This window comes from Microcaecilia unicolor, chromosome 1 (genome assembly GCF_901765095.1).
Source record: "Microcaecilia unicolor chromosome 1, aMicUni1.1, whole genome shotgun sequence".
NCBI classification, from domain to species: domain Eukaryota; kingdom Metazoa; phylum Chordata; class Amphibia; order Gymnophiona; family Siphonopidae; genus Microcaecilia; species Microcaecilia unicolor.
This window is the reverse complement of record NC_044031.1, coordinates 324,368,427-324,440,515: the sequence shown is the minus strand read 5'-3', so window position 1 is coordinate 324,440,515 and position 72,089 is coordinate 324,368,427.

Genomic DNA, 72,089 nt, shown 5'->3' with positions numbered 1-72,089 from the left:
ATGCTCTGAAAAGAGTTGAAAAGCTCGGCCAAGTTGACCAATGGATTTCCATTTCTTTTTTGAGTATCTTTATATAGACATTCATTTTTTTGTTGGGGGGGGGGGGAGGCTTGGGCTGTGACAGAGCTGGCAGTTGATACTAACCTTTGCTATGAACTTTCTAAGAGTGTTTTCATTTCTTCTTCCATGATATAATAATTCTATTTTGGGAAAATGCATTGTCAAATATTGTTGTAAGGTTTATATTGAATATCTTGAATTGTTCAGAAATTACATTTTATTGAGGAAAAGATTCTGGCCTCATCTTAATCATCTTGATGACAAAGGGGCTCGTTGACTAAAATGTGTTAAAAATATAGGCTTAACGCATTCTAACTTAGGCATTTCCTGCTCGCTAAACCCAGATTTAGGACTTCTTTTACAAAGCCGCACTAGCGAGTCCTGCATGGCAAATGAGAGGAAACACATACAATTCCTTTTTTTTAAATTTATTTATTTGAATTTTTTACAATTATTACAAGCATTAAACTTGATGAGAAAACTGGCTAAATCAAAATTTACATCAATTCAAAGAAAATATCACAACACAAAATTTAAATTATTTGCCAGTTAATAGTCCACAATTGGAGTTCAAAAATATCAGATGTTGAAGACTTAGCAATCCTTTAGGAAGAGTTTAACATATCGTGCGTTTGATCCTATTACAATAATAAATCAAGAGCTAGTTACTGCCGAAACTTCAACTTCGACAGCCTTTCTCGATGTAATAAATGTCTCAAGCTGGGAGGGATCGAAAAAACCAAATTTCTCTAACTGGTAGGTAACTAAACACTTACATGGGAATTTAAGAAAGAAAGTTGCTCCCATGTTGATCGTTTCTTGTTTTTTTTTAAGAAATCTTTTACGTCGAGTCTGTGTTTCCCTCGAGACGTCAGGGTAAATTGAAATCTTTAATCCTTTAAATGGTTTTTCACGGTTTTTGTAAAACATTTTCAGTATCCAAATCTTATCTGGCATCAGCGCTACTGTCGCTACCAAAGTAGCTGGGATAATTGAGTCTGTATCCAATGTTTCTAATAGCGCTGTAACATCCAAAGGCTGAGTTTCTTTTATTTGCAAATTTTTAGGAAGCAAATAAAAAACTTGAGCAAAGGGAGGGATATGTTCCTCTCCAATCTGGACTATATCTTTGAAGTAAAGCTTTAGCATCTCTCGTGGAGATACTGTAGAAGAATAAGGAAAATTTATAAAACGTAGGTTATGACTTCTCGAATAGTTCTCCAGATTCTCAGTCTTTCGTCTTAAATTTGTCAAATCTTTTAACATTATATTTTGTATCTCACGAACTTGTTGAAGCTCAGTCTCTTGTTTTTGAACTTGTACTGTCAATAATTTCACATTTTCCTGTGTTAAACCAAGATCTTGTTTTATCTTATGCGTCTGAGGTAACAATGCCTTCCCCAAATCAAGAATCAGTGTCCAAAGATTTTCTAATGTTACTTCAGAGGGCTTAACTGTCTGTAACAAAGGAAATAAAGTAGTCTCTACCTCCGTTTGTGGTGAAGTGAAGCCTGCCAGGATTGAGGCATTACCTTCCTCCGTTGTTACTCCAATAACCATGGGTAACGCTGCTTCCGCCTGTTCTTGCCTTGCCTCTTGCCTAACGACTCCTGAAACCTCTTCGGAGTTCAGGTTCAGAGGCACCACCTTTGGAGAGCTGGTTCCACATGGTTGAGGAGGAAGGGGAGGTGCTCTACTGTCAGGGCTTAACGAGACTTCCAGCCCAGGACTCCCCTGTAGGCTTTCAACTGCCACGGAGACCGTCAGCGGGCCGCTCACTGACACGGTAGGATCGGGAGTTACCCGCAAAAAAGTATCCATTGGGCCAACTAGAGTAGGGGGATTTAACCGCTGAGAGGCTGGGGCCGCGGTTTTCCCCCGTCTCTTAGGCATAGCGAGAATTATCAGGCAATTTGCGGGAGCTCAAAACGCACATCTGTTTCACTCGGCAGCCATTTTGAACCCCGAAACACATACAATTCCTATGGGCTTCCTCTCATAGCAAGTACATGCTGGGAAATTACTGCAGAACACTTTTGTGGTAAGTCTTTTTTCACATGCTAAACGTGTGTTAGGGTTCAACACTCTTTAGTAAAAGGGCATGGAAAATAAACTTCAGTGACTAGAGCCCTGTTTTTGTAGTTGTTCGTGAACAATTTGGTGAAAATCATGGCCATTTTAGTTTGACAAGGTAAAGTGTAGTGTGAGGATCTGGAAGCTTAATCGTACCTTCTAGAAATAATTCATCCGCTTATGGAAAGCCACAAATTCATGATGGTTATCAGGCTGCACATCTCTGCTCATTTTTACCAAAAGGAACAGCAGTGATTACAGTCTTCTTTCATTTACCAATTTATTCAGTTAGATGTCTCAGAATAAATATGCGTGTGTGTATTGGCGGAGTAAAATACATGTCTTATAAAAAAAAACTGTAATAACAAAATAAAAAAATGTAGATAAATCTTGCATAAAAGTCCACACAGTTCTTTTTATTTACCCTTTTGTTTTGATCAAAGCAAGCTAAGCTTGATTCCTTGAATTCATCTTTTATCGTTATTACTGAGAAAATCAGCAGTTAGCTCAAGATGTTTCGCATGATGAATTATTAAAAATCTTTAACTGTGGGACAACCTTCTAGAGGTATAAGATTTTTTAAAAAATTATCCCTTGTTTTGCTGTGAGGGAAGACGGCTAAATGAAAAATGGCCCAGAATTATTGTGAAACAATTGTCTGTAGTGTAATCAAGTCTGTTTCTGCCCTCCAACTACTCTGGGATATAATGATACATGTATCATTAAGCAGCTGCTGTGGATGCCTGAGGAAACTGGTAGAATTTGTACCTATTGTTTTCCTTTCCTTTCTCCCTCCTGCGTTTTAAAAAATCTGTTTGCGGATAGAGGTTTACAAGTTAAAGGATGGTTTTGACTTCTTACAGGAACTTTTTTTTTAAATTATGGAATGTTAGAAACAAGCTCCTTTTATGATAGTGATTTTTTAAGACTGGAAAAAGACCAGGAAGTAAAAGAGTAATAATGTTCCATTTTAACATTGGAAAGTCAAACAATTACTTGTTTGGTGGCCAGTGTACTCTCTGCTGTTGTAAACCTCTCAATTTCTTCTTGTGATTTTCGCCAAGGCACCCACTGTAGACCATTCAAGTGGCAAATGTGGGTGCACTGAAACTCTGTCAAATAAGAAACACAAGTTAAAAAGTGAAATTGTTGCATAGCAGCTTCTACAAGTCCTGACTGGGTACAGCAGTAAAGTGCTATTCATCTCACCTTGACCAAACAATGTTATGCTTTTCTGTATTTTTTTTCTTGCAGTTAAAGTCCTTCATTTCATGCTGGCACCTTTCCTTGTTTGCTCAAACGCTCCATCCTTCACCAGTGGTGGGCAGTGTTTTTTTTTTTAAATGCTGTCACCAGCTAAATTAGCCCTGGATAATCAGTCCAGACCATATGCGAATACTGACACTGAATATCCAGGGCTAATTTTTGTGGTTCCTGCCACCAAGCTCATTGGGTCCCAGCCAATATTCAGTGGGGCCTGCATAAGACATCTACACAGGACCCAGCTGAATAATGGATGAACTCACATAACTTTTTTGTTATGCAAGCATTCCCATTGCCCTGTAAAATAATCCCCCTCTGATTCTCCTTCCACCCACCCACCCAAAATAGACCCCCCTCCCCTGATGTCCCATCCCCATCACAGCATGAACTCCCCTCCCATCTCCTGGTCCTGATAGCCCCCCCCCCCCCCAGCCTAACTTGCAGCCTAGTGGGGTTGGTGGTGGCAGGAGTGAAGCCCATTTGCTCCTGCCTTTAGCAGCTACTGCAGCAATATGGCTGCCATGAACTCTAGCAACTGCCTTGTGGGTGAAGTTAGGACAGTTTGAAGTTGTCCTAAATTTGTGCAGTTAGATATGCAGGTGCCAGCACTGAATATTGCCAGGACCAGGGCTTTTTTTTAAGGGGGTAATTGGGGGTACTGAGTACTGGCACCTTTTTCATTGCTAAAATTGACTCATGGTCCCCAAGTTATAGTAAAAGAGCTCAGGCTCTACACACCAATTCTGCCTTGTCATAGACTGGTTGCAGGGGGTCTGGCTATTGAGGGGTGGGTCCCTCAGTGATCACCCCACCCCTGAAGGGTGGTCTGGCATCTGAGTACCGGCACCTTTTCTGCTAGAAAACAGGCACTGGCCAGGACCCACATAACTGTGGGCTCCTCCCCAATGTCATCCCCTGTACCGCCCTTACCTGACCAATTTAAAAGTGACTTATCAGAGCCAATATGATCAAGTTTATGTTTATTCGTTATTTGATATACCTCTTTTACAGCAGAGGGTCAAAGCGGAGTACAAAATTAACAATTAGAATTAATTGGTAAGAAAAGGAACTACAAAATGATGATAGAAAAGAGATCACTCATAGAAGAGCTAAGCATATACCTCAAAAATAAATAAAAACAATTGAACTGTGCAATGTGTCAGTAGCAGGATCTCGCTGCCAAGGGATTCAATTTTAAAGTGACATTGAAAGCAAGTCTGAAAAGATGGGCCTTGAGAAGGGATTTAAACTTTGGAAGTGATAGCAGGGACCTAACTTCAGAGGGAAGATCTTGCCAGAGTTTAGGTGAAAGGAAGAAGAAAGCAGAAGCGCGAGTAGATTCATATTCAGCAGCACTGTCCATTTAAGTGCCACTGAATATCAGTGGTTGGGTGGCCCCACCAAACAATTTCAGCAGGCAAGAGCCTCTCCTGACCACTTAAGTTGCTTTCTATATCAGGTCTGTTTTTTCAAAAATTCTGACAAGAATTTTTTGTATGTCCGTTACATAAACTGTCAAACCAAATGCTATGTAAATCAAATACTACACATACACACACAAAGACTTATATGTTTAAAGTTATATAGAGCAATTCTATAAATTGGCAGCTCAGTCTAGGCACCCCAATGCCATGAACGTAGTGCCACTTCTATAATGCCACCTTGGCACTAAGATTCTGTTAGAGAATACTAGCATAAGGCCAGCATTAGTGCGTCCATATCTAGGCATGCCCTCTTATACCATGTCATTGGCGGGCATAAGATAGCGCCTACTACTACTACTACTACTACTACTACTACTACCAGTGCTTTTTTTGTAGAAAAAAAGGTGCCGGTACTCATTATGGGCGGGGTCAACACATATGGCCCCACCCCTATGATAGCCACACCCACATTAACCACACCCCTATACCAGCCATGGCGCATATAAACAGACATCATTGAAAATATTATAGTACTATAGGAGAAAAAAATAACGTGATTTTTTTTCATGATAAATAATCTCTGTAAGCTCTTACAGCTCCAGTATACCCAGTGCAAAATAAGACAGCCAATGTAAATTCTCAAATTGGACATATTACAAACACTAAAATGAAAATAAAATGATTTTTTTTCTACCTTTGTTGTCTGGTGACTGTTTTTCTTTCCATATTGGTCCCAGTCTGTGATTCTGCTTTCCTTTGTTTTCGCTTAACTCTTCTGTGCCATTTGTCATTTTTGTCTCCTTTTTCTTTGCTTTCTTCAATATTTTTTAGGCTCTCTCTCTGTCCAGATTTAATTCATTCTTACTATCCATTCTTTAATTTCCTTCATCTACCTGTGGCTTTTCATCTTTTCCTCACCCTTGTTCTCCCCATGCCCCTTCCTCTTATTCTCCAGTCTTTCTCTATTCCCCTTTTCCATCCAGCAGCTCTGCTTTCTCTCCCCATCCTTCCAGTGTCTCCCCTATTTCTTTCTGCATTCTTCCATCCAGCGTCTTCCCTCTTTCTCTCCCCATCCTTCCGTTTTCCCTCTCTCTCTCCCCATCCTTCCATCTGTTTTTCCCCCTCTCTCTCCCCATCCTTCCATCTGTTTTTCCCCCTCTCTCTCCCCATCCTTCCATCTGTTTTCCCTCTCTCTCCCCATCCTTCCATCTGTTTTTCCCTCTCTCCCCAATCCTCCCATCTGTGTTTTTCCTCTCTCTCCCCATCTTTCCATCTGTTTTTCCCCTCTCTCCCCATCCTTCCATCTGTTTTCCCCTCTCCCCAATCCTTCCATCTGTTTTACCCCTCTCTCCCCAATCCTTCCATCTGTTTTTCCCTGTCTCTCCCCATCCTTCCCTCTGTTGGTTTCCCTCTCTCCCCAATCCTTCCCTCTGTTGGTTTCCCTCTCTCCCCAATCCTTCCCTCTGTTGGTTTCCCTCTTTCTCTCTCTCCCCAATCCTTCCCTCTGTTGGTTTCCCTCTTTCCCTCTCTCCCCAATCCTTCCCTCTGTTGGTTTCCCTCTTTCCCTCTCTCCCCAATCCTTCCCTCTGTTGGTTTCTCTCTTTCCCTCTCTCCCCAATCCTTCCCTCTGTTGGTTTCCCTCTTTCCCCAATCCTTCCCTCTGTTGGTTTCCCTCTTTCTCTCTCTCCCCAATCCTTCCCTCTGTTGATTTCCCTCTCTCCCCAATCCTTCCCTCTGTTGGTTTCCCTCTCTCCCCAATCCTTCCCTCTGTTGGTTTCCCTCTCTCCCCAATCCTTCCCTCTGTTGGTTTCCCTCTATCTCTCTCTCCCCAATCCTTCCCTCTGTTGGTTTCCCTCTTTCCCTCTCTCCCCAATCCTTCCCTCTGTTGGTTTCCCTCTCTTCCCAATCCTTCCCTCTGTTGGTTTCCATCTTTCTCGCTCTCCCCAATCCTTCCCTCTGTTGGTTTCCCTCTTTCGCTCTCTCCCCAATCCTTCCCTCTGTTGGTTTCCCTCTTTCCCTCTCTCCCCAATCCTTCCCTCTGTTGGTTTCCCTCTTTCCCTCTCTCCCCAATCCTTCCCTCTGTTGGTTTCCCTCTTTCCCCAATCCTTCCCTCTGTTGGTTTCCCTCTTTCCCTCTCTCCCCAATCCTTCCCTCTGTTGGTTTCCCTCTTTCCCCAATCCTTCCCTCTGTTGGTTTCCCTCTTTCCCTCTCTCCCCAATCCTTCCCTCTGTTGGTTTCCCTCTTTCCCTCTCTCCCCAATCCTTCCCTCTGTTGGTTTCCCTCTTTCCCTCTCTCCCCAATCCTTCCCTCTGTTGGTTTCCCTCTTTCCCTCTCTCCCCAATCCTTCCCTCTGTTGGTTTCCCTCTTTCTCTCTCTCCCCAATCCTTCCCTCTGTTGGTTTCCCTCTTTCCCCAATCCTTCCCTCTGTTGGTTTCCCTCTTTCCCTCTCTCCCCAATCCTTCCCTCTGTTGGTTTCCCTCTTTCTCTCTCTCCCCAATCCTTCCCTCTGTTGGTTTCCCTCTCTCCCCAATCCTTCCCTCTGTTGGTTTCCCTCTTTCTCTCTCTCCCCAATCCTTCCCTCTGTTGGTTTCCCTCTTTCCCTCTCTCCCCAATCTTTCCCTCTGTTGGTTTCCCTCTCTTCCCAATCCTTCCCTCTGTTGGTTTCCATCTTTCTCTCTCTCCCCAATCCTTCCCTCTGTTGGTTTCCCTCTTTCCCTCTCTCCCCAATCCTTCCCTCTGTTGGTTTCCCTCTTTCCCTCTCTCCCCAATCCTTCCCTCTGTTGGTTTCCCTCTTTCCCTCTCTCCCCAATCCTTCCCTCTGTTGGTTTCCCTCTTTCCCCAATCCTTCCCTCTGTTGGTTTCCCTCTTTCCCTCTCTCCCCAATCCTTCCCCCCCCCCCCCCCCGCGACACTCCGGGCGAGTCCTGCACTTAGTTTTTTTTTTTTAAGACTCAGAACGTGCGAACGATGCAGCCGGCAGCGATTGAAAGAGGCTGTCTGGGCTGGCGTCTGCGTCGGAGCTTCCCTCACCCTCTGCGAGTCCCGCCTTCGTTGTTACAACTTCCTGTTTCGCGGGACTCGCAGAGGGTGAGGGAAGCTGCGACGCAGACGCCAGCCCAGCAGACAGCCTCTTTCAATCGCTGCCGGCTGCATCGTTCGCGCGTTCTGAGTCTTAAAAAAAAAAACTAAGTGCAGGACTCGCCCGGAGTGTCGTGGGGGGGGGGGGCGGGGCGGGCAAAAAAAGGTGCCGGTACGCTGTACCGTTGCGTACCGGCACAAAAAAAGCACTGACTACTACTATTTAGCATTTCTATAGCGCTGCAAGGCGTACGCAGCGCTGCACAAACATGGAAGAAAGACAGTCCCTGTACAGGAAGGAGGAGAGGAGGGTAGGTGGAGGCGAGTGGTTACGCGTCAAAAGCAATGTTAAATAGGTGGGCTTTCAGTCTAGATTTAAAGGTGGCCAAGGATGGTGCGTCAAGTGATGTGCCTAGCTTATAGTATTCTTTAAACTACATTCCTAACTGAGAGATACACCAACAGCTCACTCATGCTCTGCCCACATGTACACCCCCCTTGCAGTTAGGCACTATGGTACTTAGATGCTACCTTATACAATAGTGCCTGTCAGTTTCATGGCACCTTGATGCACAAAATACCCCATGGGTTACTTCCATAAAAATATGCACATTGAAAAGAAGGCACATACTGTTGTTACATGAGCTACATGTAAGCTTGTTTGTGTGTATAGTTTAAGCAAGGGCAGGTGGGATCATGAAGCACATATGTCTTTTTTATTATATCTTTATTGAAAGAAGAAAATAAACAATACAACTAAAAGGAGTGATTGTTGGTTTACTGGTCTCTGATTAGCACAAATATGTGTTTAATAAGGAAATTTATTATGAGTCAGGGAAGGTATGGAGATTTGGCGGTGGGGTATAAGAAGAGTGGTTTTAACAATAAGATTTGCTGTTTGCAGTCCTTATTGCCCTATTCTGAGAAATTATCAATACAATGTGGCTTATGTCAATGCAAGGTCTGTGAATTGTAAGGAACATATTTTATATGATTTAATGTTCAATATGATATGGAATTTATTTCTTATTGCTGAGACCTGGATGAAAGATAATGATGATATAGTTTTGGGTATGTTATGCCCAACTGGGTACCATGCATTTGTTGCATCTCAATTGGATAAGAGAGGTGGTGGGGTAGCTGCAACAGTTAAATCTAGTCTTGTCCCTAGGATGTTTATTATTTCTTTGGGCCAATGACAATCAAACTGCATTTTTTGTAGTTTATAGAGCCCACCATTCACCTATATGCATTTTAGATAATTTATTAGCTATTGTTAGTAAACTATCTATATCTTTTCAGTATATGATTTTGTTGGGAGATTTTAATTTTGCTGATTATCCCAATGTTAGTGGTACTTCTCTAGGTTTTGTGAGGGCTTTGCTGGATATGTTTTTTTTTCCAGATTGATAGGTTTTCTACACGTTCTCATGACATGTTTGGACTTAGTTTTTGAATTGGAGGGAACATCAAAATTTTCCAAAAATGACCCCAATCTTGCTTTGAATTCTCAATCTTCTTACTATGATGGGTTACCAGTACCATGGCCCGATGTTTGGTTACATTTGATTTTTTGGTCTGGACTGGTCCTTCTTGTGCTCAGATTAAAGTCCTGTATTAAGAAAGTGTTAAATCCTGATGCAGTGGATCTTGAGACTTTTGCTTCTGGTATCCCTCATTTGCAGGGTAGTTTGGATTTGAGTGATAACTCTTTTGATGACATTGTTGAATCCTGGAATGTCGGAGTTCAACAATTGCATGAATGTTTAGCTTCTGAGAAGAAGGTTAAATCTAACTCTCACATCTTCTCCTCTCTATGGTTCAATGAACATTTTGGAAACATAAACAGGAGTGAGAAAGGCAAAGAGGATTCGATGTACATCTCAGACTATTGATGATAGAAGAGTTTGGAAGAAATTATCTGATGAATAAGATCAGCTATCCATGAGACAAAAAAGTCTATTTTCTCAGCTCTTATTGAAAACACCTAATAGATCTAAGCAGATTTTTGTCTTAGCTAAGAAGCTGTTTACTAGTTCACAAAGGGATGTTCAATGTTGACCTACCCAATTGAGTTGTGAAGTTTTATAATTTTTTTAATGAAAAGATTGAGAAAATGTGGTCTACTTTAGATATTGGGATGCAATCTATTTAATACAGGGGATCTAGTAGTAGATCAATTAAATCCCTGTGCCCAAGGTTAGACAAGAGCATAATATCTTGAATCAATTTCATTCTGTTTTGTTTGGAGTTAGAAAATGTGGCTGTCTCTTTGTGACCCTCAGCTTCAATTGATCCCTGTACATCATTTTTATTAATGAATATAAAAGATGTTTTACTAAAGTCAGTTTTACCATTGATAAGAGTATTTGAGGTTAGGAGTGGTTCCCAAGATTTGGAAAACTGCAGTGGTTCATCTTATATTAAAGAAACCTATACTAGATGTGAATCAGCCGAGTAATTTTAGGCCAGTTTCTGATTTACAATTTTTACCTAAAGTTTTATAGAAAGTGTTTTTTACCCAATTGCTTGACTTGTGAAGAAGCATGATGTTCTTTCTGAGAGGGGACTACTATAGTAGCAAAAGATCAAGTACGTAGCTTGGGAATCTTGTTGGGTACATGTTTAACTTTTGATAGCCATATTTCTCAATTGGTTTTGACTTCCTTTTATTACTTGTGCTAATTACATAAGATTCAAAGTTATTTTACAGAGTCTGATTTTGCTCAATTGCTTTATTCTTATGTAATTTCACATTTATTATTGCAACATAATGATTGTGGGATCGCCAAAAAGGAATGTGAAGCAACTCCAATGAGCTCAAAATGCGGCTGCTAGACTTTTTAAAAAATGTAGGTTTTTGAGACCATATGAAGCTAATTAGTGCTGGTAATTGGGCACTAATAATCAATTATTGGTGTTAATTTGAATTAATTAAAATTTACACATGCATCTTTAGGTGCCGGGATCTGTGCATAAATTTTACATGCAAATCAGAAAAGGGAGCATGGGCATTGAGGGTCATGGACAGATCAGGAGTGTTCCTGAAATCTGCATGCAGTGTTACAGAATAAGCGAGATCCACACCTAATTTAGGCTCAAGAATTTATACCAGGTCTCATTCATGCCAAAAATTGGGTGCAGATCCCAGTGCCAAACGCTATTCTATAAAAGGTGTTCAGAGTTGGGCGCTGTTTATAGAATAGCGCTTAAGGATCATTTTTATTGGTGCTCAAATTTGGGTGCCATTTATAGAATCGAGTCCTATATGCATATCTAAAAATTCTTGCAATGGTCCAGAGCTTCCCGATGCTGAAGATCAGCATCAGGAAGTACTGGCCTGTGACTACAAAATCTAAATTTATTCATGGTGCCAGCACAGAGAAAAAAATGTATGTCAGTGAGGAGCAAATTAAAAAGCAGCTAGCCTATTTTAAGTGAAATCTAAAACTTCTATTCTGATCCCCTGTATATAGTCCTGCTTGCTTGTCCATTTGTTATTGGGGTATTGAACAGTTCATCTTATCCCTTCAGGCTAAGCTTTTGGGATAGAGTTCTTTTTTATGCTATCCATTCCTCTCTCTATGCACCTAAGCATCCTAGAGTCTTTTTCTGTCACTTTACCTACATGTTGACCACCTTAACCCTTATCAGATATGACCACTGCCAGATTCCACTCTTTTCTGCACAGAACTTCACCACCCATACTGTCACATTCTTTTGTGTTATTGCAGGCCAAATGCATGTTTATGTATTTTTTTGTATTAAATCTAAACTGACAAATTATGGGCCATTCTTCAAGCTTTACTAGAGCTCTCCTTATATTTTTCACACCTTCAAGGGTGTCTTCATGATTGCAGATTCTGGTGTGATTCCCAGAAAAGCAAACCTTTCTTGATAACCCTCTGTAATTATTAGTTACAAAAATGTTGAAAATAACTGGACCAAAGACTAATTCCTATGGCACACCATTAGTAACGCCTCATTCGTGTAAATGAATTGAATTTACCCTGTGTATTTCTTCTAGCAAAAAAGGTGCCAGTACTCAAATGCCAGGCCACCCTTCAGGGGTGGGGTGATCATTGAGGGACCCACCCCACAATGGCCAGGCCCCCTTTAACCAGTCACAGAATCTATGACTAGGCAGAATTGGTGTGCATGAGCTCTTTTAATTAAAACTTGGGGACCATGGGTCAATTTTAGCAGACAATGGAAAAGGTGCCGGTACTCAGTACCCCCAAGTACCCCCTCAAAAAAAGCCCTGCATTTACCATTACATTTTGTCATCTCACGCTCAATCAGATTATAACCCAGTTAATCATTTTAGGGTCCATACTTAGTTTAACTACTGTATGTCGCCTATGCAGAACCATGTTAAAAACCTTGTAGCATTTGTAGCACTTTCCCCTAATCCTACTTTCTGTTCACCCAAATAATTTAATCAGATTTATCTGGACAAGACTTATGTCTGGTAAAAATATGCTACTTTCAGCCCTGCAATCCATTGCATTATCCTCTGTTTTAGCAGTAGTAATATACTCACCACTGAAGTAAAACTAATTGTCCTGTCTTTTTGCCAGTTTCTTTACTCCCTCAATGGGAATGTTCTTCTTGTATGTCTTTCAATGATTTCAAGCATGGATTCTAAATCTAGTCCTTGGAACACACCCAGCCAGTCTGGTTTTCAGGATACCCACAATGAATATGCATGAGATTAATTAGCAAACAATGAAGGTAGGGCATGCAAACCTATCTCATGCATATTCATTGTGGGTATCCTGAAAGCCAGACTGGCTGGATGTGTCCCGAGGACTGGGTTAAGAACCCCTGGCTTCAAGTAATACAAAATGCTGCTGTGGCAGTACCTTCGGACTACCACTGGGGGGGGGGGGAGAGAAAGAGATACCATTTTGGATGATGAGACTGGCCTGGGCAGCAGAGGAGGGTGACTGCTGCCACCTGGGTCCCCCTATACAACTCCAGCAGGTAAATCTTGGTGGGGGGGGGGGGGGGTTAGAAGGGCTGCTTCTGATCAACAGATACAGATAAGAATAGGGTGGACAGGGGAATGGCCCAAGGGGGTCTCAAATATATATGCTTTTGTTTTGTGACTGCAGTTTGAACTGTTGTTGGTACGGCTGCACTTGCCACCTCCTTTTAAGGTGGTGGTAAGTTTGGCTGTACTATCGGCAGTTGTGACAGCTGGTGTGCAATACAGACCCATGTATTAGCAATCATAACCAGCCATATTTCCTCTTGCCCATGTCAGTTTCAGATCACACCTGTTCCCAGGTTAGGCAGCTAATACAGGGTTTTTATTGCCAAGGCTCTCTTTTTAGGGCAGCAATCAGTAGCATGAACCTGTGTTACTGTCTTCCAAACTGAAAACCCTGTGTTAGCTGTTTAATGCAACATAGTAAAAGGGCCCATAAATACATAAATAAGGGGGGAAGTTATTAATGAGGACTAGTATTAAGCTGGGTATTAGGAGTAGCCTAATGGTTAGTGTAATGGGCGGAGAACCTGGTGAACTGCGTTTAGTTCTCACTGAAGCTCCTTGTGACTCAGGACAAATCACTTAACCCTCCATTGCGTAAACCGCTTTGACTGTATCACAGAAAGGTGGAATATAAATAAATCTAATAAAAAAATTACCACAAGTTGGGTTATTTTAGTATCAGTTCCTATTTTATGCAATGAGCAGGACTTGTGATAAAATAACCTGACTTATCAGCTGTCCAAGTTGCTAATTTCCCCCTCAATAAACTCAAGTGAGAGGGGACATTATCAATGTGGACTACTGTAAAGTCAGATTATTTTATCACAAATTGGGTTATTTTACCACAAGTCATGCTATTTTCACACAGGGTCTCATTGAATAAAATGGGACCCTGTGCTAAAATAACCTAGCTTATGGTACAATAGCCCATCTTGGGGGGGGGGGGGGGGGAGCTAGCACTGTGGGTTACCATTAAGTTGGGTTATTTTACCAAACGTTTTGCTATTTTAGTACATGGTTCCATTTTTTGCAATTAGACCCTCTGCACAAATAACACAACTTCTGATATATAGCCCATCTTAATGGTAGCCCATGTTGATAACATCCTCTCTAAAATAAAGAACCCATGCTTCTGAATCTCTCAGTCAGCAGCACTTATCTGGATAGCATGCGCTGCCATTTTGGATTTACTCACTTGCTCTTCCAAACTCAAAGGAGTCCTTTTACTAAGCTGTGGTAAGCACAAACGCATGTTTACTACAGGTTAAAATGTATTGGGGTGCACTCAGGAATCCTGCGGTAATTTTTGCTAACCACACTCTAAAATATTAAATTTGCTTTTTAGTGCTGGGGACGTGTTTTGGGGCGGAGAGTGGGCATAGCTATGCTAATCAGTTAGTGCGGGGGCACTGGCAAACACCAAGGGGCCCTTTTGCAAAGGAGCGGTAAGGCAACTGCATGGGTAGCACATTCCAAATTGTCTCTACCACCGGGGTAGCACAGGAGCCTGGCAGTGGTTCTGAAGCTGGTGCGCACAGTTTCCACGGGGGGCATTCCCAGCAGTAATCAGCAACAAACACACACATTGCCACGTGATGCCTGATTACCGCAGGGTTAACAGGTGAGCTCTTACCGCCTGCTTAAACAGGTGGCAGTAAGGGCTCAGGCAGTAAATAACCGTGCACTAATTTTAATATTAGCACATGGCCATTTACTGCCCCGTTTTAGAAAAGACCTTTTTCCCACCACGGTAAAAAGTGGCCCAGCACATGCCGATTTCATGCACCAAAACTAGCTTAGGCCACTTTTTACCATGGCTTAGTAAAAAGGGCTCCTAACTGATTCATGCAGGGTTAGCCCGTGAGCCCTTATTGCCTACAAAATAGGTGTTGGTAAGTACTCACACGCTAATGGGAAAATTAGTACATATGCATTATTGTAGAAATGTCAAACTCAGTCATTGCTGGTTCGTCATGCCATGTTGGCTGCTAGAGTCACACTAGCTGCTTCTTGGAAGTCCCCTCAGGTTCCTTCTTTGATTAAGTGGTTAAATAAGTTGTAGTATATTTATGAGATGGAAAAGCTGCTATTAGGGGTAAAACTTTATCTCAGTGGGAGGTAGTTTGGGAATCTTTTACTTCACATTGTTCTTTTTGATTATAGTCTGCTGAAGTTTAAGGGGTAATTTGATGGTTTTGGGGGGGGTTATCCTTTGGGTGGGTTGAGTTTTTGGTTTTCTTCAAATTGTTAAAAATTATGGAAGTTTCTCGGTTGTGTAATAATATGTGCTTTTGGGACTTGTTCCCTCTTTGGGAATTTTGTTGCTGTTTGCTTTCTAATTTGTATTTTGCTGTATCTGTTACTTTCTTGGTTTTATACAATGTCTTTAATTGTTTAATAAAGACTTCTTTAAATTTCAAAATCAGCCATTTACGAGCAGTGCTAAAAGTGGCCATAGAGCATGGGAGATACCTGCATTGGGAATAGCACAGTCCACTTTTTAGCACTGCTTAGTAAAAGGGCCCCAAAGTGATTTACATTTCAGTCACATTCTCCCAGATTCTATATAGTGCGCCTAGAGTTATGCATGGTTCTGTGTGTAAATCTAGATGTATTCTATGACTATGGGGTCCTTTTACACAGGTGTGCTGAAAAATGGCTTGTAGGCGCGGGTTTTGGGCACGCGCCAATCTATTTTTTAGCACACTTGTAAAAAGGCCTCTTTTTTTGACAAAAATGGACGTGCGGCAAAATGAAAATTGCCGACTGCCCATTTTGGGTCTCAGACCTTACCACCAGCCATTGACCTGGCGATAAAGACTCACATGGTAACCGGGTGGTAATGACCTATGCGCACCAAATGCCACTTGGCGCGTGTCTGTTACGTGCACCCGAAAATAAAAAATATTTTTCAGATGCGCATATCGGATGCTCGCCAAGAGTGAAATTACCACAAGAGCCACGCGGTAGTCTGGTGGTAACTCCATTTTGGTGCGAATTGGGCGCACGTAGATGCTTACATGGCTTAGTAAAAAGGCCCCTATGTGCGTAGATTAATTGTTTTAACAAGCAGTTAAGCATTTTTAACAGTTTTTAACAAGCAATAACGAGCACTAATTGGCAAAAATTAGAATTTATGCACGTACATTGCTACACATATTCTGTAATTCACTGCATCTAAATTCTAATGTGTGCAAGCAAAAAGGGGCATGGTTAGGAGCATGGAAATGGGTGTTTCATGGGCATTACAAAATCTACACGTGTTGTTATAAAGTATGGGCCAATGCGCTTAAATCTATGCGCAGGGATTTCCAGCTTTTCGTTGGTGTAAATGGATGCTCATAGATTTAGTCACATCAACTATGCCTAAGCGTATTTTAAATACTCAGTATTTAGAATATGCTTAGGCATGATTGCCTAACGTATGTTAATTTTAGGCACTATGGGCTCCTTTTATTAAGTGGCAGTAAGCCCAACAGGGGCTTACCGCTCACTTTACAGGAAGAACCTCCAGGCTACCGCAGTAGCCCGGCAGTGCTTCCCACCCCTAGCGTACTGTCATTTCCGGCGCTACAAAAATGTATTTATTTTAGTAGTGCCAGAGTGTACCCGGCAGTAATCGGGTAGCTCCGCGAGCTGCCCAGTTACTGCCGGGTTAACGTGGGAGCCCTTACCGCCACCTCAATGGGTGGCGGTAAGGTCTTCCCCCCAAAATCACCACATGGCAAGTTCTTTACTTGCCGCATGGCCATTTCCTACAAGAAGGCAAGCAAATCACAGGAGAAGACTTCCCTTTTACCAGCTGCAGTAAAAGGGGGCCTCAGCACACGTGTAAAACCCCTGCTGACACTAGCGCCGGCCTCCTTTTACAGTATCTTGGTAAAAGGGGCCCAATATACAGAATCAGGCCCATTATGCATTTCCCTACCCCAGTTAGCTTAAACTTGACTGGAAGATGAAGTCATTTTCCAAGGTCACAAGGAACATCAGTAGGAGATGCAGGATTTGAACATTGACTTCTTTAGTTCTTAACTCACAGATCAAACCAGTGGGTTCTCACCAAATCCTTATGCAATCTTAGAATATAATATCCATTGATTTCATTCCTTAGAAATTGAAACTATTAAATAGGACAAAAAAAAAAGATTGTTTGAGAAATGATGTCTATTGAGTCAGGTCATGCAAGAGTTCCTATCTAATTCATACAAGAAATCATGAATTTTAGCACTTTCTACACAATCAATAAAAATTGTGGGAAGCATAATTTGGGACTACAGTACATATTAATCTTGTATTCACAATGCTTGCAAGCTTTCAACATAACTATTCATCTTGCTGAGCTTATAGGAATGATTTCCTTCATCTGTGCTCTCTGTGCACAGCTAGAAATAATACAAACTTGCTATTTAACAAAAGGACACAAACAAAATAAAGCATATCTTGACAGATTACATTAGCTGAAAAATTGAGCAAATTGGTCAACCTAAGAAACAGTAGTAATGAAGTAATATGCTTTGTTTAAAGTGCAATACTTTCATTTAGACTGAAATGCTCTCCAATGATTTGGTGATGCTAATGTTGCAAATATACTGCCTTGGAATTTTCATAAAAGGTATTCAATATGAAAATCTTTTGAGGGCATTAAGGGGTCCTTTTACTAGGACATGCTAAAAAGTGGTCGGCGCCGCTGTCAGCGCATGGGTTTCCCGCATGCTGAGACCACTTTTAGTGCAGCAATAAAATGGCCACGTTCATTTTTTAAAATAATGGCCATGCGCTAATTTCCTATTAGCGCATAACCATTACCACCAGGAGCCCAAAGGTGTCCTATTCAGGTAGTGCAGGCATGCCTACTCTCCATCCCCAAACACACCTCCTGTGACAAAAAAATAAAAAAAATATTCTTTAATGCAGGAATAGCACATACTGATGGCCAAACTGTTCTGGTACACCTCAGTGTGTCCCATCTTTTACAGCGTGGAAGGCCCATGTTAGGCCTACTGTGCCTTAGTAAAAGGGCTCCTAAGTGAGGTGATATTTTTAAAGAGTGGGAGAAAAGAAAACTATAAGACATTCCACATTTTCTTATCATAAAGACGCTCAGGGGGTATTTTACTAAAGCTTAGCTCGAGTTATCTGCAGCAGGGCCCTTTTTATTCCTATGGGCCCTGCTGCAGATAACTCGAGCTAAGCTTTAGTAAAAGACCCCCTCAGTTAGTCAAATTTTGTTTTGATGGAAATTCCATTTCCAGACTATAATTCAATACACAAAACATACAGAACTCAGTATAACAAAATTTTGAGCCAAAACTCTCTCTGTACTCCTGAGGTGACCACAGTCCACCTGCTGTTCTGTGGGTAAAAGCTCACTGCAGTCCAGAGCCATTTTAAACAGTACCCTTAGTTCTAGCAGAAAATAATCTAGCATATTTTTTATATATATATTTTGATGTATGAATTGCCTACACAAGGAGATTTATGAAGCTGCACATCCAATTTGGGAGAAGAAAGCCTGGGGTAAAATCTCCTGCAACACTCCACAATTTGTCTCAGAACAAAAAGTAAGTGAAGATATCTACAAAACATTCATAGCTAGAAATCACAGGAGATACACAGCATAATAAGAAAAGCATGAACTTAGAAGTAAAATTAGAAGGGTTGATACTGAGCATGGTGTAACCAGGTAGGTGTAGCTCTTACCTGGTTAAACCATGCTGTCTGGTGTTCAGTGACACTCTCAGTTTAGTGCTGAGGTGAGCCAAGAGTGGTCGGAATGGACCTAGAAGTTATAAGTGTCCTGCAGATATTCAGTGCCAGTGCATAGATAATGAATGATCCAGGCAAGTAAGATCTCATAATTAGTCGTCTTAACTTGCACAAACAATAAGTTGGGAGCTGGCCAGACCCGAATAACTTCCAGCAGGTGCAAAAGTTCCAGATTCCAGTATTGGTACTCGGATTAGGCCTGGTACTGAATATCAAAGGCTTATTCAACCTGCAGTCATAGGTGGTCGGTGGCCCAACTGTTTGGGGAGGCTAAAGGGGGTGGGACCAGGGGTGGAGCCAGGGGCGGAGCTTACATCCATAATTGTCTGACAACACACAGAAAAAAAATAAGTAAAAATAAAATAGTCACAATTAATACCTTTTAATTTAGATATTAGATATGTATCATATGTCAAAGAATAAAGTGGCTGCTCAAAGCATATACTAACCACAATTGCTCAACTGCAAAACACTATGCACAACTTTGTGCAAAAGCACACTCAGAACCTTACTGTATCATAAATTTACACTGGGCAGAACCTAATACACCCAAACGGACAACATCACAGACCGTCAACAATATGAAACAAGGGATCATATCACAATTCTCATGTACCGCCACAAAACATCCTTTTAGGGTGGATAGTATTCACAATGAGCTCCTTTTATTAACGACCAGGTAGAGATAAGAGTTTTCAAATTTCAATTTTGGCACAGTATAAAAGTCATCTTTATGACTACTGATGCACTCAAGCTTGCAAGTAATTAATTTGAAACTCCAAAGCCACAGTCTCACACTACTTGTTTATAAAACAGGATCCAGGAACAAGTTATCACCCACAGTTAAATGTGAATCTTTCAGCATGTAGAGTGGAGAAAAAAAGGGGGGGTTCAGTAACGCCACCCAGCCTGCCCAAGATGATCGGACTATAAGGCGTAGGCCCGGCGCAACATCATCTAGCCCCCCCCCAAAACTCCACACTATTAAATGTCCAAAATATCAGCACGCACCAGTTTCACATGTCAAAACTAGTGTAGGCCACTTTTTACCGTGGCTTAGTAAAAGGGCCCCTTAGTCCCTTAATGACTTTCAGGAACGTATAAATTATAAGGTACAGTCTCTTTCTTTTTATGTATTTTTCCTTTCAAATAATTCAAGGCATGAGCAAACTTGTTGATCGTGACAGAAAACTAAGTTGACAATATTGTGACATGTTTGGCCAGATACAGATCTGTGGGTCTCAAGATGAAATTGTTCACCTTAGAACTAATCAAAACTGTTTTACAGTGAAAGTTATTTCCAGATTTAGGGGTCTCCTGCAACTTGCTGGCTAACTTTCCACACAGTCAGAGCTTCTAATATAGTTATTGTATTGCTCAGTGAGAGCTAATACACTTTGGAGGTTTGAACATCCAGTTAAAAGGCACAGAGGGATCTGGAAAAGGCAAACGAATCCCATTAACACCAGCAAAATTCTCTACAAAATAGTGCTACAGCTTAAGAGGTGAAAACTTAACATGCCTGGAAAAGTCAGAACTGTGCTGTTACCTCGTATCCAGAACTTCTTGACGTGTTGACCCTTGCGCGGTTTGTACCTGCTGCTCTTTCTTGACCAGGGTCCCTTGCCTTCCAGGTCGCAGAACCTTTTCGCCGGCCTTGGGTTTTCTTGATCTACCACAATTCTGGGTCTGGGAAGGAAGTGTGAACACCTCAGACACTGTCTTAATCAGCCTTGAGTCACAGTGATGACGGCCCCTCCCGCGCATTCCCGCCAGGAAGTTGCATCATGACGGGACGGGAGCTCATGTAGGGAAGGCTGACTGACGCGATCGGTGACGTTGCAAGCCCGAACTGAAGGCGGATTGGCGGTGTGGAGGCAAAAAGAGAAGGACGGAGGGACACGACACGCAGTGAGAGACCGAGTAGGGCGGGCGGAACTGGGCATGGACGCTCAGGTGATGGCGAGCCAGCAGCACTGTCTGCAAAGAAGAGTCAGCTGATCCGTCCTGCTGCGGCTGGGGAGGCTTAGCCTCCCCAAGCCTCTTATACCGGGTGCCTATGCCTGCGGTGATCAGCACTTTCAAAAATACTGGCTAGCATAGACTGAATATGGGCCAGAGATGTTTTAAAATTACTTCAAGTCTGGTGAAAATCTAAGAACATAAGAATATCCATACTGGGTCAGACTATTGGTCCATCTAGCCCAGTATCCTGCTTCCAACAGTGGCTAATTCAGATCACAAGTACCTGGCAAAAATAACAATTAGTAGCACCATTCCATGTTACCAATTCCGGGGCAAGTAGTTGCTTCCCTCATGTCTATCTCAATAACAGACTATGGACTTTTCCTCCGGGAACTCATCCAAAGCTTTTTTAAACCCAGAAAAGCTAACTGCCATTACCACATCCTCCGGTAAGAAGTTCCAGAGCTTAACTGAGTGAAAAAATATTTCCTCCTATTTGTTTTAAAAGTATTTCCATGTAATTTCATTGAGTGTCCCCTGTCTTTGTACTTTTTGAAACAGTGAAAAATTGATTCACTTTTACCTGTTCTACAGCACTCAGGACTTTGTAGACCTCAGTCGTATCCCCCCTCAGCAATCTCTTTCCCAAGCTGAAGAGCCTTAACCTCTTTGACCTTTCCTCATATAGGAGGAGTTCCATCCCCTTTAAAATGTTGTTTGCTCTTCTTTGGATCTTTCCTAACTCCGCTATATCATTTTTGTGATACAGCAACCAGAACTGAATGTAATACTCAAAGTGAGGTTGCACCATGGAGTGATATGGAGGCATTATAATATTCTTGGTCTTATTTTGCATCACTTTCCTAAATATTCCTAGCATCCTGTTCATTTTTATGGCTGCCACTGCACACTGGACAATAAATTTCAGCGTATTGTCTACAATGATACCGATATCCTTTTCTTGAGTGCTGACTCCTAAGGTGGACCCTAGCATCAGGTAACTATGATTTGGATTATTCTCAATGTGTATCACTTTACATTTGTCCACATTAAATTTCCTCTGCCATTTGGATGCCCAGTCTTCCAGTTTCCTAAGATCTGGAATTGAAGCGGTGCAAAGAAAAGCTACGAGAATGGTATGGGATTTGCGTTACAAGACGTATGAGGAGAGGCTTGCTGATCTAAACATGTATACTCTGGAGGAAAGAAGAAACAGGGGTGATATGATACAGACGTTCAAATATTTGAAAGGTATTAATCCGCAATCGAACCTTTTCCGGAGATGGGAAGGTGGTAGAACGAGAGGACATAAAATGAGATTGAAGGGGGGCAGACTCAAGAAAAATGTCAGGAAGTATTTTTTCACGGAGAGAGTAGTGGATGCTTGGAATGCCCTCCCGCAGGAGGTGGTGGAAATGAAAACGGTAACGGAATTCAAACATGCGTGGGATAAACATAAAGGAATCCTGTGCCGAAGGAATGGATCCTCAGGAGCTTAGTCAAGATCGGGAGGTGGGGCTGGTGGTTGGGAGACGGGGATAGTGCTGGGCAGACTTATACAGTCTGTGCCAGAGCCGGTGGTGGGCAGCGGGACTGGTGGTTGGGAGGCGGGGATAGTGCTGGACAGACTTGTACGGTCTGTGCCAGAGCCGGTGGTTGGGAGGCAGGGCTGGTGGTTGGGAGGTGAGGATAGTGCTGGGCAGACTTATACGGTCTGTGCCCTGAAGAGCACAGGTACAAATCAAAGTAGGGTATACACAAAAAGCAGCAAATATGAGTTATCTTGTTGGGCAGACTAGATGGACCGTGCAGGTCTTTTTCTGCCGTCATCTACTATGTTACTATGTTCCTGCAATTTTTCACAATCCGCCTGTACTGTGGCAAATCAGCAGTAGAAACAATCACTAAAATAAAGATACAAATTAAATCATATTCTCAAGCAGTTAAGTGTTTCCAGGCTGTCATATCAGAGGAATGATGTAATGGAGATCATTGACAGGCTGCCAAATGTTTGAACAATAGAGAGTTGCTATAGACATATGGAATTGTTCTGTCCAATGTAGACCTGATACAGCCAGAACAAAAGCAAGGTGCAGTTGAGGAGGAGAATATAGAAGCAACAAAGAACATCCCTAGCCATAACCTCACCACGGGAACTCACATGATATGACATCTGCCTGTGAGTATTCACTCAGGAATGTTCTATCAGAGGAGTTTCACCTAATCCATGTTTACCTTCACTTCTGGAAGCAGATGAAAACCTGACATTTTTTCCAAAACTTGAAGATGCAACTAGCCAGTGAGCTACATGCTCCTAAATTAACATTAGCTACACATTCTGCTGCAGGACTAGATTGCCATATATACTTTAATTCCAGCTGCATAAAACTTTTCAGATTGCACATGGAATTTTTTCTCAGATTATTCATCCTCTTTCTTCTATCTCAGCTCTTTAGTTATCCCATCTTGGGGTCCTCTTACAAAGGTGCGCTGAAAAATGGCCTGCGGCAGTTTAGATGCATGTTTTGGGTGTGTAAAGAATCATTCTTCAGCGCACCTATAAAAATGGCTTTTTAACATATCTGCTGAAAATGGACATGCGGCAAAATGAAAATTGCTGCGCGTCCATTTTGGGTCTGAGACCTTACCGCCAGCTATTGACCTAGTGGTAAGGTCTTACGCGGTAACCGGGCGGTAATGGTCTACACACATAAAATGCCTATTACCACCCAATTACCACCCGCATGCCATAAAATAAAAATATTTTCTGGAGTGCTTAGCAGACGTGCATCAAAAATGAAATTACCGCAAGGGTCATGCAGTAGCCAGGCGGTAACTCAAAATTGACATGCATTGGGCATGTGTAGGTGCCTATCCTGCTTATTTTCGAAGGAGAAGGGCACCCATCTTCCGACATAAATCGGGAGGTGGACGTCCTTCTTCTAAGGTCGCCCAAATCGGCATAATTGAAAGCCGATTTTGGGCATCCTCAACTGCAAGGATGACCAAAGTTCAAGGGGGCCTGTCAGCAGTGTACCGAAGGTGGGACGAGGGCGTGGTTAAGAGATTGACGTCCTCGGCCGATAATGGAAAAAAGAAGGGCGTCCCTCACGAGCATTTGATCAACTTTACTTGGTCCCTTTTTTTTCATGACCAAGCCTCTAAAAGGTGCCCGAACTGACCAGATGACCACCAGAGGGAATCGGGGATGACCTCCCCTTACTCCCCCAGTGGTCACCAACCCCCTCCCACGCCCCAAAAAACCTAAGACACGTTTTTTCCAGCCTCTATGCCAGCCTCAAATGTCATACCCAGCTCCATCACAGCAGTATGCAGGTCCCTGGAGCAGTTTTTAGTGGGTGCAGTGCACATCAGACAGGTGGACCGGGCCCCCCCCCCACCTGTTACACTTGTGGTGGTAAATGGGAGCCCTCCGAAACCCATCCGAAACCCACTGTACCCACATGTAGGTGCCCCCCTTCTTCCCTAAGGTCTATGGTAGTGGTGTAGAGTTGTGGGTAGTGAGTTTTGGGTTTGGGGGAGCTCAGCACACAAGGTAAGGTAGCTATGCAGCTGGAAGCAATTTGTGTTGTCCACTGCAGTGCCCCCTAGGGTGCCCGGTTGGTGTCCTGGCATGTGAGGGGGACCAGTGCACTACGAATGCTGGCTCCTCCCACGACCAAATGCCTTGGATTTGGTTGTTTTTCAGATGGGCGTTCTCGGTTTCCATTGTCAGCAAAAACCGAGGTCGCCTATCTCTAAGGTCGACCTAAATGTCAAGATTTGGGCGTCCCTGACTGTATTATCAAAACGAAAGATGGACGCCCATCTTGTTTCGATAATACGGGATGCCCCGCCCCTTTGCCGGGACGTCCTTAGAGATGGGCACCCATAAAGATGGGCACCCAGTTCGATTATGCCCCTCCATGCGGCTCAGTAAAAAGGCCCCCTTATTTGTCTATATATTCCACTTATACTTGTCCCCATAAAAGTCACTAAAAATTGTGAGTGCAAATTTGGGTGTATGCCCAATTTCTGTGGTGCAATTTAATTGAAGAACGAGCTGTCAACAATTATTGACTTTTCAACAAGCAATTATTTGTACTAATTAGATTTAATTGGGCTATACCGCTAACTGTTGGTGTTCCCCATGGATCTGTCCTTGGACCCCTTCTCTTCTCAATCTACACCTCTTCCCTGGCCTCCATGATCTCATCTCATGGTTTCTAGTATCATCTCTATGCTGATGACACCCAGCTGTATTTCTCCACACCAGACATCACCACAGAGACCCAGGCAAAGGTATCAGCCTGCTTATCCGACATTGCTGCCTGGATGTCCAACCGCCACCTGAAACTGAACATGTCCAAGACCGAGCTCATCGTCTTTCCACCAAAACCCGCTTCTCCTCTTCCTCCACTTTCTATCTCAGTTGATAACACCCTCATCCTCCCAGTCTTATCTGCCCGCAACCTCAGAGTCATCTTTGACTCCTCCCTCTCCTTCTCTGCGCATATCTAGCAGATAGCCAAGACCTGTCGCTTCTTCCTCTTTAACATCAGCAAAATTCGCCCTTTCCTCTCTGAACACACCACCCGAACTCTCGTCCACGCTCTCATTACCTCTCGCCTTGACTACTGCAACCTACTCCTTACTGGCCTCCCACTTAGCCACATATCCCCCCTTCAATCTGTTCAGAACTCTGCTGCACATCTTATATTCCGCCAGAACCAATATACTTATATCACCCCTCTCCTCAGGTCACTTCACTGGCTTCCAATCAGATACCGCATTCAGTTCAGGCTCCTCCTTCTTACATACAAATGCACTCAGTCTGCTGCCCCTCACTACCTCTCTACCCTCATCTCCTCTTATGTTCCCGCCCGAAACCTCCGTTCACAGGACAAATCCCTCCTCTCATTACCCTTCTCCACCACCGCCAACTCCAGGCTCCGCTCATTCTGCCTCGCCTCACCCTATGCTTGGAACAACCTTCCCGAGCCCTTACGCCAAGCCCCCTCCCTGCCCATCTTCAAGTCTTTGCTTAAAGCCCACCTCTTCAATGCTGCGTTCGGCACCTAACTCTTTCAGGAAATCCAGACTGCCCCAGTTCAACTGCCCCTATCAGACTGACTGTTCACGTGTCCTTTAGATTGTAAGCTCTTTGAGCAGGGACTGTCCTTCCATGTTAAATTGTACAGCACTGCGTAACCCTAGTAGCGCTTTAGAAATGTTAAGTAGTAGTAGTAGTAGTAGTAGTAATATACATGCATAAATTTAGGCACAGGATCCACGCCTAAATTATACCCACAGGTTCAAAAAGGAGTTGCGGAAATAGGAGAGTCATGGGTGGAATGGGGCTATTCCTAAAATTAATGCATGTAGTTATACAATAAGGGGGAAATGCACCTAAATTAAGCGTGATTATTTGCACCAGATTCAGTTGGTGCAAATGACTGCACCTAAAGTTAGATGTGATTCCTGGGCATAAGCACTATTCTATAAACTATGCCTAATCATTAATAAACTTACCTCGAGGAAACACTAATTATGAGTCAAGAAACTATCTCAAACTACACCTCCCAAATTGCAAAAAAGTGACCTACAAAACTGTCCACTCTGCAGACTTCACTTACCTAGGAACCAAATGGTGGAACTCCTTACCACCCAAAATAAGAAATATACAGGAAAATACTAGATTCCATAAATCCTCAAATTGTTCCTATTCAAATAAACCCTCACAAAGAATGACCATATCTGAAACAATTAATTATTACCTGAATTGGTTATTGCTCTGTTTTACCATTAACCTTCTCTTTGCATCATCACAATTTCAAGTTCATAATAGATATTCTAAATGTTAAACATCCATAGTTATCCCAGTATGTTTATGATATTCTATTGTAAAATTGTATTCTTACAACAAATTACTTTCTTATGCATTATTCTTTGTTATGTATCCTATACTGTTTATTGTAAGCCACATTGAACTCAAACTTGTTTGGAATAATGTGGGATATAAATGTCACAAATAAATAAATAACTTTAGGTGTGGCTTATAAAATAGCACTTTTTTCGGCGCCATATATATAATTCTCCCTAAAGTGTGTATTTTGTTGTAAGTAGCATGCCTCTATTTATATATTAACTAGACTTTGAGCCCGTAAAAACGGGCTATTATAGGAAGGGGGGGTTGAAAGGCCCGCCCCCACCGCCGAGTTCGCCGCTGCCCCTCCCCCTCCGAGTTCGCGCCCCCACCACCGAGCCATCACCACCCACCTTCCACCCGGCCGGGCCCTCGCTCCACTATTGAAACAGCGAGGGTCCGGGAACGCAGCACTGAGCTCTGCTGAGCTGCCGACGTCGGCCTTCGTTCTTCTTCTCTGCCTGCAGCTGCCTGTCCTGCCCTCGTGTGACGTAACATCGTCGAGGGCGGGACAGAGGCAGAGAAGAAGAAGGAAGGGCGATGTCGGCAGCTCAGCAGAGCTCAGTGCTGCGTTCCTGGACCCTCGCTGTTTCAATAGTGGAGCGAGGGCCCGACCGGGTAGAAGGTGGGTGGCAGCGGCGACTCGGGTGGGGGGAGCGTTAGACGGCGGTGTCCCTCCCTCAGCAATGCGCAGTACAGACCCTCTGTGTTCCGCCCCCGTCATCACGTATTGACGTGGGGGCGGGGCAGAGAAGGTCTCTACTGCGCATTTGCGAGTGAGTACGGTCACTCGCCGTTTATATGTTTGATGTTTAACTGTATATTACCATGCTTCACATTATCTCCTCCCCAGAGAATGCCTATTGTAAAAATATATATGCAAAATACATACTTTTAGATGTGATCCTATTTTTGTCAGTAACTAAGAGCTGTTACCGCAATACTATTGGCAGATATTTTTATATTGGACTTTAGACCAAGTGCTTTTCAACTATCGACACCAGTGCTGTTATATGTGCTGTATTTGCAATTCTCAGCATGCAACAATTTATGACTGCATTTGTTGCCTTAGTAAGTGTTGTCAGCGTATTAAAGTTTTTGCACCACACCATTTGTTTGGGAACTTTTTTTGTCACCGTTACTGTCTTTGCTGCTGTTTGCTTGGTGCAAAGGGTTGTTCTTTGTTTTCATGACCTTATTTTATAAAAACATTTTAGATGCAAACATGGTTAAAATGATCCTCTGTAAGTGCATATTGCTTATACCCAGTTTATACTTGCTAAACACTGCTTTGGATGAATTTCTTTTTCTGAAATCAAAGATGTCTTACAAATTTCTAAAATCTGTTCGCAGAGAAGGGCATTTTCAACTTGACGTCTAAATCCAACTTTGGATGTTCTGCAGAAAACTTCTAAAAATCCAGTAGCGAACATGGCCATTTTCATGTTGTGCTCAGTGCATCTATCTTTTTTGACCATTTTCAAAACTAAAACATCCAAGTGAAAAATATACAAAATCAAGCCATTGAGATGTAGGAAGAGTCAGCATTCTTAGGGCACTGTTTACTAAGCCACGCTAGAGGCGCATTAGTGCTTTTAGCGCATGCTAACCATTAGCGTGCACTAACTGTGTAGGTGCCCACAATATTCGTATGGGCGCCTACACAGTTAGCATGTGCTAATTTTGTGTACGCGCTAAAAACACTAGTGCACCTTAGTAAACAGAGCACTTAGTAGACTGGCTACACAGACATCCCAGCAAAGGTCCCAGGAATACATCTCACTGCTACCCCCTTACCTTGTATGGTGAGTCCTCACAAACCCACAATAAACCTACTGTACACCAGTATATCTGCAGATGTCACCTATATGTGGGTACAGAAGGTTTTTGGTGGGTTTTGGAGGGCTCACACTTTCCACCACAAGTGTAACAGGTATGGGCCTGGGTCTCCTTCTCTACAGTGCACTGAACCGACCTCTAGGCTACTCCAGGGACCTGATTGCTGCGTTAATAGCACTGGTCATGATATCTGAAGCTGACATAGAACATGGTATGTTCTGTTTCTTTTACATCTTTATGGGGTAGGAGGGGGTCAGTGATCCCTCCAGTGGTGATTTGGGGCACCATTTTGTGACTTGTTCATTTTTAAAACTGGTCTAACCAAAACACCTAGATTTTAGCCTCATACGTTATTGCTTTGTTTCATTATGGCAGAAAAACGTCAGGAACACCCAAATCTCACCTCCGGCATGCCTCCTTGTGATTTGGACACACTGCAGGTGAACTGTATACAAAAACATCTTAAACATTTTTTTTGAAAATAATGATTTTGACATTTTTGCAAGAAAAGTGTCCCTGTCACTTTTTGCCAGATTGTTTTTTGACATTTTTCTGTTTTGAAAAGAGAGGTGTGGTAGCCGTGTTAGTCCATTTTAAAAGGTAATCAATAGAAATAAAACAAGGATTTATTTCATATTTTTGTTGGTGTAAATGGATGCACGTAGATTTAGGTGCTGAAATATCATCTAAGCTTATTCTATAATCAGCGCCTAAATGTAGGCACTGATTATTTAAGATAGTTAGTCAGCACTGATTTCAGCACTAATTTCTTTAGCTGCCATATATAGAATCTCCCCCATAGCGGCTCACAGGCTATATCGCCTGTTATAGCTGGCTATCCGCAGATATTCAAGCACTGGCTTGCTAAGTTTAGCAGGCAAATTGGACAACATAAATAGCAGTCCTACCTTTGCCCATTATTAACTAAGGGGCCCTTTTACTAAGCCACGTAAGCACCTACACACGCCCAATGCATGTCAATTCTGAGTAACTGCCTGGCTACCACATGGCCCGAGCGGTAATTTCATTTTTTACGTGCATCCACTACATGCGCTGGAAAATATATGTTTTTTTTTTTTATTCAAACAAAATCTTTACAAGTTAAACACTTTAGCAAGAAAAACGGACAAGTAATAGAATAAGTCTGCTTAAATCATGAAACAATATCATTCCCCATTAGACCACAGTTAGGGTGACTTGTTCAAAGAAAAAAACTCAGGAGACAAGCTTAGAAGAATACATTCAGGAATACTTAACACGTTATAACTCCGCCCTCTATGTTATATCATAATCTTAACTTACTGGATATTACCCATAGTCGCCTTTTTTATATCTATAAAGGCACACAATTGTTCTGGTTGAAAAAATACATATTTTAGTCCATTTTAAGAAATACCATGATTCCTGTTGTTATTTAATGTCACGAATACCATTAGGCCTGAGGGGTCTCGGCTGCCTATGTTAAAGCAAGGCGCAGTGCCTCCCCCCCGGGTGCACGGAGCCGCCACTAACATGGCGCTGTGCCCCGATGGGGCATGCGCGAAGATCCCAACGGGGTCCGAGCAGGGTACAGCGGGAATTTTTCCCGTCATGCAGCAGCACCCTGCTGGGGTGGGTGGGGAGAAAAAGGAGTATATAACCCCGAGACAGAGTCCGGACGTCCTCTTCCAGCGTCCGGGCATCAGCCTGCACCCAGCCCCCCTCCCGAAAAGAAAGTTGATGTGAACACATATGTGCTATGTCGCAGCTTTGGCGGGGTACCCAAGCCTGAGGGAGTAAGCTAGGCAGCCGGGATAGCTGCGCTTACAATTGAGCTCCCTTGCTGTGCGGCGGGGATCTCTGTATCTAGTTGGTCAGTCTTGCTAATAGCGGTGGACTGGGTTGGCTAGTAAGCCGGAAATCTATTGCTTAAACCATGCTCTCTATGTAATAACAACTGTACCTTTTTACTCCAGAGTGGCGAATACCACAAAGGAACATTGTAAGCCACATTGAGCCTGCAAATAGGTGGGGAAATGTGGGATACAAATGCAGCAAATAAATAAATAAAAATATATTTAACTACACATTTACATGGATAGTTAAGATAAAAGGATACCCCCAATGCCAAAGTTCCATTCTCAGGGCTAAAAAAAGCCTTTCTCCTTTCTTGAGTTTGTTTTGTAACATCGGGGAATATCCAAACTTTCTTGCCATAGAATAAAGTTTGCAATTTTCATGAAACCAATAAAGTCGCTCTTTCAGAATCTTCAGATAAAGACGCCTCTAGTTATTCAGATACATTCAGTAAATCTTTCTTATTAATTTCTTAAGGAATCGTATCTCCTCCGGGATCCTTTTGTTTGGTATTTAGTACATCCAATTTATCGGGGAAATAGTTTCCGGGGAATAGTTCAAAATTTCAAGCAAATATTTCTTAAATGCTTCCAAAGGAGCGACACCCGGAGTTTTTGGAAAGTTCAAAAAGCAAAGATTTAACCTACTATTATAGTTCTCAATCTGCTCAATTTTTTGGTGTAATAACACTTTATCTTTTATCATTGTACTTGAAAGATCTTGTAACTTCTTAACATTTTTATTTTGTGGCACGCAGGCGGTAATTGGCATTTGAATGTGCATTGACCATTACCGCCCGGTTAATGCATGAGACCTTATTGCTAAGTCAATGGCTGGTGGTAAAGTCTCAGACCCAAAATGGACATGTGTCAATTTTCATTTTGCCGCATGTCCATTTTCACCCCCCCCCCCCCAAAAAGGCATTTTTTTACAGGTGCGCTGAAAAATGATTCTGCGTGCAGCCAAAACACACATCTACACTACTGCAGGCTATTTTTCAGCGCACCTTAGTAAAAGAATCATTTAACTGGCCAGCACTGAATATTGGCACAGCCAGTTAAGTTAGAGCCAGCCAAAAAAAAAAAAAAAAAATACGGATATTCAATGCTGGTCACTGGAAATGGCCCAGCATTGAATATCCGGGGTCAGCACTGACCACGGCATTTCTGCAGGCTGCTTCCCACTGGCTGAATATCAGGTCCTTAGTGTTTACCAAGGTGGAAATAGCAAGGGATGCTCAAAACAAATCGTATGCAAATGAGTTGCATCATGGACTTTTACTGTCCACCTCAAGCCAGGGCATGGCTGCCCTGCACATGCCCAGAACAACCCTCCACAGTGTTCCCACAGCTTTCATATATAATACACACTGTGAGTATGAAAGCTGTGTGTATTTTTTTTCAAAACTTCTGTTCTGTCGTGTGCCACTTTTTTTTTTAATCACCACCACAACTCTCCCCATTCCCGATCTCCCCCTAGTACATTTGAAAAGCTGCCCCCCCCCCTAGCCCTCCACATGGAGCCACAATTGTGAGGAAGAAGGGTGAAGCAAGAAGAAGAAGCAGCAAGGGACTTTGAGCAACTGTGGAATGCCCACAACAATGAAGAACTGCCAGGATCGACAGGTCCAGACCTGTCATTAAAATTTGCACATTGAAGGTAGGAGCTGCTTCTGTGCATCATTTGAAAAATAGCTGTGCATTGTTCTGAATGCACATTTGAATGCTTAATACCTCATTTAAATAGATTAGCATAGGATTCTCGTTCTCTACTCTCCCATTTGATACAAAGTCCACAGAGCCCCTTTGTGCATTTCCCACTGAATAACATGCTCGCCAAACCAGCTGGAACTAGTCTAGAAAACATGTTGCTGGCTCGGTAAGTTTGATGCATCTTCCCCAGAGTCAGAACCACTTAATCCCCAAAGTCGAATAGAAATTGACACAAGAGGGGTGAAACTAGGATGTTAGTTGTCAGGAAGTATAAGAAGGAGGGCCAGAGTTCGGTTAGAGACACCCAGAAGGAAGCAGTGATGCCCCATGTCTTACGACTCTACCACCTATGTGTAAACTACTACAACTACAGTCAGGTAGGCCAAGTCCAACTTGGAACCTCACAGACTTTGTATTTTGACCACAGTACTTGATAGAAACTGCTCTGGTAACTGAAGAGCCAGGCCAGAGATAAGTAGAGTGTGCTGTTGTGCCAAGAGACGGGAATGTATGCCGTGGCTCTGCAGGAGCAGGCGACCCAAAGACACTGTCACATTCAAGGATTTTGCATTGAGTTTGACTTCCTCCTCCCTGTGAATTAAACAGGACCCTTTGCCTTCAATAAATATTATTTGCCTTTACCTACAATCGTTGTGTTGTCTGTCTTACCTGGGATCCGGGCCCGCCCTCACTCATAGTACCACAATGTTGTTAACATTCCACATGCCATTTCAAATGACAACTCATCCCTAGTAAGTTGATCATGCACTTTTGTTCACGTCTAAAACATGATTCTTTATAAATAGGTCCAAAACAGGAACTTACTTGACCCCACTTAGGCGATCTGTTATCAATTTATTTTTTGTGTGTATTACTTTGTGGGTTAATGTGTTAAATTGATTTTGTATGCACTAAATTCTTTAAAGCATGCTAATGACTGTGTACTCCTCCACCTACCCAGCACCAGCACCCTGTACTCAGTATCCCAGAACCAGAACCAGTCCTCACACAAACAGCAGCAACACACAGCACAGTTATAAACTGGGAGTAGACAGAGGAACAAAGAGAGACAGAAGAGAAGCAGGTAGGGGGTTTGAATAGGAGGTATAGGGGTTTGGGCACAGTGAGGGTGTTTGACGGAAAAGGGGGCAAGATACAGAGCAAGGGATGGGTGTGGCTAGGGGGCTGGCAGTTATGGGCAAGGACTTGAGGAGATGAGACACAGAGGAGGCAAGGCAGGATATGTGAGGGTCAAAAGTTTCATACAGGACAAAGAAAACTCAGCAACTCTCCACTCTTTTTCACAAACCAACAATCCCACCTCTCCACTCCAACATAGTAAAATCACAAATGAGTCTAAAGACAAGTTTCGTCTTGAGCTAGTCACTTTTAGCAGGTTTAATTTATGATGCTTTTCTTTCTTGCACAAGGAATTTGTTTTTATATCCATTTTCGCAAAAAAAAAAAAAATAACGTAATAATGCCCATCTCACACTCACGACATGTCCCCAAAACACCCACTGTCAAGATGTTTTTCTTTCAGCGAATATTGGACTTAAACCTTTTTTTTTTAATTATATGGTTTAAATGTTTTTTGAGAAACGTCCACATTGTGCCACTTTTTGCACAATCTTTTCTTTTGAAAATTAGCCCATGAATGTTGCACCATGATATTTTTTTTTTCAATATAGGAAGCTAGGATGCGGTAAGGGATGGTCCAGTAAGGAAATCATGAAACTGAAATATTTGTCATTTTATGATTTTATGTTTTAACTGATTATTATTATTTATTGCATTTGTATCCCACATTTTCCCACCTTTTTGCGGGCTCAGTGTGGCTTACAATATGGGTTAGATATTGGAAATACAATTTGTTACAGATCGGTCATGGATTACATTTTTCAGAATTATGCGAAACAATTGAGGTGTCGTTAGGAATGTAACACTGGAGTAAAAAAACAAAACAAAAAAAAACATTGAAACATTGGTAGGAAACAATAGGAGCTTAGGGGCAATAAAAAGGCATAAGAACATATGATATATAACTTTCTGTGATTGAAGGTAAGAATGATGTGATGTTACAGGAATGAGAGTTCAGAGGTGAATGTGTGGTGCATTCGTGAACAGTAGGTGTGGACTTTATGTGTTTTGGTCCTTTCCGTAAACTTTTTCGAAAAGATGGGTCTTCAATGATCTGCGGAAGGAAGCTTGATCGTTGATTGTTCTTAATTTGCGTGGCAGTGTATTCCAATACTGCGTGCTCATGTGAGAAAAGGTATGTATTTAGCATTGTAATCCACTTTCATCACTGGATATAGCAGGCTATAAGTTTTAAATAATAATAATAAGAGATCATAGTACATGAAAAAGCGCTGCTAAATTAGGGGCCACGTGAATCAATTTTATGTCTTTTTAGAAGACTGAATTGCTTGTTTATACATAGATGCCAAATGATTGTATGCCGGTATAGTTTCCATTGTATGACTCTTATGTCATTTATGTTCCTTGTGGTGAAGATGTGACTTAAGGAGGAGGCCTAAGTTAGAATTATACCAGGGTTCCTGCTTTCATATGGCAAACAGTTATGCGACAAGCTTATTCAAAGTGGAGAGTATAACAGTGTTCCAAAATGTCATTTTCTTTTCTAGAGGCAAGCAAGAAAAAGAGTCAAAATCTAATCCAAGGTATGATTCTAGAGATTCTTGGGCAATAGAGTGAATGGCTCTAACTTAATAATTAGGTAGAGACAAACTGGTATGAGTAGATGATGAGTAAGTCAGTTTGAAATTCAGGGAGAAATGATCTGACTATGGTAAAGGAACAGTAACAAGGTGATTTATAGCAGTGAATAGGCTACAGCTTGTTAGAATGAGGTCAAGGATATGCCTTGCAGTATAATTTGATAAACTGACATGCTGAGTTAATAGCAAGTCTCAACAAAATAGGTGAAATCCCTAACAAAGCACCTATTAGAAATACCCTGTTGCAGAAAAGCCTCCACTTAATTTGGGTTACTCTTCCCACATAGGGAACATTTTTGAATTTAAGCACAAAAAAGAACTCTTACTTGCATTTGAAGAAAACATGGAGAATCCAGTCTCTATCAAGGTCTAAGAATATAATGGAAATTCTGTTACAGGACCAACTTTCCCACACTAGAAGTCTCATAAAGAGTATCCAGATCAAGACTGTCAGAGGAGACCACAGAAATATTTTACAAATTTCCTTGTCTTTTTGGAGGTGGTACATCTAAGGCTCTAGACATAGGGGGAGACTTCTCACAAGGAACTTTTAACATATCATAAGAGCATAAGAATATCCACAAAATACTTTTTAAAGATTGTCAAAGGTGAGATTCTATGTGTTTTAGGAAAATTAATCAGCCTCATATTCCTTGATCTTAACCTATTCTCTAAGTTCTCTAACTTGGCTTATACTGAAGTTCAGCCCTTCACCAGTAGGTCCATGTTGTGATGGATCTCATCAATAGAGGAGACCTATGAGTGCTGAGTAAACTATGTCCATGGACAGGTTTCCTACAGGGTGTGACCCCTAAAATCCAGGGGAAGATAGGTTCCACCTGTAGGACTAAATTCTATAACTGGCGCCGAAAGATTGGCATTGAAAAAAATAGCACTTAGCGCTATTCTATAAATAGTGCTCAAAGGGACCCTTTTACAAAGGCACAGGAGGGCTAACATATGGGTAGCATGCGCCCAATGGGCACTAGCGCTGGGGTAACACATGTGCCCGGCGGTAATTCTGATTTTGGCGCATGGTAGAAAATAATTTTCTATTTTCTACCACGGGGGTATTCCTGGCAGTAACCGGCAGTGTGCCCACATTGACACATGCTGCATGGTTACCATGTGGGTAGCGTGTGAGCCTTTACCACTAGGTCAATGGGTGGTAGTAAGGGCTCAGGCTGTAAATAGGCACACTCTAGTTTTAATATTAGTGCAGGTCCATTTCACAACCCATTAAAAGTAGCTTTTATCCCAGGCCCGGTATAAAATAGCCCAATGCACGCCTAAAAAACGCACCCACATTATTGCAGGCCAATCATGCTCATCAACTGTATCTTTTGGCTCTGGACCTGTTGTGGAAATTGTAACATTTGCTTAGGTAGGGATTTGCTAAGGTCCTCACTTGTGAACCAAATGGTCACCAAACAATTTGTTGATGTAAATGGAAAAACTATTTACCCTTTAGATGAAACCAGAATTTCTATACTAGACAAAACAGCTGTGTCAAAGTGCTCTAAATCTGGATTCATGGTAGCAAGCTGAATGGAACCAATAGCACTGTTTCTAGCCATTCTGAATATGTTTCCTGTTCCCTTTCTGGCTGGCTGATACAATCAGCCTGTGATTACTGCTTTGTTGCAAGCTTGAAGTTCTCCCTAGCCGTCTCTGTATGAATACTCCAATCCTCTGGACTAAATTTAAGTTAAGTTTAATTGGTATTTGATATACCACCTTTTCTTTAAGGAGGTAAAAGTGGTTTATGGTTACAACAATAACATAAAGGAACTCCAATATATGATAGGAAAGACACTCAAGAACTACTACTAATCATTTCTATAGTGCTACTGGATGTACACAGGTACTCTCTCTGTCCCTAGAGAGCTCACAATCTAAGTTTTTATACCTGGGGCAATGGAGAGTTAGGTGACTTGCCTATGGTCACAAGGAGCTGTAGTGGGAATTGAACGCAGGTTGCCAGGATCAAAGTCCACTGCACTAACCATTAGGCCACACCTCCCTTCTGAGACATTTTCATGAAGATTCTCATGTCCTTTGTTCACTCCCAGAGATAGCTGCTGCTGGGGGTGGAGTTGGTTTCAGTGCTGGATTGAACAATAGCTATCTTTCCTCCATTGCTGATCTCAGTGGCACTCCTCCGAAGGCATTCACCACTAGAATGAGAAGACACAAGTTTTCCCTTTCTTTTTTAACATGTTAAAGAAAAACAGCAGAAGGCACAAAAACATGATAAGCCAGCACAGCCTAACATGCTGTCATTACCAAGTTCCACTCTTGTATTACATGGTTTTTCAAATCTCTCAGATAGTTATGTTATACTGTCAATCAGGGTCTTTTTTGAGGGGGTACTTGGGGGTACTGAGTACTGGCACCTATTCCATTGTCTGCTAGAATTGACCCTTGATCTCCAAGTTTTAATGAAAGAGCTCAGGCTCTACACACTAATTCTGCCTTGTCATTGATTCTATGACTAGTTGCAGGGGGCCTGGCTATTGTCGTGTGGATCCCTCAGTGATCACCCCACCCCTGAAGGGTGGCCTAGCATTTGAGTACTGGCACCTTTTTGCTAGAAAAAATGCACTGCTGTCAATAGATGCATCATGTGATATGAACTCCTAGACTGACAAAACCAAATATTCTCTGATAACCTAATCTTGCATCTCTCCAGTAGCATATCCACTCAAGATGCTTGTGTTGCGTACAAACCCCCTGTCAGCCCCCCCCCCTCTCCCTCCTGACGCATCTTTCCCTTCCATTCCTGGCCCCACAAAGCTCTCATAATTCCCTCCCTCCCTTTGCTCCACGCCCCCCGTGCCTTAAAATCACCTCCAGTCTTCTCCCGGGTAGTGCCATTGGCAGCAGCAGCATACACATCCTGTTTGCAGCCTGCACCGGGGCTTTCTCTCTGATCCATCCTGCCCCTTCTCATGCAGCGTCCTGTTTTCTGAAGGGTGGAACGGTTCATAGAGAAAGCCCTGTTGCAGGCTGCAGGCAGACTATGAGTGTCACTGGTTCTGCCTGGGTGAAGACTGGAGGTGATCTTAAGGGGAGGGGGAAAGTGGCAGCATGAGATCCACCCCTTGTTCAAAGTTCCTGATTATGCAACTGCATCTTCTCTTTCCTCCAAATACACAAACTTCTTACCAACCAATAAGCCATTATTCTGACCTCTCCCCCACAGAAGGTTACAATAATATCTCACAGCCATTCCCTCATATGAGTAAGAATTGCAGTTCATTGCTCCCAATTTAGGGAATTCACTCCCCATCTCCCTCCGATCAGAACAATCTTATAAGAGTTTTAAATCCCAATTGAAAGCCTTTCTGTTCAGCTTGTCATTCCCTGATTCTTTGGTCTGCTAGTTGCTCCCCTGGACAGCATATTTCTACTTTTATTCCTATTTTTCCTCCCCCTCTCCTCATATGGATCTGACCCAGTTCCCTGAATAACCCTCTCTCATCAGGCACCTCTGTTTTCCTACCTCCATTAAGTTTAATTTTATTTTTTGTATCCGTCTAGGCTTTACCATCATATATGGAGTTCTGTTCTTCCTTTGATTTAAATTGTTTGTAAACTGCTTTATTTTTATTATGAAAGGCAGTATATTAAAAAAAAAATCAATAAACATAAGCATAAACATTAGGTAATTCTGTTAAATTACAGAATACTTCCTGGTATCTCCATACACAGTTTGGTTTATGACAAATAGCTGAAGCAGAAAATGTTGGTTTCATTAGCAGTGGAACCCACAGAGATTGTACACAGATGCGAGGCTTTTTCCTGTAGTCCTTCAATGTCCAGCTCTGTACACCTCACAAAATGAAATAATAATCGTGCAAGAAGATGGGCAGAAAAAGTGCAACAGATTGGAAAATTCCAGTAACAGAAAGCATTCTGAAAATGAATCTGGTCTGTAGTGTTTAGTGGAGACCAAGTGACTATAGAAGAAAACTAAGCAATTATTTCAGCGAGAAAGACAGCACAGAAATAGCTAGTCTCTTGTGGTTCGGTAAGTAATTATATAAACTTAGTGTGTTCTCTCAGTCAGGTTATCTGTGCTCTCAAGCAACCCCATTAAGGCCTAGCTAGCCTTTATGAAACTTCTTTTTGCTCAATCAATGACCTTGTTGCCATGGCAGGCTAACACAAGGTGTCACTGATGATGACTTGATTTCCTTTCGCATCTGAAGTGGAAAAGGGGAAGACAGATTAAATGAAATCCCATCCATCTTAATGAAATACAATTATATTCTTCTTATTAATCATTTAAAAATCAATACATCTCTTCTTGGTGAACCTCACCAGAATTTGTCATTCCGTGCCAAGCCTCAATACATCTTGTCTTGCAGTGATTTTTATAAGTTCAGTCACCTGTGTTTCTGGGTAAATAAAACTGTTTCTTGCACTGTGGTGCAAGAGTAGGAAACAACAATAGATAAAGTGCTAGCTTTAATAATTTTAAACAGCACAGTATTAAACCAGCAAGATGTAAGCTAGGTTACACAGAGAAAGCAAAATTCATTTTATATATCGATCAAGAACAGTAACACATTATAAAGGAGAAATACAATGGATCAGATTCAGTCCAAATTTTGGCACTGGAAGCATTGGCACCCAGCGCTTTTCTATAAAGTGTGCTCTGCGTTGAGCGTCTTTTATAGAAGAGTACATAGCATTGATTCCCACACCCAAATTTGGGTACCAGGTCTTATGATTGCTGAAACCAGGTGTAATTCCTGGCTCCCAATTTGGGATTACATCTGTGGTATTCTATAACATTGTCCACAAATTTCCAGAATACCCCTGACCTACCCATGTCCCTCACGTGACCACGCCACATTTTGGGTTGCATGCTGTGTGATTTGGGTGCGCAGTTTTATAGAACAGCATACAGCAAGATGCATACGCAAATCCACATTGGTGCCAATTAACATCAATAATTGATATTTAGCACCCAATTATTTATATGAATTGGTTCATTACCCAATTTAGTTGCATGCACATCTCAGGATCATGCCTAAATTTGGTTGCACAAATTTAAGCACCCTTTATAGAAACCGAGGGACTATGTATACATTTCATGGACTTAAGTTTCAAAAAAATGATAGAATTAAGAAGATGAAAATGGAAGAAAAAAAAATCCAGTGATCAATTTTGAGTTTCCCTGTGAAGCTACAGTACCCACAGACTGCTTGATCAAAGAGAAACTCCATACAAAGTTCCTTTGCAAAATATGGTTGGCAGACATAGTGGGGGTAATTTTATAAACTACCCTCAAAGACTTAACTAAAAGAATTTAGCAAAATTTCACAAAAACTCATAACACCAAGCTGAAGGAGTTATTGTTTCTACTTATCTTAAACTCAACAAACAACTATTTCATTTGTTATAAAAGAGGAAAAACAGACCTCAAATGTCCCAACCATGGCATTTCATGAATAAATCTTATGTCTACATATGTTGGACTCCATTTTTCTCATTGGTCTTAAAAATAAATCATTATTTTTCATCATTCGTGTGCACTACTTTCACTCTTCTTTAACACAAGTTTAGCAATGAGCACTGGAAGTTTCATGACAATTTAACTAAGGAAGAGAGAAAATCATTGGGAAACTTAAGAGTTATGACTGATGCAGTGATTAAAAAGGCGGATAAAGGTGGAGTTGTGCAGGATCAGGATCAGGTTTATATGTGAAAGGTTATATGTAGAGTTAAGTGAAGATCCAACTTCATGACTTTGATCTGAAATCTTGAAGATTACACAAGAAGGTTTAGACAAAGGATTTCTAACAATGAGAGAGTTTAAGTTTAATCTAAAGCATCCTATATCACAAGCAATTACAATCCCCACCAGGACGCCTGATGATTTCATCAAGGGGTTCAGTTTTAGAGTATTTTTAAAACCTTTTGTGAGTATGAACTTTTCATATATAAGAGACAGTACACATTTTTTAATGTGCTTGGTGAAGTGGGACATCTAGCCAGGTTGAACCCCATTCTTGTCACATTAGACATCACAAATACTCTACACCTTGATTCCACAATCAGAAGCTTTGAGAGTTGTGGCTGAAGTGTTAGAGTTTAGAGTCAGACCTTATAGGATACTGTCTGAAATTTTGCTTGAATTGACCAGACTTGCATTGATGAAGAACTACTTTTTGTTCGAAGACAAATTGTATCTACAGACTTCGGGAGTAGTAATTGGGGCTATTTTTGCCCCGTCGATTGCTAACTTATTTATGACAGAATTTGAAAAGAAGTGGATTCAGGATTCTCCATTTGGCAGTAATGTAGCTATGTGGAAAAGGTTTATTGATGACATTTTCTTGATATGGCAAGGGAATGAAGATCAGTTTGTAATTTGGTTGAATACCCTAACATCAAATTCACCAGCAATTGTTCTAGAATGGTGATACGATTTTTAGACATAGAAATAATTATTGAAGTCAATAATTTATTACGAAGGTATTTCAGAAACCTACAGATAGAAGTACCGTTTTTCAATATCAAAGCTGCCATCTGGTTAAATTGAAGAATAGCTTGACCTTTTCCCAATTTTCAAGATACCAAAGAATCTGTGGGAAAGAACATGACTTCAAAAAGCAAGCTAAACAGTTTGCTGAAGGTCCATATAAGAAAGGTCCATCCAAAGAAAATGATTAAGATCACATATAAACAGGCAAAGTATCACATCAGGAGCATGCTATTACATGGGAAATCTCAATATGAAGATACAACAAATGAAATTAACACATTTGTTTTGAAATTTTCAATGGGAGGAGAAGCAGCAGCTAGTGTTATTAAGAGCAATTGGGCCATTGTACAGCACCGTGAAATCTTTCAAGATCAGCGAGTACTAGTTACCTTTTCTAGACCAAAGAATTAGTTCTGCAAATTTGTCCAAAGTAGGATTGACTGCTAGCAGAGATATGTTGGACCAATGTGGTCACTTTTAATGTAGCCACTGTAAGACCTGTTGCATTACACTGAATATTTCAGAATTTGTTAATCCAGTTGATGACAAACTTTTTAAGATGACCCACATGGCTTATGTATTACAATGCATTTGTCAACAACTCTATGTAGGAAAAACAACGCGCTGTTTATATCAGATAATTACAGAACATTGTTCCTGTGTGAATAGGAAAAGATGGGAGCACCCCTTGTTGCACATTGTGTTGCTAAAGAACATGCATTTCACACGTTCAAGTGTTTTGTGAATAAGTGTTTTTTTTATCTTCTTCTAATTTTGTATGTGGAGTTAATAAGAGGGAGACTAGACAGCTGAGACTAGACTGGTGACCATCAAAACCAGAGTAAGTCATTCATGGTAAAGAGTGTGGGCAGTTTATGCATTGTTTAATGGAACTATACACTCAGTCCTGATCCCAGTTACATAGAAATTGAGGGAAACCATGCAGGAGGAGACTTATTTTTAGGAACACCCATTTTCTACCAGGTCTGGTACTAACTATGTAGAGTATGGACTCACGATAGTCTCTGCCATGGAAAATATGCACTTACTGAGGATACTGGTTGGTAGGCAGGAAAACAAATGCTGGACAATTTTTGCCAGGTCTGAACAGACTGAGCATCTATGTGATCAATACACCACTGATTCTGCTCAAGGCTTCAGTGGGCTCTGTATAGATTTATGCAGGGGTCTCATTTGAGGCAAAATGATGCTGGTCTTTGTGGCTTACCTCTATAGTGAGGACTTATGCCAACAAAGATGATTCAGTGGTGTCCACAAGGGACTGGCAGATAAATATGGGGGACCAAGTTGTAGCTGATAAGATCTTGCTCATGTTGTCAGTGCTGCTTGATTGCATGACTGTCTTTATCTGCATCCCACTGCTCCTCTGCGTCTTGAACTTCCATTCTTCCACTTGAATCACTATTTTTTTCCCTTCAGTACACTATTTTGTTGGACTATGGAGCAAAACTCCCTTTCACTCATGGGTCATGTAGGGTGGATAGCATGTGAACAACTTCCTTGGCAAGGGGTTTCAACCAATTTTCCATGTGCACACACAAACGATACACTAGCAACAACACCTCTGTTGTCAATCTCTCTCATTGTGAGAAACCCTGTAAACTCACCTCCATGATAATCATTATTGGGATGCTAAGACCCAAAGAGACCCTTCTTGAACTCATTTCCTCCTTGACCTCCTTAAAATGGTTCAGGACTCTTATCATCTGAGTAATATAGTTCCAGTCCTTAAGTCCCGTGAAGTGGGGGGGGGGGGGGGGATTCTATTCTAATTTAATCTTGGTCTCCATTTACATCTGTTGCTACTAACCTTAAAAGGCCACAGAAATAAACAGTTTATCACCAGGAGGACTATAATGAACCATTATTGCAACAGTGGTCCTAACATAGTAACATAGTAAATGACGGCAGATAAAGACCTGAATGATCCATCCAGTCTGCCCAACAAGATAAACTCATTTTACATGGTATGTAATACATACAAATACTTTATATGTATATCCGAGTTTGATTTGCCCCTGCCTTTCTCAGGGCACAAACCGTAGAAGTCCGCCTTGCACCGGTTTTATTCTCCAAATACCGGTGTCGCCACCCAATGTCCACTAAGATTCCATAGATCCATTCTTTCTAAACAGGATTCCTTTGTGTTTATCCCACGCATGTTTGAATTCAATTACCGTTTTCATCACCACCTCCCGCGTGAGGGCATTCCACATATCCACCACCCTCTCGGTGAAAAAATACTTCCTGACATTACTCCTGAGTCTGCCCCCACCCCCCCCCCCCCCCCCCCGCAACCTCAATTCATAGTTCTACCACTTTCCCGTCTCCGGAAAAGGTCCGAATGCGGTTTAATACCTTTCAAATATTTGAATGTCTGTATCATGTCACCCTTGTTTCTTCTTTCCACTAAGGAATAGATTTACAATGGAAGTCTTCCATTTCTTGTAAATCTATTGGAGCACACACTCACAAACAACAATTGCAAGATTTTGTTGCTAATCATAATCATATGAAGGGACATTTTTTATATGACATCTAAATCTGATTTTGAACATTTTGTAGTGGACTTCACATAAAAGATCCTGGGTACACATCTCACTATAACCTTCTTAAATTGTATGATGAGTCCTCCAAAACCCACCAAAAACCTACTGTACCCAACTGTACACTACTGCAATAGCACTTATGTCTGCAGGTGTCACAAATATGTAGACACAATAGGTTTTTGGTGGGTTTTGGAAGGCTCACATTTTCCACTACAAGTGTACCAGTTAGAATGGAATATGGGCCTGGGTCCCCTTCTCTTCAGTGCACTGCACTGACCACTAGGCTACTTCAAGGATCTGCTTGGTACTCCAATATGACTAGCAATAACATTGAAGCTGTCACACATGCTGGTATGCACTGTTTCTTTCACATTTGGGGGGATAGGTAGGGGTCACCGACCACTGGGAGATTGTGGGGTTATGCCTTAATCCCTCCAGTGGTCCCTTGGTCATTAAGGGCACCTTTTACTAAGCTGCAGCAAAAAGTGGCCTGCGGCAGTGCGAGCGCATCTTTTGGGCATGTTCCTGGCCAGTTTTTGCTGCATCCTGGAAAAGGCCATTTTTTTAAAGGGGAACCTTAGTCAATTGAAACAGGTCTAGCCAAAAAATTCTTAATTTTGGCCTTAGGCATTTTTATTTTGTTCCATTACTCCAGAAAAATGTCTGTCTTTTGGTGCCATCCATATTCCTCCCAAAATATGCCCCCAACATGCCCCCCTTGAAATTTTGACAAACTTTGGAGCAAAACGTCAAAAAGCAGGGTGTCAAAATTGCAACTTGGTCATTTTTGAGAAAAAAATGTCCTTCTGCTACCTTATGGCTTGTTTTTTTGTTTTGAAAATGAGCCCCCTAGATCTCCATCAGCATGGGTTTTGCGTAGGTCATGGGGTTGATGTTTGATACAATTTAGGAGAGACTCCATTTCTGCTAATTTTTGTTAACATTTTATCAACCTTTGATTTATTGACCATGAAATTCTTCTGCAATGCTTGTCATTTAGAGGGTTAGAATGATTGTATTATGGTGGTTTGAGACTTATTTATTAGGAGACATGAAGCAAATAGTGGTGCATTTGCAAAATTATGTTTGACCTGAAACAAAGTATGGGCTGCCTAGGATTCTTTTGTTTCATCATAATGTCAGCACTTCCATTACCACTGTGTTTTCTACACATACTCACAATTATAAGAAATACCATAGCAACAATTCTAATTGTAGTTAATAAATGGGTTGCACCTTTATTCAACCAAAATTTCCCAACAAGACAGTTATACTTCAAAATATAACATCAATAAATAACTCCTGAATACAATACAAACATCCCACTTGAAGCTAGTTGGTGCCGAACTAGCCCCATCTTAAAATTATAATATCATCCCCAATCCCCTCCCCCTTGAGTTCCAGACCCCCCTCCCTCCCTCCCCCGAGTTCCAGACCTCACCTCCCTGCCTCCCTCCCTCCGATTTCCAGACCCCCTCCCTCTGATTTCCAGACCCCCCTCCAAGTTCCTGACCCCTGGACCCCCCATCGCATACCTGTGCTGGCGGGGGACCCCAACTCCCGCCAGCCAAAGTCCTCTTCTCAGCTGCGTGGTGTGGACAAATCATCTGATCAAGTTGCAATCTGTTTGTGTGCGGCATCCTAAATTGGCACTGTAGAGTGTTCTGGGAGTGACTGAAGCCTTTTATCAAGCACAATCAGAACTGAGCCCTACAAGTGACTTGGGGGTCTCAGGAAGAAAATAGAAAAGGCAGGGTCCAATAATCTGAATTACCAGGAACTACCTTCTAGCCTGGCATCTCTGAGAAAGGGGCCAGGGTGCTGGAAACCTTCACCCCCACGAACCCAGTACACTCCATTGACCCAGCTGCATAAACCACCCTTGATCACCTGTTTCAGATGAGACTGCCAAGAGATTGATGAAGAGGCCATGGACATGAAGATTATCACTCCATAATCTTGCAACTTTATGGAGGCCTTTCAACCTGAAAGCAGGAACTGTGCGATGGAAGTTGAACTAATACCAGGCACTGATAGACTCCAGAAGTGCCAAGACCCTCATTCAGAGAGAAATAGTTACCTGCCTGCAAGAAAACTATGACATTATCATGTATGCATGGGAACCAAAGACAGTAGAACCCATCAAGACCCTAGTCAGATAAGTCCAGATGGAGATGGTGGTCTTGCCATGGCTTCCCTATCCAGTTGTCTTGGGCTGGGATTTACCAAAAATTGGGCTAAGCTAACCACTGACCCACAGAAGAAGGAGAAGGAGTCTTTGCCTGAGATTTTCCCTTTGGAAGACCACCAGTTTCTATACAGATAAATCAAAGCTGCCTAAACCTCGCCAACAGTGGAGGTTGGAAAAATTGTGCTGCCCACCGAACTTAGTGGCTGCATTTGATGCAGATCCAGGGTCAGGAGAAGATGGACAGGACACCCTAGACCTTTTAGATAGTGTGCCTGAGTGGAGTAGGAGAAGGACCCCAGGAGATTTTAAGAGGGCTCAGGCACAGGATGACTCCCTTAGAGAAGCCTGGGTCAGAGTTATAAGGATAGATGGAAACCCTATGGTAAATCAGGACCCCTGTAAGATAACTCTTCAGTAATTCATAGTAAAGAATGATTTATTGTATAAGGTGAACATGGGAACCCTGAAGGGGAAGGAGGTAGAGCAGCTCCTAGTTCCACACTCTTATCACAGAGAAGTCTTGCAATTAGCCCATAGTCATTGTCACAAAATGCCTAGCCACCTGCCTGGGGTTACCCCACAGCCACTTAGAGGATCTATCCCCAGCACAACTCACGTCCACCTGCACCTGCCACTTGTGCTCTACACTAGCACCTTCCTCCCACCAACTGGGTCACAACCACCTCTTGATGAGTCTTCCACTCTCAAAATATCCCCAGTGACTTCTAGGTTACTGGAGCCACACTCCCAGTGGCCCCACAATTTCCAGAAAGCATTCATAGACCACACAAACTACCAGGATTCTTTATCAGTCCAGACAGGCAGAACAAACAAACAAATGTGTTTATTCTCAGAACATGGAACAGTGGACAAAAAAATGTGCAAATAGCAAACAGTAATGAGTAACTGAAAAATGGGTCAATTAGAAAACTAACTAAACATTGCATAGTTCCTAGAAAGTACCTGGGGAGATCAGGGCATATATCTTTTCACAGAGCTTCAGCAAAGAGATCTCTCTCTCTCTCTCTCTCTCTCTCTCTCTCTCTCTCTCTCTCTCTCTCTCCAAGTTTCAAATAAAAACTGGGTCTCCTTAATCTAGCGCTGGCTTGTTAACCAATTGAGTTGCACGCAAATCAGAATACGGCCAGATTTGCATGCACACTTCTAGAATTTGCAGGTAACTGGATGACAGTGACAGTCTAAAGCTGAATGTTAATAAAATGCAGATTATAATGCTAACTGCCCACTTTTTTGCTAATGTACCTGCAGTCTTTCATTTTGATGGTGATGATATTCCTACAGTGCAAAAATTGCATAATCTTGGGGTTATTTGTCATGATTTTGTGCATGTTTTTATTGTAACCTGCTTTGGTTTTAAAGTGGGATATAAATATGAAGAAATAAATAAAACATTTTGTGTGTGTATAATTTGTGATCCGCCAAGAACTTTGGATTGCATGAAATAAAAGATTTTTTTAAAGAATAAGTAAAAAGAAATAAATAATAAAACTCCTGGAAGCAGAAGCTGGAGATTCAAGTGGAGAAAAGGGAGCACTGGAGACAGAAGGGCAGGTGTGATGCTGCAGGAGAAAGAGTAGATAACCTAGCAGGCAATACCAGTAACATGAATAGCACGATCCTCTCAGGTTGCACTCCCTCTCCATACCTTTATATGACAGTTCTCTGTGATCCAAAGTATAAGAAAATCCTTTGGTGATAGAAGTCTTAGCTACAATGATATGCAGCAGCAAAGACCAGTTTGCCATAAGTCAGATTCCCACATGATTTCCACTGACACATTTCCATGGAGAATCCATTGAGTCCATAGCCATAGATCCATTGGCACAATGGACACACGAGTTAGCAGGTTAGCGTCCCTGAACCTGCATTCCTAGTGAGCGTACATTCTCTATGTCATGGGATATTGTGGGGCCCCATCATTCATGGCTAGCACCACAGTCGGTGGAAAAGTTGGTGTTTCTAAAGACACACTTCCCCTTGCTTCTTTGCCTTCAATTTCCCTGTGACTGGGAGGGAAAATGAGTGCAGAGCTCCATTAAAACACAGTTTCCATTTGACTCCCTATTTCTATATAGCGCACTCAAAGTTAGACACCCAAAGGGAAGTTAAGTGCCAAAACAGGGGTGAAACAGCATTTAAGCACCTAAGTGCATTTAGGTGTTATTCTTGATTAGCTTTCGAAGGTTGCTAATCGAAAGCTAATCAAGAAATGTATTAAGTTATGTCCAATAAAAAAGGTATCATCTTATTTTCTTTTCCATGTTTTATTTTGTTTGATTTCTATTGATAACCTTTAAGAGTGGACTAACATGGCTACCACACCTCTCTACTTAAGGTGTTATTCTAAAACTTGGCACCTAAGTATTCTAGCGTGTAACTGAAAAGGGAACGTTCAAACGGGTGGAGCATAGGCAGTCTATTTAAGCCTAGGTGCTACATTTTGCCATGACAATTTACACCTCTTATAGAGCAAGCATAAGTCATCAGGCCTAAATTTAGGTGTCTTATTACTCACCAATGTTAATATTCTATAATGCATTAAGGGGGTCTTTTACAAAACCGCACTTTTGTTTTTAGCTTGTCGTAAAAATCAGCTGGCAGTAAACGCTGAGATACCCATTATATTCCTATGGGCGTCTCAGCGTTTACCATAAGCTTATTTTTTCCTCAAGCTAAAAACACTAACACGGCTTTGTAAAAAGCCCCCTAAATGCACAAATTTACAGTTATAGAATGCTAACTTAGGCTCACATGATCAGAAGCCCCACGCTGTTACAAACAGCACTCTAAAATTGCACCGGAACAGCATGGGGCATTAATGCCCCTATGATCAGAGCAAGTAACATGCAAATTTAGGCGTGATATTAGCTCTGATCATAGGGCTACTTCTGTGAGAGAATTGTACCTGGGCATGCGCTGAAGGCACAATCCTCCCACAGAATTTGTTTGATAGGTCCTGGCTGTCAAAAAAAACCCTGGATCTGTCAAACAGCAGAAGAGGTTTTGACAGGTTTGGGTTTTTCTCCTAGACCTGTCAAACCTAAGCCTGCCCCCCCCCCCCCCCAACAGAAGGCAGGCCCCTCAATCCCTAAACACTAAAAAGGCCCTGGAAGTCTAGTAGGGCCACTAGCCCCCCCCCCCCCACCCACCCAAGATTGACTAAACCGCTAACACTCCCACCCACCCAACATTGAAGAAACTGGCCTGGTGGTCTAGCGGGACCCCTCATCCCACCTCACCTTACCTTGAAGAAACTAGCATGAACATTAGCCCTCCCCAATGGCACCCCCACCCCTCTTCCACAGCCTACCTCGTCATAGTTGGAAGAGGAAGGGACTAGCACTCCCTCTCTCCTCTTTATGTGTCTCCTCAAAATATTGGCGCCCTGCTCTACCTGGTGCACCCTAGGATGCTCTGGGCAGGGCTTAACTTCCATATAAGGGTTAAGCCCTGCCCAGCACATCCCAGGATGCAACTTTGATCATTTTTATTTTCTACATCCTAAAAACTACAGGTACCTGGGGTATGTAATTTCTGGAGTTAACTACTTTTACTGATGTAATAAGTCCATACCTGAGGCTGAAATTCTGTAGGATTATGCAGATGATATCTCTCTATCTTGTGGTATAACTAAGTCATACTCCACTTTTGGTATCTTTTCACTGAGCTGGTCACAACTTTTTTCAGTATGTTTATCTGCATTTAAAAGAGGTATACAGGTCAAGGATATTTCTTTAGATACAGTGGTGGAAATAAGTATTTGATCCCTTGCTGATTTTGTAAGTTTGCCCACTGACAAAGACATGAGCAGCCCATAATTGAAGGGTAGGTTATTGGTAACAGTGAGAGATAGCACATCACAAATTAAATCCGGAAAATCACATTGTGGAAAGTATATGAATTTATTTGCATTCTGCAGAGGGAAATAAGTATTTGATCCCCCACCAACCAGTAAGAGATCTGGCCCCTACAGACCAGGTAGATGCTCCAAATCAACTCGTTACCTGCATGACAGACAGCTGTCGGCAATGGTCACCTGTATGAAAGACACCTGTCCACAGACTCAGTGAATCAGTCAGACTCTAACCTCTACAAAATGGCCAAGAGCAAGGAGCTGTCTAAGGATGTCAGGGACAAGATCATACACCTGCACAAGGCTGGAATGGGCTACAAAACCATCAGTAAGACGCTGGGCGAGAAGGAGACAACTGTTGGTGCCATAGTAAGAAATGGAAGAAGTACAAAATGACTGTCAATCGACAAAGATCTGGGGCTCCTCGCAAAATCTCACCTCGTGGGGTATCCTTGATCATGAGGAAGGTTAGAAATCAGCCTACAACTACAAGGGGGGAACTTGTCAATGATCTCAAGGCAGCTGGGACCACTGTCACCACGAAAACCATTGGTAACACATTACGACATAACGGATTGCAATCCTGCAGTGCCCGCAAGGTCCCCCTGCTCCGGAAGGCACATGTGACGGCCCGTCTGAAGTTTGCCAGTGAACACCTGGATGATGCCGAGAGTGATTGGGAGAAGGTGCTGTGGTCAGATGAGACAAAAATTGAGCTCTTTGGCATGAACTCAACTCGCCGTGTTTGGAGGAAGAGAAATGCTGCCTATGACCCAAAGAACACCGTCCCCACTGTCAAGCATGGAGGTGGAAATGTTATGTTTTGGGGGTGTTTCTCTGCTAAGGGCACAGGACTACTTCACCGCATCAATGGGAGAATGGATGGGGCCATGTACCGTACAATTCTGAGTGACAACCTCCTTCCCTCCGCCAGGGCCTTAAAAATGGGTCGTGGCTGGGTCTTCCAGCACGACAATGACCCAAAACATACAGCCAAGGCAACAAAGGAGTGGCTCAGGAAGAAGCACATTAGGGTCATGGAGTGGCCTAGCCAGTCACCAGACCTTAATCCCATTGAAAACTTATGGAGGGAGCTGAAGCTGCGAGTTGCCAAGCGACAGCCCAGAACTCTTAATGATTTAGAGATGATCTGCAAAGAGGAGTGGACCAAAATTCCTCCTGACATGTGTGCAAACCTCATCATCAACTACAGAAGACGTCTGACCGCTGTGCTTGCCAACAAGGGTTTTGCCACCAAGTATTAGGTCTTGTTTGCCAGAGGGATTAAATACTTATTTCCCTCTGCAGAATGCAAATAAATTCATATACTTTCCACAATGTGATTTTCCGGATTTAATTTGTGATGTGCTATCTCTCACTGTTACCAATAACCTACCCTTCAATTATGGGCTGCTCATGTCTTTGTCAGTGGGCAAACTTACAAAATCAGCAAGGGATCAAATACTTATTTCCACCACTGTATATGATAGTTTTCCTCTTGCAGCCACCCACACAAAACAGCAGGCATAAGTTATGCAGGGTGTATAACCCTCACACTTTATCTGAATTTTCTAAGGAAAAGCCCCTGCATTTTGAGAAATGAGTAAAGTATATTCATTAAAATCATCTGCATATGTTTGTATCTATGCAGGCTGTTTGAAAATTGTCTCATTGTTTATCACATCTCTAAATTGCACAGACTAGAGGCCTGAAATGTTTTTGTTTTGTTTTTTTTGCTGTAGTGCTTCTGAGGCAACGCTCCATAATGTTGCAATAATGCCCAATGTCTAATGATAAAGGCTTATAAATACCTAATTTGTTGAAATGTTACCAGTGTTTTTTTTTCTGCTATAGTCTTTGCCTTTGTTTCACCCTTCATTCCTTTCCCTTTTCCTATATGCCTCTCCTTTATACAGTTCTGCATGTGTTCCAGATCAACTAAAATTCTCTTCGAATATTTCCAAAAAGAAATCTAAACTGCTTAAGCTTAACATAAAAATTCATTGCATATGCCAATGAATAAAGTAGTGTTACTATACTTTGATGTTAACGCAATGTCTTCTGTAGTTCCTGTTTGTTTTCATCTTTCATTGTCAACTATGTGCCAGGTTTTACAGACAGCCTAACACAGACCAGATGTTGTTCACAATAAAGAAGTGATTCTGAATTGTGGCATTTAAAAAAATATATCAGCGTTCAGCAAAATATGAGATAGCGTTAATAATTTGCCTTAGCTGTTTTCTTCTATTTGTGCTGGCCATACATATGTTCTTTAGAATTAAAGATGACTAGTTCTCAAGTCTCTTAGTGGCTCTTTTACTAAGCCGCAGTAAAAAGTGGCCTGCGCTAGTTTTGGTGCAAGAAATTGGTGCACACCAGACCATTTTTTTACCGTGGCAGGAAAAAGGCCTTCTTTAAACATAGGGCAGTAAATGGCTGTGCGCTAATATTAAAATTAGCGAATGGCTATTTACTGCCTGAGCCCTTACCGCCACCTATTTAGAAGTTGGTAAGGGCTCACGCGATACTCATGTCATAATCGGGCAGCACATGGCAATGTGACCATGCTGCTGATTACCACCGGAACACCCCCCCCCCACCCCCACACACATACACACACACAGTAGAGAATAGATATTTTCTAGCATAGCAAGTTCTGAAGTTGGCACATGTGTGAAACTGCATGTGCCAACTTCAGAACTACCACCAGGTGCCCACAGTACCCTGGCGATAGGTTCGATTTGGCACACGCTACGTGTGTAGTTGCCCTACCACACCTTAGTAAAAAGGCCTCTTAGGTTCTCATATATTAAAGCAGTAATTCCCAAACCTGTTCTGGGGGAATCCCAGTCAGTTGGGCTTTCAGGATATCCACAGTGAATATTCATGAGTTCGATTTTCAAACACTGCCTAATTGGTATGCAAATCTATCTCATGCATGTGGATATCCTGAAAACTTGACAGGCTGGGGATCCGTTAGGACAGGTTTGGGAACCCCTGTATTAAAGTGTGCATTCCATGAAAAATAACACAGATCACCTTACAACAGACAAAAATGTCAAATTTCTAGCATTTGGAGGGCAATTCTATGAAATAGATGCTACCATTTACATACCGATTATCACTTGGAATCAATATATGGCATCTGAAATTGGGTATTGCAATACAAACGTACTCTCATTAATTATACCAATAGATTATTTTAATACCATATGTATTACATGCATATGTAGCACATAAACATAAAAAACACCTGAAGGCTCAGGAACTCACTCATTCAACCCTTCCACTTCACCACTCAGCCATACTCTCATACTATGCAATATATTATATACTATATATGGAGATCACAGCTATAACCAGTATCACCTAATACCCTCATTACATTGTAGAAATTTTATAAATAATTGCACATGTCCTATACTGTCCCGTTATTAAGGATCAAGGGTCAATAAACCTGCTCGGAGGAGAAACCCCCGTTTTAATACAGTCTCTGTAGAATATACAGTGGTGGAAATAAGTATTTGATCCCTTGCTGATTTTGTAAGTTTGCCCACTGACAAAGACATGAGCAGCCCATAATTGAAGGGTAGGTTATTGGTAACAGTGAGAGATAGCACATCACAAATTAAATCCGGAAAATCACATTGTGGAAAGTATATGAATTTATTTGCATTCTGCAGAGGGAAATAAGTATTTGATCCCCCACCAACCAGTAAGAGATCTGGCCCCTACAGACCAGGTAGATGCTCCAAATCAACTCGTTACCTGCATGACAGACAGCTGTCGGCAATGGTCACCTGTATGAAAGACACCTGTCCACAGACTCAGTGAATCAGTCAGACTCTAACCTCTACAAAATGGCCAAGAGCAAGGAGCTGTCTAAGGATGTCAGGGACAAGATCATACACCTGCACAAGGCTGGAATGGGCTACAAAACCATCAGTAAGACGCTGGGCGAGAAGGAGACAACTGTTGGTGCCATAGTAAGAAAAAAGAAGAAGTACAAAATGACTGTCAATCGACAAAGATCCGGGGCTCCACGCAAAATCTCACCTCGTGGGGTATCCTTGATCATGAGGAAGGTTAGAAATCAGCCTACAACTACAAGGGGGGAACTTGTCAATGATCTCAAGGCAGCTGGGACCACTGTCACCACGAAAACCATTGGTAACACATTACGACATAACGGATTGCAATCCTGCAGTGCCCGCAAGGTCCCCCTGCTCCGGAAGGCACATGTGACGGCCCGTCTGAAGTTTGCCAGTGAACACCTGGATGATGCCGAGAGTGATTGGGAGAAGGTGCTGTGGTCAGATGAGACAAAAATTGAGCTCTTTGGCATGAACTCAACTCGCCGTGTTTGGAGGAAGAGAAATGCTGCCTATGACCCAAAGAACACCGTCCCCACTGTCAAGCATGGAGGTGGAAATGTTATGTTTTGGGGGTGTTTCTCTGCTAAGGGCACAGGACTACTTCACCGCATCAATGGGAGAATGGATGGGGCCATGTACCGTACAATTCTGAGTGACAACCTCCTTCCCTCCGCCAGGGCCTTAAAAATGGGTCGTGGCTGGGTCTTCCAGCATGACAATGACCCAAAACATACAGCCAAGGCAACAAAGGAGTGGCTCAGGAAGAAGCACATTAGGGTCATGGAGTGGCCTAGCCAGTCACCAGACCTTAATCCCATTGAAAACTTATGGAGGGAGCTGAAGCTGCGAGTTGCCAAGCGACAGCCCAGAACTCTTAATGATTTAGAGATGATCTGCAAAGAGGAGTGGACCAAAATTCCTCCTGACATGTGTGCAAACCTCATCATCAACTACAGAAGACGTCTGACCTCTGTGCTTGCCAACAAGGGTTTTGCCACCAAGTATTAGGTCTTGTTTGCCAGAGGGATTAAATACTTATTTCCCTCTGCAGAATGCAAATAAATTCATATACTTTCCACAATGTGATTTTCCGGATTTAATTTGTGATGTGCTATCTCTCACTGTTACCAATAACCTACCCTTCAATTATGGGCTGCTCATGTCTTTGTCAGTGGGCAAACTTACAAAATCAGCAAGGGATCAAATACTTATTTCCACCACTGTATCTATTCTTTAATGATACCGGCAGATGGAAAATGTAGATCTCAAACCAAAATAAATCCTTTGGTCACTTAAATATCCTTCTACAGTGGCTCAATGGATCAACGCGGCTTGAAGAGGGCTTCCTTATGACTTCACCAAACACTTAACATTTGATTTCTTCATAGCTCCTCTTTAGCTCCTCAATGCGAGACCACATTTCGTACTATACTTCCTCAGGAGGAACAATTCCCAAAACCTAAAACAACAAACCATTTAAATACTACCCCTTCAAAGCAAATAAACATATCCATATAATCTAACATTCATTGCCAATATTTAAATCAAATTTATGGCAGCCTGCCTTTGGGATTAACAGTCCATAGTAGGACCCACTATCGATCGCCTCAGATACCAGAGTGTCTGTAATTCACAACCTGGCCTCTCATATATCACTCCAAACTGATCCCATACACCTGATAGGGGAGGAGCCTAATTATATCCACTCTACCTCAAGATTTAGGCCCCTAGGAGTCACCGTATCCCACGTAAAGATGAACCTTTGTTCCATGGAACAGTTGCATGCTGACGTCACACCCTCCTCTATGAGGGGTAATTTGTTTCAGCACGACACATTTCAAATCGTCAATGACATGTTTATGCGTTATCCAATGGTTAACTAAAGGCACATCTTTTTTACAGATTTTAGATTGATAACAATGTTCTGCTATCCTATTCTTAAACTGGCGTTTAGTGTGCCCAATGTAATACAAACGGCAAGGGCACATGATGCAATAAATAACGCCTTCACTGGTACAATTTGTTTTATTCTGTAGAAAATATTTTTTGGAGGTACCGGGGACCCATATCCATTGGGTGGATAAAGAAAACCTACAATAAACACATTTCCCGCACGGAGAATGATGACCACCACCCTCATCACCAAGGCTGGGTCTTTGCAGCAATTCACCCAAATTTGCCGTGTGGGAATAAGCCACCTCAGGATGCTCAGCAAACTCAGAATGTACACCCAGGACGTGCCAATATTTGTGTATTAATTGACCAATTTTAGACGCACGATCAGAGAATGGAAGGACACACAATATAGGATTAGTGCTGGATTTTTGGTTGGGCAAAAGCAGCCAGGGTCTGTGGGCGTATAATGCCCTCTTATATGCCTTCTTAATAACCTCTATAGGGTACCCTCTCTGCAGAAATCATTGCATCATATTCCTAGACTGTATCCTAAATTCAGCCGCGGAAGAGCATAACTGACGGAATCTTAAGAACTGGCTGACCGGAACACCCCTCCTTAGAGCAGCATGGTGAAAAGTGGTATAGTGAAGTAATGTGTTATGGTCAGTTTGTTTTCTATAAATTGTGGTGAAAAAAGTGTTCTGTATCGTTCTAATAACCTGAATGTCCAAAAATTCTATTTTGTCCTTATCTATATGGGATGTGAATTTAATATGAGGGTCAGACTCATTAAGAAAATCAATAAATTTCAACGCTTCATCCCTGGTTCCCCTCTAGAAAATGATGACATCATCAATATACCTCGTCCATAGTATGACATGGCCACACCAAGGAAAGGCATAAACATATTTCTCCTCAAAGCAAGTCATATATAAACACACGAGAGAAGGGGCTACAGTAGCACCCATAGCCACTCCTCGCCTCTACACATAAAACTCATTCTGGAATTGAAAATAGTTCTGGCAGGCGACCAAGCTCAATAATTCTCGTAATACATTTAATCTAATTTCTGCGATGTCAGTCTGAGACAAAAATTCACATGTCAATTCTATCAATTGATCATGTGGTAGATTAGTATATAATGCTACCACATCTAACCCAATCATATAAAATTGTTCATCTCGAATAGCATTAAGGTCAATACCATCCAACAACTGTATAAAATGTAAAGAATCTCTAACATAAGTTTCCGTCTGACTAACAAACGGTTTTAAAAGCCTATCCAAAAATTTAGATATAGGCTCAAGGACAGAATCCCTAGTAGATACAATCGGGCGTCCCAGGGGGTCCCTTAGTGACTTGTGTACTTTAGGAACAAAGTAGATGTACGGTATTTTAGGATACGGATGACACAAAAACCTTTGTTCCTTGATAGTAATTATACTATCTAGGACCGCTTTACTAACATATTCATTGATTTTTTGTTTTAAACCCCGGGTAGGATCATATTCAACATGCTCATAAAATTGATTCTGACTAAGATGGCGAAGGCCACCTGACACATTCTTAGAAGTGTCCATATTGACAGTAGAACCACCCTTATCAGCCCTTTGTATAGTCAAATCTCTGTTATTAGCCAGTTTACGAATAGAATGACATTGTTGATTAGTGATATTGCTACCAGCCCTCACACCACACTGCTCTATAGAGGATAGGTTTCTCCTCCGAGCAGGTTTATTAACCCTTGATCCTTAATAACGGGACAGTATTGGACATGTGCAATTATTTATAAAATTTCTACAATGTAATGGGGGTATTCAGGTGATACTGGTTATAGTTGTGATCTCCATATATAGTATATTGCATAGTGTGAGAGTATGGCTGAGTGGTGAAGTGGAAGGGTTGAATGAGTGAGTTCCTGAGCCTTCAGGTGTTTTTTTTTTATGTTTATGTGCTACAAATGCTTGTAATACATATGGTATTTAAATAATCTATTGATATAATTAATGAGAGTACGTTTGTATTGTAATACAAGGGATTTGTACTCTTAGTTAATTTATCTTTTCCCCTAGTGTGGTATTTAATTAAGATTTACACCCACAACTCGCTAAGTGTATTCTATAATGCGGTGTGCCTAAATTCTAAGTCACGTGTTGAAAAGGGGACATTGCCATGGGTGGGGCATGGGTGTTTCTAAAATACACCCGATCTGTGCCTATTTTAAGCATTGGGATTTACATCAAATATAATGTGGCCTAAATGGATGTGACCAAATTTTGTCACGTGGCCAGTAGGTTGGCGTATTCTATATACCGTGCAGAAATTTAAGTCCATTTTATAAAAGTTAGGCATACTTTAGAGAATACGCCTAGGCACAATTTTTTTTCCACGTGGATTTTTCAGGTGCCATATAGAATCTAACCTTAGCATCAATTCTATAATAGCATACTATTTAGAGAGTATTAGCACAGGTCAATAGCTGGTGTAAGCTGGTGTGTCTCTGTGCACCATGCAATGTAGGGAACCAATAGTATTCTTTAAGTTGCACAGGTCACATGCCCCTAATTCTATACAAGTCACTAAAAATTTGCCCTATTTGTGTGTGCAATTTAATTGAAAACTGAGCTAATTGGCGCCAATAATTGGCTTGTTAACAACCAATTATTAGCACTAACTAGATTTAATTGTAATATATGCATGTAAATTTAGACACACGATCCACGCCTAAATTTACATGCAAGTTCAAAAAGGGAACACGGAAATGGGAGGTTCATGGGCAGAAAGGGGACATTCCTAACATTTACACACATTGTTTCAGAATGAGGAGGGATACATACTTAATGTAGGCGCATATATGTGCATGTTTCAGTTGGTGAAAATGACCGCACCTAAAGGTAAGTGCCATTCCCAGGTATAAGCACTATTCTATAAATGGCACCTAACTTTAAACGTGGCTTATAGAATAGTGCTTTTTTGGCACTCTATATAGAATTCACCCCTTGGAGCCTAATAGTAGGCATCAACTAATTTTCTTCATCCTTTCTAGCATGTGTTCTCTATTAAAGACTTTTGCACAATTATAGCCAGTTAGCCACTATGCACTAAACCTCGGATTCTATATAGCGTGCCTAGGGTTATGCACGGTTCTGTACATAAATCTGTGAACATTCTATAACTACGTGCATAGATTAATTGTTTTAACAAGCTGTTAAGCACTGTTAACAGCTTTTAACAAGCAATAACAAATTGTCAAAAATTAGAATTTCCGCAAATACATTGCTAAGTGTATTCTGTAATATACTGCGCAGGAAAAAAAAGGGACATGGTTGTGGATGGGGAAATGTGTGTTTCATGGGCATTCCAAAATCTATATGCATTGTTATAAAATATAGGCCAGTGCCCGTAAATCTACACAGAGGGATTTACGTCAGCTTTTCATTGACGTAAATGGACACACGTAGGTTTAGTCACATGAACTACACCTAAAAGTACTCTAAATACTGACCTGTTAAATTCAGCTGGATAATACTTAGAAAAATTAATAAAAATAATATGAAGAATTTTTCACAAGTCTTTTCAGCAAAGTGGAAGAAAGAACACTGGAGAAATGAGGAGAGCATAATGTATGGGACTGGCTGCGCTCTGGGAGTGCAGTTTCATTCTGGCATTATCAGTGAAGATTTTAAAATGCACATGAGCAGGTTTTGAAGCGCATGTGTTCAATAAAGAGTTTTGTATTTCAACAGTCTGGAGCAAATTTGTAATTTGTAAATTATCAGTGAAGGTCATCCATTTGTGTGCCTGACTCAATCCTGCTTGACAATGGAAAAACACAATTTTACCACTAACTGACACTCCTGATTTTTTATTTAAAATATGTTTCAGCCCTGTTTTTATGATAAATACACATTTTGGATTAGTTCAGCAAATTAATCTATACAAAATACAAGGTTAGTCTTCTGGTGAAATCTTTACCTGAAAAATGGAAAAAAAAAAAAAAAAAAGAATCCTTCCAGCATTTTCCATACCATTTGCAAACCTGGAATCATTGTAAAGAATTAGTCACGAAGAAGTCACCTCTGTCTATACCACACAAGTCTGGGAGAAAACTTTAAAGGAGGACTACAGAAGATTTTGATTTAGAAATCTCTATATACGTAATAAAAAGCACCTCCAACGTTCTGAAGCCTCAAGCCGGAAATTGAGGCGCCAGAGATATCCGGTTTGCCCTGAGTGTCTGGCCTGCCCTCGCGTCATAACGTCATGACGTCGAGGGCAGCGCTATGACAATCGGCCAAACGCCATCTCTCTGACCCTCGGCAGATATTTCCCACCTCCGGAGGACTAACATCGCCCGCACAACGTCGGAGAGAGGCAGGCGGGGACGCAAGCATCGGGACACGCGATCTCACTCCCCTTGCCCCTCGGCAACCATTTCCCAACTTCACAGGACTCCCATCGCCCCGCACAAACTCGGAGACACGGAGGGAGCGACGCAGGCAGGCAGCCTGAACGTCGGACACACGCAGGGAGCCTGCCTGCCTGAACGTGCCAGGAAGGGAGACAGCTTCAGTCGGAGGGAGCGCTATGACCCTGAAAGGCACTGGAAGGGGGGGCACTCGAACCTCAACCTGCGAGGAGGGAAGGGGGAAGGGGGAGGGCAGGAAGGGGGGGGAAACGCTGGCAGACGGAGGGACCACCATCCTGAAAGCCCAAGGGAGGCGGGGCCAACACCCTGAAGCTGGGATTCCATCTCACACACACACACTCACATTCTCGCACAAACACGCCACACACACTCTCACTCTGTCACACTCACGCATTCACTCTCTCTCACACACTCACTCTCACACACACTCTCTCAAACATACACACTACGATACAGAAAAACGCCGCCACAGGGCCCACGATCCTGCAGCCTGGGGGGGGGGGCACGACCCTGAGGCTGGGAGGGGGGAGGGGACGAGAAGGATATGGGAAAAGGAAACACAGGGGGGAGCGGGAAGGATGCCAACACACGCAGGGGGGACCCCTGCGGCACACTCTCTGTCTCGAACACACACTCTCACACAGACAGTCTCACTCTCTCTCACACACACACAGTCGCAAATTCACTCTGTCTCTCACACACTCACTGTCAAACATACACACTTCCATGAAAACCTTGCTAGCCCCCGTTTCATTCCTCTCAGAAACGGACCTTTTTTACTAGTCTTTCTATAAAAGAAGATTATAATAGCTGTTTATATAATATAATGTATTAGAATAGAATAGAATAGCTGTTGCTCATTACCAGATCAGGGGAACTTGTTATTTTGGATTGTTAACAGCATGGATATTTACTGAGTTCTGGAACTTTATTGGGATAATTTTGCAGTTTCACAATATCTGCTAAAGGACTACTTGTGGATCAGAGTGAAGCAGTTTGAATTTGGCAGTTCTCCACAATACAACAGAGTTTTCCAGAGTATGATGGCAGAGCATCCTCATGAATGAGTTTTTTAAAACAACTATTTTGTGAATGCTAACACTGATGGATGATTTAATTCGAAGAGAGTCATCGCAAAAAAAAAAAAGTTTAATTCCAAGTATGAACGAATATACCTCCCCATTTCGCAAAGCCTCGCTAGCGGCTGCTGGTGCGATAATGCCAACACAGCCCATTCAAAGTGAATGGGCTGTCAGCATTACCATGCGGCTTTGTAAAAGGTGGTGGGGGGGGGGGGGGTATTATGGAAAAATATTTAGAATATTGCAGTGACTCTATGTCTGAGGGACTGAGGGTTCGGGTATGATATTGGGGGAACAGAATATATTTTGTGTATATGAATGGTGAAATAAACATTGTTTTAACAGTTATAATGGTTTAGATAATATAGATTTAACATAAAAGAGGGGATTTGGGGAGCATTCTCTGTTAAAAAAAAGCAATCCTTCTCTTTTATGATTATAATGGCTTACTACAATAGTTAACTTTGGTTTCTGATGTTAATGCTTTGATATGTATGGAACTTCTGTCATGCAAAGGTATCAGAAATTCAGAAGCCTCCTTTCCTCTTATTGTAAAATTATTGGAGTCAACTAACAGTTTCCACATAAAAGCATAAGAAGAACTTATTTTTATAACATGTGATGTTCCCACGATTGCATCTGACTATAGTGTTGGCAGCAATCATTTGCAATTACATATTTTTAATTTAAAAAATGCATAGCAGACCTCTTTAAGCATATTTCCATTCTGACTGGACTTTAAAAAAAAATGATGTAAACTGTTAAGTCTTTACAAAACTATGTCTACATTCACAGTAGATGTGGGGAGAAGAAAATCCTTCCTTGAAAGGCCCCTGTATCCCTTATTTGTTTAGGAAGAAGGAAAAACAGTACAATCACTTGGCTGATCGTTTAAATCACGTGTACCCTAGACTAGACCCTAGAATTATTGATACTGTTGTTACCCAGAGGAAATAAAAGAAATGGATGTGAAGATACTGAGGAATGGGATATATATATGTACTATAACTGAAATAATCAGATAATATTTTTCTTTCTTTCATCCCCTTATTTTTTGTGCTAAAAAAAAAGGTTTGCAGTGCTTTTTGTGAAGTACTGTCATGGAAGATTACAAAGGTGCTTGTTACAATGCTTTGCCTGTTGATTACTCATGGAAATAAGCTGCTTCATATGCTTTCACTATTAACTACAGTTTCCAGCTCAGGGGTTATCAACCCAGTTCCCTGGACACCCCAGCCAATAGGGTGTTCAGGATGTCTGCACTGAATAGATATGAGATAGATTTGCATACACTATCTCCATTCTATGCAAATCTTAACTCATGCCTATTCATTGTGATGGATATCCTGAAAACCAGACTGGGAGGCCGATGCAGTTACCTTGCGTTTAAAACTGTGTGCTAAAGCTCAGCCCATGATTTACTAACACAAGTGTACACTGGCCAAAGACATACCTGCTATTTTGGTGGCCTAATTTGGCCATCAAACTGTGACGATGAAGCACTGAATATTAGCGGATAGCCAGTTGTATTGCGCAATATAACCACTTATCCACTAAGGGCCTTATTTTATAAAGGTTATGCTCCTAAATTTATGCTCCTAAATTATGAGCATACTCTATGCTCCAAAATAGATTATGATACCAATTTAGGAGCGTACACTATGCTCAAAAATTAGAAGCATAAATTTTAGAAGCATACATTTAGGAGCATAATCTTTATAGATTAAGTCCCTTAGTGCTAACCGGCAATATGCAGCAGGAGATAAACGTGATCTCCTGCTAAATATTGCTGAATGGCTGGTTAAATGGTTTTAAATATCGGGCAGCATGTGCATAACATCTGTTCGTATCCCTGTGCATGGAATCTGACAAGCACCTATACCCAATTGTTTACAGTCTAGCACTAGGGATGTCTATCTGAAATGACATGGCAAATGAATGTTTCCTATGTCATTTTGGGATGCTTTTACTGAGCTGCATTAAGCACTAACACACACCTAACACAGCTTAAAATAGTGGACCACGAGACGCACTCATGTGTCCTATGGTGACTGCCAAATTAGCACATGCTACTCTGGGTGCTAAAAATTTTTTGTAATTTGTTTTTGGAAAGGGGTGTGTCAGGGGCGGAAATTGGGCATTCCTGCACTAATCAGTTAGGGGCCCTTTTACTAAGGCGCGCCAAACAATTGCCTGCACTAGTGTAGGCACATGTTTTGGATGCGCACAGGTCCATTTTCAGCACACCTCGAAAAAAGGCCTTTTTTGTGGCTGAAAATGGACGTGTAGCAAAATTAAAACCAGCATGTGTCCATTTTCAGCCTGAGACCTTAGCATCGCCCATTGACTTGGTGGTAAGGTTCTTGGACACACATCAGAAATGGAATTAGCACCCAGGGCGCGTGGTAGCCGGGCGGTAGTTCTAATTTGACGTGCGTTGGACGCATGTAGGTGCCTACGCACCTTAGTAAAAGGGCTCCTGAGTGCAATTCCATTACTGTATGCTAACTGGTTAGCACAGGATTACCACATGAGCCCTTACTGCCTACAAAATAAGGGGTTCATTTACAAAGACACACTAAAAATGGCTTGCGGTAGTGTAGGCGCTGGTTTTGGGTGCGCATCAATCCATTTTTCATCGTGCCTGTGAAAAAGGCCTCTTTTTTTGCCGAAAATGAATGTGCAGCAAAATCAAAATTGTTGCGTGCCCATTTTGGGTCTGAGACCTTACTGCCAGCCATTGACCTAACGGTAAAGAATCCAGGCAGTAATGTCCTATGTGAGTCAAATGCCACTTGGCGCGCGTCCATTACGAGTGACAGAAAATACATTTTTTTTCAGATGCGTATATTTGACACGCAGCAAAAATGAAATTACTGCAAGAGCCACATGGTAGTTGGGTGGTAACTTCAGTTTGGCGCACGTTGGGCATATGTAGATGTTTATATGGCTTAGTAAAAAGACCCCTAAGTGTCAGTAAATGTTCATGCAGTAATATTTTTTTAATGGCTGTGGGCTTAAGGCAGCATTAGCACATTAATACCAAAAAATGGAAAAGTGGCCATTTTTCTGTTGCGGTAAAAATGGCCTTAATGCATTGGAAAAATCTGAGCAAGGATGCGGTAAGTCTAGTTTTTGTTGAACCTTAGTAAAAGGGCCACTTTGTGGTGTTGTCTGCCTGAAACAAATGGAAACATCCCTCCCCTCCCCCCCTTTAAATTTCAAGTTTTTTTCTGTGTCATTAATAGCGTGCTCTCTTTCTTGAAAAACTGAAGGAGATCAAACTTTTTTTTGATAGTGTGTGCACGCACACACCATTTGCACATTAGTAAAGAGAGTGCTCCCATTTCGGCAATGGATGCACACTTGCTCCTGTAACAAAAAAAAAAAAAAGAATTGAAAGAAAATGCCCCCAAAATAAAAGTTCCCAAAAACAACATGAAGAAACAACACAAAATGAAAAGTTGTGGGACTCCCACCCCTATTCAGCAGGTTACTTGTTCAGCTCATCTCCTCTTGGTTCTACCTTTTTTTTTTTTTAAGGCATGCATTTCATAGAGGCCAGAAAAAAGTTGCAGGTCCTTATGCTTGCAGTAAAGGGAAGAAACTGACATGAAATCATCACTAATGCAAATACAGATAAACAAGCTAACCTTTCACTCCTCCTCAGGATCTGTGTTAAATCCCCAGTGTTATGCTCAGCTGTCCTGTCTTCTGTGCCTTCTCTGCATCTGTGCAAAAGGACTAAAAATGGCCTGCAACAGTGTACATGTGTGTTTTGGGTGCGTGCAGAGTTACCTTTAGTGCACCGACAAAAAATGCCTTTTTTTTGCCAAAAATGGACATGTGGCAAAATGAAAATTGTTTTGCGTCCATTTTGGGTCTGAGACTTTACCACAAGCCAGTGACCTAGTGGTAAGGTGTCACGCAGTAAACAGGCGGTAATGGTCTACACGCGTCAAATATCACATGACATGCTTAGCTGCCGCGTGCCAGAAAAAAATTGATTTTCCAGACACGCATAGGGGATGCGCCAAAATTTAATTTACTGCAAGGGCCATGTGGTAACTGGGCAGTAACTCCAATTTGGCACGCGTGGAGGGGCATAATCGAACGGGGGCGCCCATCTGTAAGGGCGCCCATCTCTAAGGACGGCCTCTGTAAAGGTGCGGGGCAACCCGTATAATCGAAACAAGATGGGCGTCCATCTTTCGTTTCGATAATACAGTCGAGGACGGCCAAATCTCAACATTTAGGTTGACCTTAGAGATGGTCGACCTAAATGTTGAGATTGCCGACCTTATAGATGGGCGACCTCAGTTTTCGCTGATAATGGAAACCGAGAACGCCCATCTCAAAAACAATCAAATCCAAGCCATTTGGTCGTGGGAGGAGCCAGCATTCGTAGTGCACTGATTCCCCCCCTCACATGCCAGGACACCAACCGGGCACCCTAGGGGGCACTGCAGTGGACTTTTCAAATTGCTCCCAGGTGCATAGCTCCCTTACCTTGGGTGCTGAGCCCCCCCAACCCCCCCAACCCCCACTACCCACAACTGTACAACACTACCCTAGTCCTTAAAGGGTAAAGGGTGGCACCTAGATGTGGGTACAGTGGGTTTTGGAGGGCTCCCTTTTACCACCACAAATGTAACAGGTAGGGTGGATGAGCCTGGGTCCGCCTGCCTGAAGTGCACTGCATTACCCACTAAAAACTGCATGGAGCTGGGTATGACATTTGAGGCTGGCATAGAGGCTGGAAAAAAATGTTATTTAATTTGGGTTTTTTTGATGGGAGGGGGTTGGTGACCACTGGGGAGTAAGGGGAGGTGATCCCTGATTCCCTCCAGTGGTCATCTGGTCAGTTCAGGCACCTTTTCGAGGCTTGGACGTGAAAAAATGTTGGACCAAGTAAAGTCGACAAAATGCTTGTCAGGGACACCCTTCTTTTTTCCATTATCGGCTGAGAACGCCCATCTCTTAACCATGTCCCTGTCCCGCCTTCGGTACACTGATGACACGCCCTCGGGAAGTTTGGTCGTCCCCGTGACAGAAAGCAGTTCAGGAAGGGCCAAGTCGGCTTTCGATTATGCCGATTTGGCCGACCTTGAGAGAAGGGCGCCCATCTCCCGATTTGTGTTGGAAGATGGGTGCCCTTCTCTTTCGAAAATGAGCTGGATAGACACCTATGCGATAAAGGGGATGGGATGACTTCCCTATGAGGAAAGGCTAAATTAGCTAGGGCTCTTCAGCTTGGAGAAAAGACAGCGGAGGGGAGATATGATAGAGATCTGTAAAATAATGTGTAGTAGAACGGGTAGACATGAACCACTTGTTTACTCTTTCCAAAAATACTAGGAATAGGGGGCACGCAATGAAGCTACAAAGTAGTAAATTTGAAACGAATTGAAGAAAATACTTCTTCACTCAATGTGTAATTAAACTGAAATTCATTGCCAGAGAATATGGTAAAAGCAGTTAGCTTCACAGAGTTTTTAAAAAGGTTTGGATAACTTCCTAAAAGTCTATAAGTTATTACTAAGATGGACTTGGGAAAAGTCCACTGCTTATTTTAGGATAAGCAGCATAAAATAAATTGTACTGTTTTGGGATCTTGCCAGGTACTTGTAACCTGAATTGGCCACTGTTGGAAACAGGATACTGGGCTTGATGGACCTTCAGTCTGTCCCAGTATGGCAATGCTTATGTTCTTATTTTCTTAGTAAAAGGTCCCCTAATAGCTTTAGGGTCAATGCTCAAAGCAGTATGCAGATGGGCCCACAACACAACAGCAGTGCAAAAAACCAGCACCACAATGCTCAAAGCAAATCATATTTAAATTTTATGCATGGTTAAATCACGCTATGACATGGAGCATTCAGTGGCGTTCCTGGGGGGGGGGGCGGTGGGTGCAGTCCGCCCTGGGTGCATGCCGCTGGGGGGGGGGGGGGGTGCCACGCACCTGTCAGCGCCATTCGTTCTGTGCTCCCTCTGCCCCGGAACAGGTTACTTCCTGTTCTGGGGTAGAGGGAGCATGGAACGAGTGAAGCCGACAAGCGAGTGGCACCCCCCCCCCCCCCAGCAGGTAAAAATGCACCCGGGGCGGTGTCATTTCGCCGGGGGGGGGGGCGGTGCTGCACCCGGGAGGGGGGGGGGGTGCATCGGCGAACATTTGCAGCTATTGGGGGGAGGTGAGGGAAGAAACGTTCCTGACAAATGCACACAAAGTTTTTGCAGTAAGAGTGGCTCTTGTGCGCATGCCCAGACAAAAAGAGAAGTGTCAGCACACATTGTTGCTTATTCTTCAGCACTTAAATATGAGCCTCACAAATATTACTAGCACATGAAATCTTTGCGAGGCTCATATTTAGGCGCAAAAGAACAGGTTCGGATGTGTGGTTTTACTTTCGATTTTGCTCAGACAAGCACATATTTGTTACTTCCCATGTGTCAGTAAAACTTTCAGGATCCTTCTTCCACTTGTAAAAGAAGACAAAACCGGCAGTTGAGAAATCTATTCAAAACCTTTTGTGCTACCCTTGACCTGGCAAAATCTTTTTGGCATTATAGGTCATCATTTCCTTCTGTGCATTGCAAAGGAATACTCATTGACCTTATTAACTTCCCTTTAAATACATTTCAATACAATTTGTGGCCATCAGTACTGTGCACATTTATACCTGCGCTCAAGTATTTGGTGCAAAATAACATGCATACAGACCTGGCATTAACCGCACATTTATACTCACTCTAGCTTTGAGCATTGAGGTCAAATGGATTTAAATGTGCTGTGCACTGTTGACCTGAGACTTGTGCATAGTTAACTCATGTCCAAAACTTGTTTCTACATAGGGAAGACACACCATTGTCAACAAAACCTGTACACAAACCCTGGCATATTTTATTGCCTCAGCCCCTTGGCGTGTCCTGAGAACTGAGTGGAAAACCCCTATGGATGTTCAGTGATTAGTTTGCCATTCTTGTTAGAGATTGTGGACATATTATTGAGCCAATTCAGACTCTTTCAGCAGCCAATTATTGGCGACCCACTGCATGAAAAGCTCAGACTGCATCCAATGAATTCCATCTCAGCAGGGTCACCGAAAGGGCGTGGGGCAAGATTCTCCAGGCCCAGCCTCCAAAGGTGACCCAGCACCGGCAAGGCTTTCGGAGGCAGGGAAAAGATTCAGCTCCCTCAGACTGTCTCTCTCCTGCTTCTGTGTGTTGGAACCTGGATGACTGCGTTAATGCGATAACCCAGGCCCTGATACACGGGAGCAGGACAGTGACAGACCAAGGGAGAATCAGACACAGGAAGGTAAGGGGTGGGGGCAGGAGGCTGTAGCAGCAGCCTGAGTGAAGGGGGCAGTGGTGGCTGTGGCGTGAGTAGGGTGGGCTGCAGCTATGGCGGCTGTGCTTCGGGCCCGGCTCTGTCTCTTGGCAGCCCTGCATCTCAGTTATTATTCTGGTCTATGGGATATGCAAATTCTTTCAATGCTACAAATCTCAGGCTGATAGGGAAGCTTTAAAAGTTAAGCCAACTGTTTTACTTAAGAATGTTTCTAAATTATAAACTGCTGATGCCAAATGTGCTGCAAAGAAACATGGATTCCAATATATGTGTATCTTCTGCAATGAAAATACTTGGAACAAAAAGAGACAGAATGCAACAGAATGCATGGTAGTCACTGCTCTAATATTATCTCTTTTCCACTGAGGATGCCAGTCTCTAGGTACCACTAATGAGGATGACAGAATGCTGATAGGCTGATTATCCTACTGCTACCATAGTTCAGTGGCTGCTGATGACTCCTGTGCAGTTTTTACTGTCTCAGTCTAGTGTTGCTGGGTTCGACAAGAAAGACCCATAAAGGTGATATGTTTGCTCTCCAGTTCCCTGATGAGGCTTCAATGTGTTACCTGGATCTAATTATCTCATCTCCAGTTGACAGAGAGGTTTCCATGAAATGCTTTCCATCACTGGGAACCTCACCCAGGCTTCCAGTGTGTTAAATTGTTTAAAAAACACTAGGGAGATTATACTGTGCAACCTATATCCTAGGCTGTCTAATGGCTTGATATATTTTTGAACTTCTTGCTCATTGGATGACCACGCTAGAGCAAATCATGTATTGACCTCAAAGCATTTATAAACTGTAGAACATTATATTCTCATCACAGCCATAGGGGCAGTAAACTATAGTTTCTCTGGTGTGAAACATTGGTTTTGTTATGCACTGTGTTACTGGTGTTGTACCTAAACAATAATATATCATTTCTGGCACATGTCGCCTTCTTTATTGAAAGGCAAAACAAAGAGTTGAGGACAAAAATCATTACTTCTTTAGCAATTTTTCACAAAATGCTTTTGTTTTGTACTTGACACACAGAAGGGACATTGCACAGCAATGGAAATGATGTATAGCAGTGTGACAAATTTAATTTCCTTTATAAAACAAGAACCAGAAGGGTGAGCAAATTTCACCAAGTTGTCTTACATTTTCCTGTTCTGAAATTTGACTCTAAAACAAAAGTCCTGTGGGAGTTTGTAAAAAAAAAAAAAAAAGGCGTTTTCAGCACATTCATTTTCTGAGCAAATATTGATTAAGGTGCTTATATCCTAAAATACAGAGCAGGAAACTGGCTTGTTCTACAGCTCTTAAAGCAAACCGAAAGCAAAACGAGATTAAACATACAGTAAGGGTAAGTCTATAAGTGGGTGTGTCCATTGTGGTGCCCCGTGCAGGACAGTGAGAGTCCATTTTATAATGTCATCTGGGTGCCCCAATTCTATTATTAAATACTAGAGTATCCCGATATCAACATGCGGTTACATCAGCCAGAGACCAGGCTTAAGCTGCAGCAGGGACATGTGAAGCTTATACTGTCTGATTTTCAGACTGCGTGAGATAGCAGGGCAGTTTCCCGTGGTTCACAATGAACCCGGATATTCAATACTGAGCCCTTTCTGGTATCTGGTTTAACTTTGGCCAGTCTGACTTTAACTGGTGGTTAAAGTCAGACTGGCCAAAGTTATTCCACCTATTGTGGTGGTTAAATATGGCCGCCAAATTTGACCGGTTTGACTTTTAACATCAACGGATAGCCAGTTAGATCGCGTGATATAACCAGCTATCTTTAAGCCACTAACCAGCTATTTTCAGTGCTGGATAGCTGTCTATATGGTGCTGAATATCGCCGAATAGCCACCTAAGTGCCATTTTAGTGGCCATAACCTTTTGAATATCAGCCTCACAGTATTCTGTAAGTCATGCATGCAAGTGGGAGCCCACCCATGTTCTATCCATGCATTAGACCCCCTTGCATTTATCCACTATGCCCTAGATTCTATAAACGTCACCCGAATTTGGTCAAGGATCATGGGCAAGCTAATTAGTTCAAGCTCTATTCTGTATGTGCTTAAATTGTCTCATGTGCAACTCAAAGGGACATGGCCAGGCATGGATGGGTCGGGGGCATTCCCAAAATTTAGGCAAAGTGTTATAGAACTGGGTCACTTATGTGCCCGACTGTGTTACCATGGATAGGAAAAATGATTTTTTTTATGGGGCAGTAAATGGCCATGCACTAAAATCAAAAGTAGCGCATGGCTATTTATTGCCTGAGCCCTTACTGCCACCCTTTGACCTAGCGGTAAGGGTTCACAAGCTAACCACAGGGTAATCAGGCAGCATGTACCAATGTGGCCGCACTGCCAATTACCACCAGGAATGCTCCCCGCTGTAGAAATAGAAAAATATTTTCTACCATGAGAAACAGCACACACCAACCTTGAAATTACTGCCAGACACCTGTGCTACTCCGGCTGTAGTGTTGATTTGGCGCATGCTACCCACACATTATCCCTACCATTGCTCAGTAAAAAGGCCCCTTAATGAGCCATTAACAATCAATAATTGATTGCTAACAATCAATTATTGGCATTGACTCTAATTTGGATTTATGCACAGATTGGGCTACTCGTGATTCTATAAGGATCCATATGCAAATCCTCTCACATACAACCCAAAATGAGTTGTGGCTATGAGAGGGGCATGGGCAGTTCAGGGTCATTCCAAAGAATTATATGCAGTGTTATAGAATTTGGGGGTAGCTCGCCCAAGTTACATGCCAGGATTTTCAGCAGGTTTCAGTTGATGTACGTCTTCAAGCACTATTCTTTAAAGAGAGCTCAGCCCAAGGTGCCCTTTATAGAAAAGTGCTCAGTGTGCATTTTTCCCTGGTGCCTATGTCAGCTCAGTTTACTGATTCCTGTCTCTTATGCCTTTGGTTTGGTTTCCAAAGGTGGGACTTGGGCATGCCTAACACTTGGACATCCTTCACCCATAATCGAAAAAAACAAGGACGTCCCTGACGAGCACTTGGACATTTTCACCCGGACCTGTTTTTCTTACGAGTAAGGCACAAAAAGGTGCCTGAAATGACCAGATGACCACCGGAGGGAACCGGGGGTGACCTCCCGTTACTCCCCCCAGTGGTCACCAACCCCCTCCCACCCTCAAAAAACATCTTTAAAAATATGTGTCAGCCTCTATACCAGCCTCAGATGTCATACTTAGGTCCATCACAGCAGTATGCAGGTCCATGGGGCAGTTTTAGTGGGTGCAGTGCACTTCAGACAGGCGGACCCTGCCCCATCCCCCCCTACCTGTTATGTTTGTGGAGGAAACAGCGAGCCCTGCAAAACCCACCACAAACCCACTGTACCCACATCTAGGTGCTCCCCTTCACTCGTAAGGGCTATGGTAGTGATGTACAGTTGGGGGTAGTGGGTTTTGGGGGCTCAGCACACAAGGTAAGGGAGCTATGTTCCTGGGAGCAATTTATGAAGTCCACTGCAGTGCCCCCTAGGGTGCCCGGTTGGTGTCCTGGCATGTCAGGGGGACCAGTGAACGACAAATGTTGGTTCCTCCCACGACCAAATGGCTTGCATCTGATCATTTTTGACATGTTGTCTTTGGTTTTGAAAAT